Source organism: Papio anubis, chromosome 14 (assembly GCF_008728515.1).
Source record: "Papio anubis isolate 15944 chromosome 14, Panubis1.0, whole genome shotgun sequence".
NCBI classification, from domain to species: Eukaryota; Metazoa; Chordata; class Mammalia; order Primates; family Cercopithecidae; genus Papio; species Papio anubis.
The window spans coordinates 95031846-95103934 of record NC_044989.1 but is presented as its reverse complement, the minus strand read 5'-3'; the positions used below and the strand labels follow the sequence as shown (position 1 = coordinate 95103934).

Genomic DNA, 72089 nt, shown 5'->3' with positions numbered 1-72089 from the left:
GATGCCTCCAGATTTTTTCTTTTTGCTCAGGGTTGCATTGGCTCTTCATGGTATTTTGTGGCTCCAAATACATTTTAACTTTTTTTTCTATTTCTTTGAAGAATGTCTTTGGAATTTTGATAATATTGTATTGAATTTGGAGTTGACTTTTGGTAGTATGGTCATTTTCACAATGTTAATTTTTCCAATCCATGAATATTAAACATATTTCAATATTCCCAATATTATATTTCCAAAGGAATATAAATCATTCTATTATAAACATAAATGCACATATATGTTTATTGCAGCACTATTCACAAAAGCAAAGACATGGATTCAACCCAAATTCCCATCAATGATAGACTGGGTAAAGAAAATGTCATACATGTATACCATAGAATACTATGCAGCCCTAAAAAGGAACAAGAGTATGTGTTTTACAGGGACATGGATGGAACTGGAAGCCATTACCCTCAGCAAACTAACACAGGAACAGAAAACCCAAACACCACAAGTTCTCACTCATAAGTGGGAACTGAACAATGATCACACCTGGACACAGGGAAGGGAGCAACACACACCGGGGACTGTCATGGGAAGGGGAGTGGTGAGAGTACATCACTAGTGGGAATTACATTAATTCAGCCACCACAGAAAACAGCATGGAAGTTTCTCAAGAAACTAAAAATAGAGTTACCAAATAATTCAGCAATATCATTTCTGGGTATAGATCCAAAGAAAGGAAATTAGTATATTGAAGACATATCTGCACTGCCTTGTTCATTGCAACACTACTCACAGTGACTAAGGTATGAAATCAGCCTAGTATTGAAAGTTCTGGCCAGGGTGATCAGGAAAAAGAAAGAAATAAAGGGCATTGGAATAAGAAGAAAGCAAGTCAAACTATCCCTTGTTGCAGAAGACATAATCCTATATCTAGAAAACCCCATAGTCTCAGCTCAAAACCTTAAGCTGAGAAACAACTTCAGTAGTCTCAGGATACAGACTCAATGTGCAAAAATTACTAGGATTCTTATACAGCAACAACAGCCAAGCCAAGAGCCAAATCATGAACAAATGCCCATTCACAGTTGCCAGTTTCCAAGGAGAATGCTTCCCACATTTGCCTATTCAGTATGATGTTGGGTGTGGTTTTGCTATATATGGCTCTTATTGTTTTGAGTATGTTCCTTCAATACCTACATTATTGAGAGTTTTTAATGTAAGCGGTTATTGCATTTTATCAAAAGCCTTTTCTGCATCTATTGAGATAATCGTGTGGTTTTTGTCTTTAGTTCTGTTTATATGATGAAACATACAACCCCATAAAAAAGTGGGCAAAGGACATGAACAGATACTTCTCAAAAGAAAACATACATGTGGACAACAATCATATATACATAAAAGCTCAGCATCACTGATCATTAGAGACATGCAAATCAAAACCACAATGAGATACCATCTCACCCCAATCAGAATGGCTACTATTAAAAAGTCAGAAACTACTACTCAAAGTAATTTATAGATTCAATGCTAAACCCATCAAGCTACCATTGACTTTCTTTACAGAATTGGGAGAAACTACTTTAAGTTGCATATGGAACCAAAAAAGAGCCCGCATAGCCAAGATTATCCTAAACAAAAGTAACAAAGCTGGAGGCATCATGCTACCTGACTTCAAACTATTCTACAAGGCTACAGTAACCAAAACAGCATGGTACTGGTACCAAAACAGATAGATAGACCAGTGGAACAGAATAGAGGCTTCAGAAATAACACCACACAACTACAATGATCTGATCTTTGACAAACTTGAACAAAACAAGCAATGGGGAAAAGGATTCCCTATTTAATAAATGGTGTTGGGAAAACTGGCTAGCCATGTGCAGAAAACTGAAATTTGACCACTTCCTGACACCTTATACAAAAATTAACTCAAGATGGATGAAAGACTGAAATGTAAGACCTAAACCCATAAAAACCCTAGAGGAAACTTAGGCAATACCATTCAGGATATAGGCATGGGCAAAGACTTCATGACTAAAACACCAAAAGCAGTGGCAACAAAAGCCAAAATTGACTAATGGGATCTAATTAAACTAAAGAGCTTCTGCACAGCAAAATAAATTATCATCAGAGTGACCAAGAAACCTACAGAGTGGGAGAAAATTTTTGCGATCTATCCGTCTGAAAAAGGGCTAATATCCAGAATCTACAAAGAACTTAAACAAATTTACAACAAAAACAAAAAACATCAAAAAGTGGCCAACGAATATGAACAGATACTTCTTAAAAAAAGACATTTATGCAGCCAACAAACATATGAAAAAAAACCTCATCATCACTGATCATTAGAGAAATGCAAATCAAAACCACAATGAGATACTACCTCACTCTAGCTAGAATGGCGATCATTAAAAAGTCAGGAAACAACAGATACTGGAGAGGATGTGGAGAAATAGGAATGCTTTTACACTGTTGGCGGGAGTGTACATTAGTTCAACTATGTGGAAGACAGTGTGGCGATTCCTCAAAGATCTAGAACTAGAAATACCATTTGACCCAGCCATCCCATTACTGGGTATATACCCAAAGGAATGTAAATTATTCTACTATAAAGACATATGCACACATATGTTTATTGCACTGTTCACAATAGCAAAGACTTGGAACCAACCCAAATGCCCATCAATGATAGACTCCATAAAGAAAATGTGGCACATATATACTATGGAGAACTATGCAGCCATAAATAAAGGATGAGTTCATGTCATTTGCAGGGACATGGATGAAGCTGGAAACCCTCATTCTCAGCAAACTAACACAACAACAGAAAACCAAACACCACATGTTCTCACTTATAAGTGGGACTTATACAGTGAGAACACATGGACACAGAGAGGGGAACATCACACACAGGGGCCTATCAGGAAGTGGAGGGCTGGGGGAGAGAGAGCATTAGGAGAAATACCTAATGTAGATGATGGGTTGATGGTTGCCGCAAACCACCATGACACATGTACACCTATGTAACAAAACTGCACATTCTGCACATGTATCCCAGAACTTAAAGTATAATTTTAAAAAATAATAAAAATATATTAAATTTGGGGAGATACTATACTAACTCTTTGGGTCTTTTAAAACACACAAATTAAATAATAAAATATTATTAAATGTAAAAAAAAAAAGTCAAAAAAATAACAGGTGCTGGAGAGGTTGTGGAGAAAAAGGAACACTTGCACACTGTTGGTGAGAGTGGAAATTAGTTCAGTCATTGAACTAATGAGACTGAGAGTGGTGATTCCTCAAAGACTTAAAGACAGAAATTCATTTAGGTTCAAAGACCTAAAGACAGAAGTACCATTTGACCCAGTAATCCCATTTCTGGGTGTATGCCCAAAAGAATATAAATCATTCTGTTATAATGACACATACATGCATGATGCTCATTGCAGCACTATTCACAATAGCAAAAACATGGGATCAACATAAATGTCCATCATTGATAGACTGGAAAAAGAAAATGTGGTACATGTACACCCTGGAATACTAGGCAGCCATTAAAAAGAACGAGATCATGTCCTTTTAGGAATGTGGATAGAGCTGGAGGACATTATCCTTAGCAAACTAACACAGGAATGGAAAACCAAATACCACATATTCTCACTTATAAATGGGAGCTAAATGATATGAATACATGGACACATGGAGGGGGACAATATACACTGGGGTCTTTCAGAGAGTAGAAGGTGGGAGGAAGGAGAGAATCAGTAAAAATAACTCATGGGTACTAGGCTTAATACCTTGGTAAACTTGTGTCGTGGGGGTTTGTTGTACAGATTATTTCATCACCCAGGTATTAACAAACCTGCAGTTGAAGAACAGTTTTGATCCATATAGAAGTCCTAGGTAATTATGTAACACACCTGCACTTGTACCCCTGAATTTAAAAGTTAAATAAATTCAACATATTTTAAATAATAAGAGCAAGGAGAGGGAGGCCGAGGTGGGCGGATCAAGAGGTCAGAAGATCGAGACCATCCTGGCTAACACGGTGAAACCCCGTCTCTACTAAAAACACAAACAATTAGCTGGGCGTGGTGGCACACACCTGTAGTCCCAGCTACTCGGGACGCTGAGGCAGGAGAATCGCTTGAACCCAGGAGGCTGAAGTTGCAGTAAGCCAAGATCGGCACCACTGCACTACAGCCTGGGCAACAGAGCGAGACTCTGTCTCAAAAAAAAAAAAAAAAAGCAAAGATAAAAATATATTCATGGGATCTTTTACATTCATCTACATACTTCTAAGTTTTGGTAGCCATTTTTTTTTTAACTGTGGAATCAAGTTACTATCTTGTATCATTCTCTTACTCCAAGATGCATTTCTTCTACTGACCTTTATGAGAATATATTCATATATTATTTCTTTATCTGCTGAAAGCTCAAAAACTCAATTTTACAACTTTTTGTACAGTTGTCATTTAAATTAGTTATCACTACAAGAAACAAAAATATAGTTATCATTGCATTTAGAATTATCTATATAATTTTGTTTACTACTGCTGTTTACTTCTTCATGACAATTTGAATTACAGAATGTTGTCACTTCCTTTCGGCCTGAGGAAATTCATTTAGTGTTTCTTTTAAGGCAAGCTGACAATGAATAAATTTTGTTAGTGTTTGTTTATCTTGAAATGGCATTTATTTTGTCTCTATTTTTGAAGAAAAGTTTTGCTCCATATAGAATTTCTAAGTAAAAGGTTTTTTCTCTCTCTCTGCACTTGGAATATGTCATCTTATTCTCTTTTGAAATTCATCGTTTACCATGAGGGTTAATTATGAATCTTATTGTGGTTCCATTGTACAAAATGAATCATTTTTCCTCTGGTTACTCTCAAGATATTTTTTTGTTACTGTTTTTCAACAATCTGACAAAAACATTTCTAGATGTTAAACTTTTTGTATTTATCCTATTTGGACTTCGTTACACTTCATGTGTGTGTAAATTAAATTTTTCAATCTAATTTGAAAAAATGTTGGTCATTAAATATTACTTTTTTTCTTTCTTTTTCCTCCTCCCCTCTCCCTCTTGAAGTCCCCTTATGTGTTGGTATCTTAGTAGGGTCCTGCAAGTTTCTGGGGCTTTTTCATTTTTCTTCATTCCTTCCTGTTCTTCAGATTATGTTGCTCCATTGACTTACCTTGAAATTCACTGATTCCTTTTTCTGCCTGCTCAAATTTGCTTTGAACACCTCGGCTGAATTTTTCATTTCAGGTACCATACTTTTCAACTGGAACATTTCCAGAAAGCTCTTTCTTGTATTTTCTCTTTACTGATATTCTAGTTTTGATTAGTCACTCTTCTTATGTCCATTTCACTATTGAAATATGGTTTTCTTAGTTCTTTGAACATGTTTACAATACCTGCTTTGAACTCTGTCTGATAAGTCTAGCATGTAGGTTCCCTCAGATACAGAATCAATTGATTCCTGTGTGGTTTCCTACATCTAGGTTATACTTACCTGTGTCTTTGCACATCTCATACATTTTTGTTGACAACTACCTATTTTAAGATAATGTTATTTGAACAACTCTGCTGATATCCCCAGTCATGGCAGTTGCTGCTGTTTTTCTTTATAGTTGTTTAATAATTTGGATGAACTAAGAAGGTGGAGTCTGTTTCCTCATAGTGTGTGGCTATAATGTCTGCTCCGTATTTTTAATATTATCCTTATTTTTATGTTTAAGCTGGACTTCCTAAATGTCAATTTGTAAAATAAATTTAGATTTCTGATCATAAATTAAATCATGTTAACAAATAATGCCTTGGGTAAAGGGAAAATTTCTCTGACCTCACAAATAGTTTTGTGATCATGTCAGCAGCCAAGAGTAAAAGAAAATGTCGGTTGGTTGCTTCATACCACTATGATAGGTTTTTCCTTTTTTTAGAAGTAAACAATCCTGAACATTGTTCTAAGTCAGCACTGTAGCAATTGTCTTGGCTTACATGACATGAATGGCTTATTTGATTTCAGTACACATATACAATTTTTATGTAAACATGGTTTTTTATAATATTTCTAATTCAATTACTGATAATTTTTAATATTCTGTGCTTCAATTCTGTCCACCAAATCTATGATGGCTTCTTAACATGTATTATACTCTAGCAAACATGTAAAATGCCAAAAGCCACAGTTTTAAAAATCTCGTATTTCAAAATTGTATTTCAAAAGTTATTGCTCTGTGATACACAATTGATTTTTTTTTAATCCACTCAGGATATACAGAGCTTATAGATTCACTCTGATTTTATGTGTAGATTCAAAAAGTAACTCAGCATGAGTTAAAGGCAGACAAAGTATTATGCATATGAATGTATTTTCATGTTTGTGCTATCCTTTTCCATATCTTTTTTCTTAATTGACAAATAACAATTGTACATATTCATGGGATGCGTGGTATTACTTCTGTACATACAATGCATAGAATCAGGTCAGGGTAAATAGCAAATCTATCATCTCAAACATTTATCATTTCTTTGTGCTAAAGTGTTCAATATCCTCCTTCTAACTCTTTGAAGCTATGTAATACATTACTATTAACTATAGTCATCCAACAGTGGTATAGAAGACTAGAATTTATTTCTTCTATCTAGTTATGAAGATATGTTATTCCCCACATGATAAGAAGACAACAAGTGTATAGTGCATGTCAAAATCTGAGACACAACATTTTCACAAGATGCTTCACCATATAAAAGAATCGAGTGATTTTAAAAGTTTGGAAAACAGTACATATCATCCCCATTTTGGTGATGTATATGTTGGTTTTTTAAATGATCTGTGAATCCTCAGTATCAAGATAAAACAAAACAGAATCTTATTGGACTTAGCATCCCTCAGCATCCAGATATTTTGGAAAATATTAAATAACATTACTTGGAGTGAATATTCTATGGTATGTGCTTTGAAAATTATTCTCTAATGGGATTAAAACAGATTTTCTTGCAGTCTATTTTATCACAACAACCTGTCTGGGATTATTAAACACTCTCAGTAGATTTTCTTATATAATTCTAAGGGTGTCTACTGGAGTTTTATTATGCTCACTGAATGAGCCTTATCTATATTGCTGCCCAGTTTATACAGTAATAAACCCAGATGTTTTCAAGAATAACTAATGGCACATAAAATTTCCCCTGTTTTAAGATGAATTGCATATGAGACAATTCTATTCTTTTTGAATTTTGTTTATTTAGGTTTATCTATATCCACAAGCAATTTAATATTCATTTCCAATGGCAAAATGTATAACAAAAATGTGATGAGTTTTTACAATGCATCTATTGACCAGAAAATGAAAGGTGTACATTAATTGTAAAATATTTCTCATGGATATATAGGGCAAGAGATCAAAAATGGTTTAAAATTACATTTTGGCATTATTATAATTGGAATCTTAGTAAGTAGTCATCAAAATGAAAGAGACATAAAAGATTGACAACATTGATTTCTGGAATTAACAGTAACCTAAACTTCCACTTCTATTAAAAACCCACTCTCTTATATACACTTTCATTTGGCAGCTTTCTCTTGGAAAATATTGTAGTCAATATTTCCTAAAGGAAAACCAACATGAAACTGGGAGTAAATTTTAATTTGTTGCTTGAAAACAAGCTCACAGAAAAGTCTCCTTACCATGTGAAATTCTGTAAGGAATTTGATAGAAATACAAAATGTCAAAACAAAATATAATAGCTATTTTCATGACTCGAACTAAATCTGAAATAGTGTTAAAATGATTTGAAAACAAAAGGTCTGCCTGCTGCATAATCCTATGTAATTAATGTATTATTTCTTTTTAAATATAGTTTACTAACATTTATCCTTTATGCAAAAAGCAACTGAGTATATAGTATTGATGTTAATAATGGAGCAAAGAGGAGAAATGTGTGATTTGGCTTCTATTTTCCTATGAAGCATAACCTATGTTGATCAGGTTACCCATGTCTAATATCTCATCTATTCTCAACAAAAAAATACACAGAAACTTCTAGGACATTGAAATTAAACATTTTAGGGCACTTCCTGCATTGTTAAGTCAGGGTCACCTATTCTTTAGCTACCCAGATCATGCCTTTTTAAAATTTCTGATCTGACCAAAAAATATTTCAGTTTTATTTCACCTTGTTCCCCACATGAGAGAGAAACTTTATCCTTTTTTTTAGTCCTTCTCTTAGATTTGGCATTTATATTTAATTTTTTTGCATCACTCTTGACTTTTCTAAGAACTTTGGCCAGACATTACATGGGAGTAATTCCTCCCATGGTGGCTCATATTAAGATAACTCAAATGTGATTTCAGATCAGACAATTCAAAACGCATCAAGTCTCCTTGGTATGTGTCAAAGCCTAGGGAGTCAGAATATAACTCAGGAAATATGGCAGATATTTCTTCTGCTCAGAGCTCCCACAAACCTATTGAACAGTCACGCCATAATGCTAAAGGTTTCTTATAGAATGAGGCCCTGCTTATATTTCACCATTTGCAAGGTGACTATGTTATATTCTGAGGGAAGAAAGAGCAAGAACTTGGCATTCTCTTCTTGACCCACTTTGGAAAAGTGAAAATAAGAACATGCAAGTGGTGGAAAGATCATGTGTATGGCAGAGGGCATCAGGATGGTGTTCAAAACACTGCTCAGGTTCTTCCTCCATTTTAGCCAAGTAAACTCTGATCAGACACATCCTCCCACAGATAACTATAAATTCTGGGCAAAAAAATAAATAAATAAATAAAATAAAAGTAAATGAAGGTACTGAAGAAAAATCAAACCTAGGCAGGTATGAAGAAAAGTCAATAATTAAAAGAAAAATGGCACAGGGCAAGTGTTCCATTTATTATGGCTTTAAGCTTGAAGGTAGGTTTCATTTTATACTATTCAAGGCAGTAAACACTACAGTAGAAAAACCTACCATCTTTATTTCTGCTTTTAAAAAATCAGAGCACAAAGTCCAGAAAACCACACCTTCTGGAAATTGAGACAGAAAATCCTGGAAAAGAGAAAATGGGGAGCCTTACATTTTGTGTACAAACTCTATCAACATCTGTAGATGATCACCTCTGAACCACACATGCATAAGGCAGACTCCAAAAAGACCATCAAAAGCTAAAAGAACTAAGCTAAGATTAGAGTTGCCTCCCTCCACAGGGAAGACAGAGACTGCAGTGTGAATTCATCCATATTAGCTGTCTGTTTGTGACAGAGTGGAGGGGAGAGAAATAAAGGACATCAGCAAAATGATACAGTAGACAGCTCCAAAATCCTGTCACTCCAAAAAAATTTCAAAAACAAGCAGAAACAGAAAAACTGCCAGAACTCTATAAAACAAAGGTATATAACAAACAGGTAGATGCTGTATCAAGATAAAGTAACTTTGATTTGTTTGTAACTCCATTTTTTATTTTCTATAGGATTTAAAACACAAATTCATAAAAATGATTACACATCCATGTTACAATGTGTGAAGATGAAATTTGTGACAATGACGATATCTGGGGCAGAGAAAGCACTATACTAGAAAAGAGTCTTCGTATGCTGTTAAAGGTAAGTTTTATCAATTTGAACTAGATCAAACTTATTCGACCTGTCTTGTTGTTTTGTTTTAGGCTTTTAACAGCCTAAAGCCATGACTTTTACTTTCTGTCTCTAGTGATAAGCAGATAAGAGAAATGAGGAAGGGGCTTTATTGGCCCAACCAGAAACAAAAACTAAGCACCCATGACTGTATTCTCTCCCTTGGACACCCCTGAGCTAGATAATTAGAAACTTAGAATATTAATTGTAATTCCCAGTGTAGCTACTAAGAAGAAAACTAAAAATAGATACATAAAGGGAAATAAGAAAAAAAAATAAACAAAATGAAGGGAGGAATGGAAAAAATGAGGAATAAACAACACTTAAAGAAATGGGAAACAAATAGCAAAACAGCAAAGGTTGTATCAAGGCAAAGTAACTTTGATTTGTTTGTAACTCCATTTTTTATTTTCTATAGAATTTAAAACACAAATTCATAAAAATGATTACACATCCATGTTACGATGTGTGAAGATGAAATTTATTTATTTTTTTAATTTATTTTTATTACTGGTTAGTTTTATTTACTAGTTATTTTTATTACTGGTTAAATATAAACAGATTAAACCATATAAAAAAGAGATTGGTAAATTTAAACATGAGCTGACAGTATGCTATTTACAACGGACTCAATTTAGATACAAAGACACAAATACATCTCAAAAATGATGGAAGACATTTCATACAAATTACAACCAAAAGGGAGATGGAGAGTCTGTAGTATCAGACAAAATAGACTTCAAGTCAGCAACTGCTATAAGAGCCCAAAATGATTATTATATACTTAAAGACTCAATTCTCCAAGGTCATGCAACAGTTGTAAGTCTACATGTGCCAAACAACAAAGCGCCAAAATACATAAAGGAAGCAAACACTGAAAATATCAAAAGGAGAAATAGACAGTTCTAAATAATAATTGGAGACTTCAATAACTCACTTTAGTAATAAATATAATAGCCAAATTAACAAGGAAACAGAACTCCAACACCACTATACAACAATTAAACCGGATCTGCGTCAAGATGGCCGAATAGAAACAGCTTCAGCCTCCAGCTTGCAGTGTGAGTGACACAGAAAACGGGTGACTTCTGCATTTCTAACTGAGATACCGGGTTCATCTCACTGGGGCGTGTCAGACAGTGGATACAGGACAGTGGGTGCAGCCCAGTGAGTGACATCCGAAGCAGGGCAAGGCATCACCTAACCTGGGAAGTGCAAGGGGGAGGGGAATTCCCTTTCCTAGCCAAGAGAAACCGTGACACACAACACCTGGAAAATCGTGTCACTGCCACCGTAATACCATGCTTTACCAAGAGTCTTAGCAAACGGCTCACCAGGAGATTATATCCCATGCCTGGCTCAGAAGATCCCAAGCCCACGGAGCCTCCCTCATTGCTAGCACAGCAGTCTGAGATCAAACTGCACAGTGGCAGTGAGGCTGGGGGAGGGGCGCCCACCATTGCTGAGGCTTAAGTAGGTAAACAAAGCGGCAGGGAAGCTCAAACCGGGTGGAGCCCACCACAGCTCAAGGAGGCCTGCCTGCCTCTCTAGACTCCACCTCTGGGGACAGGGCATAGCCAAACAAAAGGCAGAGAAGCATCCGCAGATGTAAATGTCCCTGTCTGACAGCTTTGAAGAGAGTAGTGGTTTTCCCAGCACGGAGTTTGAGATCTGAGAACAGACAGACTGTCTGCTCAAGTGGGTCCTTGACCCCGAGTAGCCTAACTGGGTGACATCCCCCACTAGGGGCAGACTGACAACTTACACTTCACATGGCTGGGTATACCTCTGAGACAAAGCTTCCAGAGGAATGATCAGACGGCAACATTTGCTGTTCAGCAATATTCTATCTTCTGCAGCTTCCGCTGCTGACACCCAGGCAGACAGAGTCTGGAGTGGACCTCGAGCAAACTCCAACAGACCTGCAGTTTAGGGTCCTGATGGTTAGAAGGAAAAATAACAAACAGAAAGGACATCCAGACCAAAATCCCATCTGAATGTCACCATCATCAAAGACCAAAGGTAGATAAAACCACAAAGATGGGGAAAAAGCAGTAAAGAAAAGTTGAAAATTCTAAAAATCAGAGCATCTCTCCCCTTCCAAAGGAATGCAGCTCTTCACCAGCAATGGAACAAAGCTGGATGGAGAATGACTTTGACGAATTGAGAGAGGAAGACTTCAGACAATCAAACTTCTCCAAGCTAAAGGAGGAATTACCAACTCAGTGCAAAGAAACTAAAAACCTTGAAAAAAGATTTGATGAATGGCTAACTAGTAAAACGAATGCAGAGAAGTCCTTAAACGACCCGATAGAGATGAAAACCATGACACGAGAACTACGCGACAAATGCACAAGCTTCAGTAACTGACTCGATCAACTGGAAGAAAGGGTATCAGTGATTGAAGATCAAACAAATGAAATGAAGCGAGAATAGAAGTTTAGAGAAAAAAGGGTAAAAAGAAATGAACAAAGCCTCCAAGAAATATGGGACTATGTGAAAAGACCAAATCTACATCTGATTGGTGTACCTGAAAGTGATGGGGAGAATGGAACCAAGTTGAAAAACACTCTGCAGGATATTATACAGGATAACTTCCCCAACCTAGCAAGGCAGGCTAACATTCAAATTCAGGAAATACAGAGAATGCCACAAATATACTCCTTGAGAAAAGCAACTCCAAGACACGTAATTGTCAGATTCACCGAATTTGAAATGATGGAAAAAATGTTAAGGGCAGCCAGAGAGAAAGGTCAGGTTACCCACAAAGGAAAGCCCATCAGAGTAACAGCAGATCTCTCAGCAGAAACTCTACAAGCCAGAAGAGAGTGGGGACCAATATTCAACATTCTTAAGGAAAAGAATTTTAAACCCAGAATTTCATATCCAGCCAAACTAAGTTTCATAAGTGAAGGAGAAATAAAATCCTTTACAGACAAGCAAATGCTGAGAGATTTTGTCACTACCAGCCCTGCACTACAAGAGCTCCTGAAGGAAGCACTAAACATGGAAAGGGACAAGTACTAGTCACTGCAAAAACATGCCAAAATGTAAAGACCATCGATGCGAGGAAGAAATTGCATCAACAAATGAGCAAACTAACCAGCTAACATCATAATGACAGGATCAAGTTCACATATAACAATACTAACCTTAAATGTAAATGGGCTAAATGCTCCAATTAAAAGACACAGACTGGCAAATTGGATAAAGAGTCAACACCCATCAATTTGCTGTATCCAGGAGACCCATCTCACATGCAGACACACACATAGGCTCAAAATAAAGGGATGGAGGAAGATCTACCAAGCAAATGGAAAACAAAAAAAGGCAGGGGTTGCAATCCTAGTCTCTGATAAAACAGACTTTAAACCATCAAAGGTCCAAAGAGACAAAGAAGGCCATTACATAATGGTAAAGGGATCAATTCAACAAGAAGAGTTAACTATCCTAAATATATATGCACCCAATAAAGGAGCACCTAGATTCATAAAGCAAGTCCTTAGAGACTTACAAAGAGACTTAGACTTCCAAACAATAATAACGGGAGATTTTAACACCCCACTGTCAACGTTAGACAGATCAACGAGACAGAAAGTTAACAAGGATATCCAGGAATTGAACTCAACTCTGCACCAAGCGGACCTAATAGGCATCTACAGAACTCTCCACCCCAAATCAACAGAATATACATTCTTCTCAGCACCACATCGCACTTATTCCAAAATTGACCACATAGTTGGAAGTAAAACACTCCTCAGCAAATGTAAAAGAACAGAAATTACAACAAACTGTCTCTCAGACCACAGTGCAATCAAACTAGAACTCAGGATTAAGAAACTCACTCAAAACCACTCAACTACATGGAAACTGAACAACCTGCTCCTGAATGACTACTGGGTACATAACGAAATGAAAGCAGAAACAAAGATGTTCTTTGAAACCAATGAGAACAAAGATACAACATACTAGAATCTCTGGGACACATTTAAAGCAGTGTGTAGAGGGAAATTTGTAGCACTAAATGCCCACAAGAGAACACAGGAACGATCTAAAATTGACACCCTAACATAACAATTAAAAAAACTAGAGAAGCAAGAGCAAACACATTCAAAAGCTAGCAGAAAGCAAGAAATAACTAAGATCAGAGTGGAACTGAAGGAGATAGAGACACAAAAAACCTTTCAAAAATCAATGAATCCAGGAGCTGGTTGTTTGAAAAGATCAACAAAATTGATAGACCGCTAGCAAGACTAATAAAGAAGAAAAGAGAGAAGAATCAAATAGATGCAATAAAAAATGATACAGGGGATATCACAACTGACCCCACAGAAATACAAACTACCGTCAGAGAATACTATAAACACTTCTACACAAAGAAACTATAAAACCTAGAAGAAATGGATAAATTCCTGAACCCATATACTCTCACAAGACTAAACCAGGAAGAAGTTGAATCCCTGAATAGACCAATAACAGGCTCTGAAATTGAGGCAATAATTAACAGCCTACCAACCAAAAAAAGTCCAGGACCAGACGGATTCACAGCCGAATTCTACCAGAGGTACGAGGAGGAGCTGGTACCATTCCTTCTGAAATTATTCCAATCAATAGAAAAAGAGGGAATCCTCCCTTACTCATTTTATGAGGCCAATATCATCCTGATACCAAAGACTGGCAGAGACACAACTAAAAAAGAAAATTTTAGAACAATATCCCTGATGAATATCGATGCAAAAATCCTGAATGAAATACTGGCAAACTGAATCCAGCAGCAAATCAAAAAGCTTATCCACCATGATCAAGTGGGCTTCATTGCTGGGATGCAAGGCTGGTTCAACTTATGCAAATCAATGAACATAATCCAGCATGTAAACAGAACCAAACACAAAAACCATATGATTATCTCAATAGATGCAGAAAAGACCTTTGACAAAATTCAACAACCCTTCATGCTAAAAACTCTCAAAAAATTTGGTATTGATGGAACATATCTCAAAATAGTAAGATCTATTTATGACAAACTCACAGCCAATATCATACTGAATGGGCAAAAACCAGAAGCATTCCCCTGGAAAATTGGCATAAGCAGGGATACCCTCTCCCACCACTCCTATTCAACATAGTGTTGGAAGTTCTGGCCAGGGCAATCAGGCAAGAGAAAGAAATAAAGCGTATTCAATTAGGAAAAGAGGAAGTCAAATTGTCCCTGTTTGCAGATGACATGATTGGATATTTAGAAAACCCCATCATCTCAGTCCCAAATCTCCTTAAGCTGATAAGCAACTTCAGCAAAATCTCAGGACACAAAATCAATGTGCAAAAGTCACTAGCATTCTTATACACCAATAATAGACAAATAGAGAGCAAAATCATGAGTGAACTCCCATTCACAATTGCTTCAAAGAGAAAATAATCCAACTTACATGGCATGTGAAGGAACTCTTCAAGGAGAACTACAAACCACTGCTCAGTGAGAAAAAAGAGGACACAAGCAAATGGAAGAACATTCCATGCTCATGGATAGGAAGAATCAATATCGTGAAAATGGCCATACTGCCCAACATAATTTATAGATTCAATGTCATCTCCATTAAGCTACCAATGACTTTCTTCACAGAATTGGAAAAAACTACTTTAAAGTTCATGTGGAACCAAAAAAGAACCTACATTGTCAAGACAGTCCTACGTCGAAAGAACAAAGATGGAGGCATCACACGACCTGACTTCAACTCTACTACAAGGCTACAGTAAACAAAACAGCATGGTACTGGTACCAAAACAGAGATATAGACCAATGGAACAGAACATAGCCCTTAGAAATAATACCACACATCTACAACCATCTGATCTTTGACAAACCTGACAAAAACAAGAAATGGGGAAAGGATTCCCTATTTAATAAATGGTGCTGGGAAAACTGGCTAGCCATAAGTAGAAAGCTGAAACTGGATCCCTTCCTTACACCTTATACAAAAATTAATTCAAGATAGATTAGAGACTTAAATGTTAGACCTAAAACCATAAAAACCTTAGAAGAAAACCTAAGCAATACCTTTCAGGACATAGGCATGGGCAAGGACTTCATGTCTAAAACACCAAAAGCAACAGCAACAAAAGCTAAAATGGACAAATGGGATCTAATTAAACTGAAGAGCTTTGGCACAGCAAAAGAAACTACCATCAGAGTGAACAGGCAACCTACAGAATGGGAGAAAATTTTTGCAATTTACTCATCTGACAAAGGGCTAATATCCAGAACCTACAAAGAACTCAAACAAATTTACAAGACAAAAACAAACAACCCCATCAAAAAGTGGGCAAAGGATATAAACAGGTACTTCTCTAAAGAAAACATTTATGCAGCCAACAGACACATGAATAAATGCTCATCATCACTAGCCATCAGATAAATGCAAATCAAAACCACAATGAGATACCATCTCACACCAGTTAGAATGGCAATCATTAAAACATCAGGAAACAGCAGGTGCTGGGGAGGATGTGGAGAAATAGGAACACTTTTACACTGTTGGTGGGACTGTAAACTAGTTCAACCATTTTGGAAGACAGTGTGGCAATTCATCAATGATCTAGAACTAGAAATACCATTTGACCCCGCCATCCCATTACTGGATATCTACCCAAAGGATTATAAATCATGCTGCTATAAAGACACATGCACACATATGTTTATTGCAGTATTATTCACAATAGCAAAGACTTGGAACCAACCCAAATGTCCATCAATGACAGACTGGATTAAGAAAATGTGGCACATATACACCATGGAATACTCTGCAGCCATGAAAAAGGATGAGTTCTTGTCCTTTGTAGGGGCATGGATGCAGCTGGAAACCATCATTCTCAGCAAACTATCGCAAGAACAGAAAACCAAACACCGCATGTTCTCACCAATAGGTGGGAATTGAACAATGAGAACACTTGGACACAGGAAGGGGAACATCACACACCGGGGCCTGTTGGGGGGTGGGGGGAGGGGGGAGGAATAGTATTAGGAGATATACCTAATGTTAATGACAAGTTAATGGGTGCAGCACACCAACATACCACATGTATACATAGGTAACAAACCTGCATATTGTGTACATGTACCCTAGAACTTAAAGTATAATAAAAAAGAAAAAAAAAAGAATCACATGGAAAATAACCACACTGTTAAACCAAACTGACATATACAGAACTTTCACCCAACAAAAGCAGAATACACATAGTTCTCAAGTGCACATGGAACATTACCCAGAATAGAACATATTTTGTGCCACAAAATAAGTGTTAAACTTTTAAATATTGAAATCACCCACAAAGTATATTTTTAATCACAGTGAAATAAAACTAGAAATCAATAACAGAACAAAACTTTTTAAAAACCCAAATATGTGAAAATTAAACACACTTATAAGTCCATGTGTCAAAGAAGAAATCACAAGGTAAATTATAAAATATTGAGAGAGTAATAAAAATAAAATCACAGAATCCCATAACTGATGAGACACTAGGAGTGACATTAGCAAAGTTGTGAACTAGGAATCACTAAGTTCATATTTCCCCACAGAACCATCAAAGATAAAAACAGACACGTTTTTATAAATGTCCTGCAAAGGCCTTACACTTTCACTTAGGGATAATCACCAGACTCAGAGAAGGTAAAGCTAAGTGGTGATGGAGTACACCAGCACAGAGACAATCTGGTGAATATTCCCTGCCTCCCTGCTAATTTGTCACTCAAATAAACCTCTATCAAAGTACTAGCTAAGGAGCTAAAGGCATAGAGACTTTGGTGATTATATGCAATAAGAAATAATCTTTGCAAAATAACTGGAAAAGCCTTAGAAATTTGGCTTCTTCAAATTTTAATAATCAAAATAAACAGCAAACCTTGGGTGGAGGGGGAAAATTTAATTTCTGGAGTTATCCCATTCTAATCATAAAATGCCTAATTTTCAACCAAAAGTCACAAGGCATGCAAAGAAACAAGATATCATGGCTCATTCAAAGGAACAAAATAAATAGAAATTGTACCTGAAGAAGTGAAAACATTGGACTTACTAGACAAAGGCTTTAGAACAATTGTTTTAAATATACACAAGGGGTTTAGGGACAACATGGACAATAAACTAAAAGCTTTATATATATACACACACAGACTCACACATACATGACTATATATATACACACATATTTATAACTCTCTATATAGTTATATTTCTGTATATATGACAAAATGAGAATATCAATAGATACCAAAATTGTAAAAAGTGGCTAACAAGAATTCTAGATCTATACATTTTAATAATTGAAACAAAAAATTTACTACAGGGGTTCAACAGCAGTTTAAAACAAGCAGAAGACAAACCAGTAAACTTGAAGATGAGAAACTGAACCTGTTAAATCTAAGGAATACATATAGAAAAAAAATTAAGAAAATTAAATAGAGCCTAAGGGACATGGGAGACACCATCAAACATTTGAGCCAACATGTGTATGTATGAATATCAGACAAAATAGACTTATAATAAGCTGTTAGAAGAGTCAAAGAAGGACGTTACATAACTTTAAGAGTTAATTCACCAAGAAAATATAACAACTATAAACATATATGCACCAAACAGGAAGCCCCAAAGTATATGAAGCAAACATGTACATAATTAAGGGAAAATTAGCACTAAAATAACAGTTATATGAACAATTATAATAAAACAATACCTCACTTTCATTAATGGATAGAATAACCAGGAAAAACAACAAAAAGAGGACTTGAACAACACTATAAACCAATTGTACCTTACAGATATGTACAGAACACTGCATTCAACAACAGCAGAATACATCTTTTTCTCAAGTGTACATGCAACATTTTCTGGCATAGGTCATATGTTAAGTACAAAACAACTATTAATATATTTTTAAAATTTAAATCATATATAGTATCATTTGCAATCACAATGGAATGAAACTAATATCAATATTAGAAGAAAAACTGCAAAATTCATAAATACATGAAAATGCAACATCACACTAATAAAAATCCAAAGGGTTACCGAATAAAGGATACTTTAAGATGAATGAAAATTTTAAAAATGTCATAAGCTGTAGGATAACTGCACAATCAGTTCTTAAAGAGAAATTTATAGGTGTGTATGCCTAAATTTAAAAAGAGAAAGTTTAAATTACAAAAGTTAGAAATGAGTGGATGAATGCCACCAGCCCTATTGTACCATCCTGTAAAATTTCAGAAATCAGGTAGCCTTCTTTTATTATGTCCTGTGTCTCTATCAACTCTTTAATGCCAGCTGACAATATTTCTGCTGCTATAATCTGATCTCTATTTCTAGATTCAGCTAAGACAGCTGATTAAATACATGGATAATCACTCTATAGCGTGGTATTTCAGCTATACCCTTGGTATTCTCTCCAGAACATACTTTCTTATTTTCACACTGTAAACAAGTGGCTAAAATTCACGTTTGAATTTCCTTCGATTTATTTTTCTTCTCTTGCATTACACTATAAGCAGTAAGGAGAATCTTAACAGAATAAGTCCTGACCCTTATGCCTTCTTTTACTTTTAATTAGCCCATTAAAGCCTCTCTATCCAAATACAGCCACGTCAAACGCTGGATCTTTAATATATGAATTTGGTGGAGACAAAATTCAGACCAAAATAGAAAGAGATAAAGACACACACACACAACACACACACAAATATTCAAAAAAAAGAAGAAAGTAATGGAGAAAATAAGGTATAAAAAAGTTATAAAATCTATAGGAAACAAATAGCAAAATGTCCAAAATAAATCTTTTCTTGTCAATGATTACTTTAAAGGTAATTCGATTAGACTATCCAAAAAATGGCAGAGATTGACAGAATAAATTTTTTTTTAATTTTTTTCTCTGTCTTCTGTGTACAAGAGACTCCATTTAGACCCAAGGGAAATGAATAAAGCAGATATTTCATGCAAAGAGCACAACAAGAAAATGAGATAATGAATGGATAAACAAATTGTAATATACACATACAATGAACTGTTATTTTGCAGTAAAATGAACCACTGACACATGCTACAGTATAGATGAACTTCCAAAATATTGTGCCATGTGAAAGAAGTCAGGCATAAAGTATCACAGTTTGTTTGAGTCCACTTGTATAAAATAGTCAAAGTAAATAAATCTATAGAGACAGAGTGCAGATTGGTTTTTCCAGGGGCTGAAAAGAGTGAGGAAGTGATGAGAAACTGTAAAACAAGTAAGAGTTTTACTTTGGAGTGTTTTTGAAGCAGATACAGGTGATGGTTGCACAACACTGTGAATGCATTAAATACCCCTGAATTCTTAACTTTAAAATGTTGAAATTATGTTATATAAACTTTACCTCAATAAATTACTTTTAAAAATGGGACAAAAGCAGTATTTAGATGAAAATAAAATGGTAGATAAAGGAAAAGTGGTTAGAAGAATATGCTGGATCCAAAATTTATGATTAATATTATTAAGAATATGAGCTAAATCCCTCTACATGGAAGCAACAGAAAAATGTGACCAATTCCCAACAGAAAAGGTAATAACGGGGACAAACCCTAGATGGCACAGATATTGCCATAAGCAGACAAGGCATTTATTTTAACTATGCTTGACTATATAAGGAAAATATGTCATACTGAATGAAGTGATCAAAAATTCAGCACACATAACAATTCCAAAGGAACAAGCAGAAATTTCAGACCAAAAAATATACCTGACTCCAAACTATACTACAAGGCTACAGTAACCAAAACAGCATGGTACTGGTACCAAGGCAGATATACAGGCCAATGGAACAGAATGGAGGCCTCAGAAATAACACCACACATCTACCACCATCTGATCTTTGACAAATCTGACACACACAAGCAATGGGGAAAAGATTCCCTATTTAATAAATGGTGTTGGAAAAACTAGCTAGCCATATGCATAAAACTGAAACTGGACCCCTTCCTTACACCTTATACAAAAATTAACTCAAGATGGATCAAAGACTTAAATGTAAGACCTAGGACCATAAAAATCCTGGAAAAAAACCTGCGCAATACCATTCAGTACACAGGCATGGGCAAAGACTTCATGTCTAAAACACCAAAAGCAACGGCAAAAAACGCCAAAATTGACAAATGGGATCTAGTTAAAGTAAAGAGCTTCTGCACAGCAAAAGAAACTATCATCAGAGTGAACAGGCAACCTAGAGAGCAGGAGAAAATTTTTGCAATCTATCCATCTGACAAAGGACTAATATCCAGAATCTACGAAGATCTTAAACAAATTTACAAGAAAAAAGCAAACAATCCCATCAAATAATGGGAAAAGGATATGAAAAGACACTTCTCAAAAGAAGATGTTTATGCAGCCAACAAACATATGAAAAAAACCTCATCATCACTGATCATTAGAGAAATGCAAATCAAAACCACAATGAGATACCACCTCACTCCAGTTAGAATGGCGATCATTAAAAAGTCAGGAAACAACAGATGCTGGAGATGATGTGGAGAAATAGGAATGCTTTTACACTATTGGTGGAAGTGCACATTAGTTTAACCATTGTAGAAGAGAGTGTGGCAATTCCTCAAGGATCTAGAACTAGAAATACCATTTGGCCCAGCAATCCCATTATTGGGCATATACCCAAAAGATTATAAATCATTCAACAATAAGGACACATGCACACGTATGTTTACTGTGGCACTATTCACAATTGCAAAGACTTGGAATAAACCCAAATGTCCATCAATGATAGACTGGATTTAGAAAATGTGGCACATATACAGCACGGAATACTATGCAACCATAAAAAATATGAGTTCATGTCCTTTGCAGGGACATGAATGAAGTTGGAAACCATCATTCTCAGCAAACTATCACAAGATCAGAAAACTAAGCACCACATATTCTCACTTGTAAGTGGGAGATGAATGGTGGGAACACATGGACACAGGGAGGGGAACATCACACACTGGGGCCTGTGGGGGCTGGGGGACTGGAGGAGGGATAGCATTGGGAGAAACACTTAATGTAGGTGACTGGTTGATAGATGCAGCAAACCACCATGGCAAATATATACCTATGTGGCAAAACTGCACATTCTGCACATATAACCCAGAACTTAAAGTATAATAATAAAAAAAACCATAAATTTTAAAAAGAATTGGATGGGGTAACAGCATAATGGAGATCACAAAAAAGTGTCAATGAATTTAAAGATTTATCAATAAAAAGTATCCAATCAGAAAATCATTTTTAAAAGATTGAATAAAATAACCTTAAGATTCTGTAGACAAATTCAAGAGTCTTACATGCATATGCTCAAAGACATAGAAGAGGAGAAAGAGAATGAGACAGAAAATATTTGGAAAAAGAATGATGTAATATTTCCTTCTACCATACACACATATTGAGATCGATCATAGAACAAAACGTTAACCCTAAAATTATATGTTTTTAAAAGAAAACATTAAAAAACATTTTTTGAGGCCGGGCGCGGTGGCTCAAGCCTGTAATCCCAGCACTTTGGGAGGCCGAGACGGGCGGATCACAAGGTCAGGAGATCGAGACCATCCTGGCTAACACGGTGAAACCCCGTCTCTACTAAAAAAAATACAAAAACCTAGCTGGGCGAGGTGGCGGGCATCTGTAGTCCCAGCTACTCGGGAGGCTGAGGCAAGAGAATGGCGTGAACCCGGGAGGCGGAGCTTGCAGTGAGCTGAGACCCGGCCCCTGACCCGGGTAAAAGGGAAAAAACGGAACCATAACAAAAAAAAAAAAAAAAAAAAAAAAAAAAAAAAAAAACATTTTTTGACTTGAGATAAGCAAAGGTTTACAGAGAGGACACTGAAACTAAAGAAAATAATTAGAATTATTCAAAACTGAAAACTTCAGAGTCTCATTAAGAAAATGGACAGGCAAGCCATTGATTAGAAGAAAACATTCACAAAACATACATAGAATGCAGATATCCCTGATGTATAAATGATGTTTGCAATTCAATAATGGAGACAAGCAACTCATCACACATGGGGAAAATTTTTGAGTATATTCCTCACAAAAGAAGGCCTAGAATTAATCATTAAACACATAAAACGTGCTTAACATTATTAGGCATAAGGAAAATGCAAATTAAGTTCACAATGACATATCTCTACATAAGCACCAGAATGATGAAAATTAAAAGAATATACATAAAAATATTTTAAAACAAGACTGATAACATCAAATGCTGTCAAGGATATGAATATATAAAAACCTGTGTTCACAGAAATACTTGTTCAGAGCAGCTTTATATATAATCATGAAAAATTGGACACACCCTAGGTGCCTATCAATTAGAACATAGATAATTAACTGTGGTGTAATCCCACAATAGAATATGACAGGAAAAAATAAAGAAATCGTTTTCCAGTTGACACTATAAACGAGTCTCAAAAATATGCGAAGTACAAATATGCATTGTATGATTCACTTTATATAAAGTTCTAAAATAGACAAAATTAATCTATAGTGGAAGAAAAATCATAACATTGTCTCTTAGATTCAATGGCAGGGACTCAGAAATACATAAGAGAATTTCTGGGGCCAAAATAATGCTTTATATCTTGATCAGCGTTTGATTTACAGTGATACTTGCATTTATCAAAACTTATTTAATATATCAAAACTCATTTCATAACCTCAAGAGTCCTGTACTTTATTCTATATAAATTTTACCTCAACTACTATATATATATATATATATAAAATTGTTAATGTCTAGTTAATAATATACTTGCTGAAGTATTTAGGGGAATTGTACTTGTGCCATTTACTTTGAAATGCATCAATAAATGAGATGAATTGATGAATGGTTAAAGATAGACTGATAAAGAAATGTTAATGGTAGAATTTAGGTGGTAAGTATATGGATGTTAACTTTGATATATGTTTTAACCTTGATATTTGTTTGAATATTTTCATAATAAAATACTGCAATAGTAACCAGAAGGAAAAATATCTTATGCTGATATGAAGAACTATAAGAATGTTGCACAGAATGACTCTAATACTACCAATGGAGAGAAATCATTGACGCTAAAATACGTTTTATCACTGTCATACATTTTTATAACAATGAAGGTAAACCACTGTATAATTCCTATATAACTGCTTGTTTTAGAAGTATGAAGATTTAGTCACCATATGTCATTTATCATAAGGACATAAGAAAATAACTTGGCATTTGTTGGGCAATTGCATTTCAATCAAATTGATGTGTACTCAAGTGATTAATTCTCGTGTTATTGTTATAGTGAGGACACAGAGGTCTGTTCGAACGTGCTCAGATTGGCGTAATAGAATTTTTACCAAAAATGTCAGTTTTCCCCCATCAGCTCTAATCCCTAAGCTATTTTTTCTCCATCTTTCTTATGACTGCATTTTTAAAATTATAGTTGCATTTAATTTATATTACAAAATGAATATAAATATAAATTGTTAAATAAAGACTATGTACAATTTTGAGATAGAGTAATATCAAATTGAGTGTAAGAGCACTATTTACCTAAGGTTAAAAATCATTCATTTGGGAGGCAAGAGAACTCTGTTTTATATCTGCCACTAACTGGTTGTGTGACCTTATACAAATCAATGCAATTTAAACCCATGATGACATACATGTACTTAATAACCAGAATGGTCCCGTTGCCTCCTCCAAATCTCAGTTTTCTACTTAGATTTTGATTAAATGATTTCTCAGATATTCACTCATTTTGAGTCTCATATTTTCCTTCTGTAAAACAAATACAGTTTAACTAAGTTTTTGTCTAGTAGTATTCCAGGCACTGTGCTAAGTGTTCTGTGAGTAAAGGTAAATGGAATAAGGTAGTCCCCTTTACAGAGTTCACAGACTAATTGAGAAACAGGCATGAGATCTGTAGACCACTGTTATATACTAGTAGGTACCATGGGTGAGCAGCTTAGAAAAGGAACACATGACCCAGTCTGGTTATAGACAGAAATCAGGGAAGTTTCTCTTCTCTCCATATCTGAGTTGAGTCTAAAAGAATGAGAAAGGGTTAGCTTCATACTAGGTGGGGAAAAAAGTGCCTTAAAAAGAAGCTGGGAACTGTTGCTAAGGACTGAGTGTGAAACTGAGGGAGAAAAGGCTGAGAAAGAAGCAGCGAGAGGACCCTTCCACATGTATCTCTATGAAAGTGGATGACCGACACTACTCCTGGCTTGATCTACAAAGTCATAAATTGGATTATGTTAAAATTTGGTTAAGATATAGAATCTAGACTTTAGTCCATGGTGTAGTTTGCTGAATATATGAACCTCTGATGCACCCCTGAGGTTATTAGCAAAATATTTATTTACCATTAGGTAAAGAAAGGTCAGATGCATTTATCCACAGCACTAGCAATGGATTAACAACTGACTGCCACCAGAGGCCAGAACATCAGCAGGCTTCAATAATGAATCAAAGCAACAGTAACAGAAACTGCAGCAGCAGCAATTGCTTACCATATATTGAGGACCAAAGGGAAATAGGCATTGCACTCAGTGTTTAAAAACACAGTCATTCCTCCATACCTAGGATCACCCTCTGCTTCCAAAATCGGCAGATGGTCATTCTCTGATACAAAATGGCATAGTATTTGCATATAACCTATGTACATCCTTACATATACTTTAAATCACCTCTAGAATACTTATAATTCTTAATACAATATAAATGCTATGTAAATAGTTGTTATGCTATATTGTTTGGAAATTGATGAGGAAAAAAAAGTCTATGAGTTTAGTACAGACATGCTTTTTTTCCCCAGTATTTTCAATCCCCAGTTGGTTGAATCCATGGATGCAGAACCCATGGGTGCAAAGGGCTGACTGTATGCCATTTCAATGAATCCTCACACTCCTATGAGATTGAAACAACCTTTTATTTATTTCCACTTTACAGATAAGAACATTAAAACACAGTGAAGATAACATAATTTGATAAAGATTCCATAACTGGTTAACCTGAGCTAAAGTTATCTGTTTTGACTTTCAAAGTTATTTCCACTCTGAAACTCAACATAGTCTTCCAATCCCAGCTTGTCATCAAGATCACTGGGGAAAGGTTGAAAGAAAACCAGGTTTCCAAACCCTTGCCCAAGATTTACAAAGTCAGAATTTGTGCTCTGGGACCTTAGTAGCTGCAATTTTTAAAGAACTCTATAATTTTGATGATCAACCTGGTTTGGAAATGACTGGTCAATTTTAATTCAAGCTAAATGTAATCCATTAAAAGGTATGAAAGATTTAAGTTAACATTGTATGGGGAAACTAGAGCATTAGGGAGGATAATAAATTAAGCAAAATGGGCCCCCACAATCTCAACATGCATTTGGATCATATTTGAAACATGTTCAAAATGTATAGACCAAGTGATGACATTCTCGAATTACCAAAGCTGTTACTTAAAAAAAAAAAATGTAATGCTGATGCTGCTGTTCCATGAAATGTACTTTGAATGGCAAGGTCAGAGACTGTTAACCTATTAAAGACAGGGATCTTTTCATTTCAATCAATTGAGTATATACCTAGCACAAGGCAACAGGTGTTTTTTTGTTTGTTTGTTTGTTTGTTTTTGTGCTGTTGTTATTGTTGTTTTTTGAGACAGAGTCTTGCTCTGTCGGCCAGGCTGGAGAGCAATAGCACTATCTCGGCTCACTGCAACCTCTGCCTGCCGGGCTCAAGCAATTCTCCTGCCTCAGTCTCCCGAGTAGCTGGGATTACAGGTGCCTGCCACCACGCCCAGCTAATTTTTGTGTTTTTAGTAGAGACAGAGTTTCACCATGTTGGCCAGGCTGGTCTCGAACTCCTGACCTCAGGTAAACTGCCCACCTCAACCTCCAAAAGTGCTGGGATTATAGGCGTGAGCCACGGTGCCTGGCCAGGTGTTTTTATACATTTATTGGATAAAGGACTCTCCCTGCTCCTCCAGGAAGAATTCCTGCATCTGATTAAGACCTTTTGCTTGTACTTTCCCTAAAATCTGTGTATATAGATATTCACTTACAATAGTATATAGAAGTGGAGCTTTTGCTTCTTTGTTCCTTCTTTTCATGGATAAGTTACTTGAGGGTAAGGTTTATATCATTTTCTAGATGTATTCTCAGTACTGAGGACAGTGTTCAGAATGTAAAAGGCACTCAGAAAATGTGGGGTTTTTTTTTAAATAAATGATTTGTAAATGCAAAACCTGCTTTTTCTCCCCCAAAGCAGGAATTCATCTCCCACTGACACATAGTTCCCTAAATCCATGCATGATCACATATTCTCAGGAGAGGGGAGGAAGAGGTACGTATTAAAGTACCCATATTAAAGACAAAAGAGAAACGGGTGTCTGGGAAATGACACCTTGGCACAGAAATTCACATGCAGCTTCATCCTTAGATCAGACGCAGAGTGCAAAGGACTGAGCAAATGAGGAAATGTCTCCCCAGCACTAGACTTAATACATCAGCAGTTGTCATTTTCAACTGGTGTTTCTTGTCGTGGAGGACAGCCGCTCTGCCAGGCCAGAATTAGTTTGGCCACTGTCAAGGTCATTGTCCATTCTCAGATCTGGCACTGAGTCTAGAGTCTGGCAAGCCTGGCTTCTCAAAGTGGATTAGGTGGGCTCTCGGAGGTGTGCTTTGGCTGCACTCCCAATTCTCATACCTAAAGGCGGGTGATGTTCTCTGAGGACGGCTGCCTCTTCAGTCTCTCTTTGGGTCTGAGTCAAGCTCCCTGACCTTAGGCCTGTGCACTATTTCAGACACTGCAATTGCCCAGGCCTGCCCTGCTACAGCAATAAGCTGTGTGTCATCATCATCGTAAGTATATTCTGGCAGGAAATACATAAGTTAACCTGAGGCTAAGGCCCAGAATCAGAAAATGAGTTATAGGAGACAAAAACAAAACCCATCAATGAATGGATGGATGGATGAATGAATGAATGAACCTCTTTTCAAACACGTGGGTAATTATATGAAACCCCATCTGTTTCCCTCTGCCAGTTCCTTAAAATTGCTTAAATTAATAAAATTTATATGTAAAAATGGGGTTATATTAAAAGGCAACCTAAGTCTTTTCCAGAAAAATCAATGAACTAGTCATACAACCCAGGGGAAATAACTATCTTTGCAGGCCTTTTGGCCCGTCTTAGTTTCTGTTCGAATTCCCTAGGCTTTCTCACCTCAAAAGAGGTAGTTGGATGCAGTTATTGTTTATACAGGGAAGAAAGAAAAGGGGTAGTAATATAAATTTGAAGGTGAATTTCAAAATCCAGTGTAAGAAAAGGGGAGATGGTCTGACTGGCCTAGAGAGGTGAACAGTAGTTCAGAGGTACTCTTATTTATTCTATCCCTTGTTAGATTTGTGTATTTCACTGTTAAATACACTCTCATGGTGGAATGTGGAAAGAAGTGAGACAGTGGTCCGAGTGCTTGTGGCTTTGTGGCTTGTGGCTCTTCCGTCTTATTCTCTCCCACCCTTCTCTCTTCCTCCATTCACATTCACATAGGTATCTGCATCTATCCGTATATACCTAGATTTAGGAATACATCTGTAGATACATATTTATATGTGTAATATATAAATGATCTATAAAAAATAGGTAGGTATATTGATATATTGTAAACTAACAGCAAATTTTTGTGAGCTGGAATAGGATATTCAGCAGGCCAGCAGCCCAAAGGGCTCCACCGGGAAAGCCATCTTCTCAGGCTTCTGTGATAACCTCAGTGTTAATCTGGACCACTCCTAGCGTCCTTCATGGTAGCCCTACTTTTAAGTGGCAGGGTCATGAATGTAAAAAGGACTTTCTAAACCTTCCTGAAATGTCTCCTTCAGGGAGCCCATCAGCAGGGACGCCAGGAACAGCTTCCAACAGGGCCCAGGAGAGGCCGCGGGAAGGACCCCTTCCCTCTCAGAGAGACTCCTCAGGAAACAATTGCAGACTCTGACCTGGGAAGAAAAGAACTTCTCTCCACTAGGCTTCCAGCTGCTGCTGCTTCTGAAAATATAGTCCTCTGAGACCCTCCCCATTCCCAGCTTCCAACCATAGGGATGAGAAGTTAGACTGGGAATGACCCTAAGGGATCTCTGCCCAGTTTTCTGGAGGAGGAGAATGGAGTGGCAGGTACTTGCCTCGGGATGGGGATCCCATGGCTGGGGATACATGGCTGGCAGCGCCGACCAGAGCCCAGCCTGCCCCCCAGCTCCTTGGGCCCCGTTTCCTTCGCATCCCGCACACCCACCCTCCTCGCGAGGGCAGCTTCCCCAGCACACGCCCCAGCACCACTTTCCTCTGACGTCCGCCTCCTGAGCTCTGACGATCGCCCCCGCCGGCCGCCCTTATAAAGGGGACTTTTCCCAATACTCGATCGATTGCCACCTCGCCCGGCGCCGCGCGCCCTCCACCGGCGCCCACACCTGTCAACTCTGCGCGCTCCCAGGTTCTTGGAGACGCCGGGTGAGGAGCCGCCCTGACCGACTGGCCCCCCTCCGCACTGCACCCTTGCCCCACCCCGCACCCTCCCTTTCTTCACCCTCGCACCCACACCCCTCACGGTGCCAGGGGGCGGCGGCCCCGGGCGGAGCGCTTTCGCGCGCAGCTACCACTCCAGGTAGGAGCTTAGCGGGCATTCCTGCGCCTAGGGGCCCGCACCCTCGGAAACGCCTTGGACACCGAGCCCGGGCGGTTTTAGAGGGGAGGGACGCGGCGTTTTTGCCTCTCGGTGGGATGCAAGGGCGGGTTTGCTGTCTGGCACCGCTGCTGTCAGGGTGCAAGAGGCTACAAAGTCTGGGCGCAGGAGATGGGTAGAAGGGGCCGAGGAAGGGCCGCAGGGGGCCGGGAGAGCATCGGGCTGCCGCGGAGAGGAACTTGCCTGCTTGGTAGCTCACAAAGGCAGAGACCACCCAGCCCGCGGGCGCTTCTTTTGCCTCCTTTAAATTCCAAAGAGGCTGATTCTTTTCCCCAAAGTCTCTTCACCCACCTGCATGCACAAATATCAGAGTTTCCCCCAGAAACTTGTGTTTGAGAGTTTGGGTTCAGGGAACAGCCGTGGTCACAAAGGTAAAAAATAAATAAATAAATAAGTAAAAAATAAAGAACAAGAATTTCAGAAGGTGAATGCTTTCGAACCTGACGTTTGTCTTCTAAGAGTCTTGACTTTAGTATCTTTGATCCTTCTGTTGTGCTTTTAGGCAATTGTGTTTAAAAAGCAACAACAACAGCAACAACGACAACAACAACAAAAAACCTTTTCCTGTATGTACCATTAATGGGGGGTGATGAATTGAATGAAGGATGTTGGGCGAAGAAGATCAAGAGAGTGGACCCTTTAAACAAAAAACATACTTAGTTGCTATAGTAACTTGAACTACAGAAACTTGTTGAAAATGTGGAGTTTGATGTGTTTTTGAAATGAATTTTTCTAAAGATTTTTTTTCCAGATATTTTTATATCAGATTACTACTGAAGCCATTCTCTGAAGTTGTTTGAAAGGACAGATAAAAGAATGAATAAATTAATGGATATTTTAAAATTTTCAGAATAGTCATTTGCAAAACACTTAAAGTGAATAAATAATTCTAGAAGAGTAACTTAGTTCCAAAACGCAAATACAGCCCTACTCTTTGTAAATGATTTGACAGTTACTGAGTTAAGATATACACAAGGTTAATTTTAAATTTAAAGTATGTATGAAACACACAAAGATTATGATTCCATTTATTAAACTACATTTCCATTTTTTTTTTTCTGTTTCTTGCAAACTCAAAGCAATGTTACATTGTTAAATAAAAGTAGGATAATGTAGTGGACACTGATTGGTAACTGCCCATTTTACATGTGGTTTCAGCGTTGTATTCTTTCTGTGAGTGACACAGGGTCTCTCATGATCCAGCTGGTTTACTCCTGGCTGCCTACGTGTGCATAGTGCTCGACTGATTTATCATGCATTCCTGTATTTTCTTCAGAAGTCTTAATGAAGTAGCCAGCTGCAGAAGAATCTGGATCATTAGATAAAAATGACTTTCCATGTGGAAGGACTGATAGCTATCATCGTGTTCTACCTTCTAATTTTGCTGGTTGGAATATGGGCTGCCTGGAGAACCAAAAACAGTGGCAGCGCAGAAGAGCGCAGTGAAGCCATCATAGTTGGTGGCCGAGATATTGGTTTATTGGTTGGTGGATTTACCATGACAGGTACGTTCAGACGCCGCCGGCTCCATGCAGTCCTCCCTTCCTTGGCATCTGTGTGTGTGCAGCGTGTGGCTTCAGAGTGACAAAGCAAATGTTGCTCTTTGTCCTTTGGGGATTCTTTATGTTCACTAGTTATATATATTTTAAAATAATTTTCTGTTCATTTAAAACCTAAAAATAAATTGGTTTCAACTCAGTAGTACTTGAACAAAAATGATTTGATAATAAATCACTGGACTGAAGAGCCATGAAACAAATCTTGGCTCTCTGGGCTGTTGAGTGGATGGAAACAGAGTGAAAACAAAGAGGTGGGGGAATGGGAAGCTGTCCTAGTATTACAAGCTATGTATCCGCTAATGAATGTGATAGGCAGCATCTCAACGTGTCCAGTAATACGTGCATAAAGTTGTGACTTTGAGATTTAAATGATAAGTGTCAATGAATACCAACTAGTGATGGTTTTTAATCTGCATAAATAAATGTGGGGGTGATAATATTTCCAATTGAGTAATTCCCTGTTTTGAAACCAAATAATTTCATTTAATAACTAATTCCTCACAGGAAGACAATCGCATGTTACAACTCTACAGCACTAATAAAGAAATGTCATGAACCTTGTTATAAAAGGGAAAACCTAGGGCGTGTCCTCATAGGAATCCCCAGGCCACCATCTGTAGTCATTTCTCATTCAAACCTTCGTTATGTTAGCAGGAGCTGATATTCTTTCTTACTTTGCACTAAGGTGGTTCTGTTTAAGGGGTGATTTGTTTCTTTACTATATTCTTCTTGGTCATTGAAAATCATTCTGAAAACATCAACTTAAAATTATATGTTTAATATTTAATACGGTTGCACTAACAACACATATTTCATTACAGAGTCTTAGTGGAGTTTTTAAACATTTGCAACATAGCAGGAACTCTGAGTGTTCATTGGAAAAATATCCCATGGGAAATTATATCAAGTGATGCCCAATTTCAGTCTCGAAGTGCAATTTTAAAATGATTCACCCTGTATATCAGGTAGTTTACCAAACCAGTCTGGGAAGAGGTCATCCATGTTCCAAACCCCTTGACTTTGGCCATCTGAAACCTACAGTGTTCTATGTGAGCCATCAGTGCTATCTTTCAGACATTGACATTTTATCTTTGTTTAACTCTTCACCCACTGTACGTGGATTCATTTGGTCTTTCTAACAGCACTAGGATGGCGCTCTGGGGTTCAGTGAAGATCCCGGGTTACAAGGTTAACAAGGACCAAGGCTGCAGGCAGAACCAAACACAGGTCTCCGGTGGCCATGCTGGCGACCGCCGCATGCTGTGTGCCGCATGCAGCCCTGTAACTAGTTTCACTTTCTTTCTTTCAAAAGGTACACAGTTTGTAAACACTGTAGAAAGAATCAGAAAGCTGCTATATATCAAAATATGTTGTTTATTGAAAATAATTATAACCCGCTATATTCTCATTTAATATTCTGTTCAATATGGTCATAAAAATAATATTTTATAATTTGCTTTTACCATTTAGGTTTTTTTCCAACCTAATAAGCTATTAAAAGATACAGAAAATATTTGAATAATGCTATTTTTTATAAAGGGCCATGATCTTCCTCAGTTTGTAAAACTTTTTTTTTTCTTTCTCAGAACTCAAAATAACCTGGTCAATATCATAATTCATTTAAAATCTGAACCATACTACCTAACCTTGTCAGATTGATTGACTTGGATATATTTTATAAAGAATAGAGATTTTTAAAAAATGTTGATTCTTTTAAAAGTGAGTATAGTTTAAGAGTTTGTGATCTCACTCATGGATCTGACGCAAAATATACAAACATGGAGAGCAAATGCTGTTACAGAAGAGACTAAATTCATTTAAAAAGGGGACTTTTAAATCTTAGTAAGTAGTCAAGCCCTCACTTCTATACCACAATAGTTGCAATGATTCAGGCACTCATTTTCTTTTTGGACAAGGGACAGTGAACTTACACAATGACAAATGATCACTAATGAGCTTTGTACTTGTAAGACCATCAGACCATTTACTTTATGCAGTGAAGCATTGACGCGTTAGCAATTCCAGTTACCTAGTAGAAAGATAAAGTCTCAAGTTTTCTGCCTGTAAGAATTTATTTCTTCAGGTCATGGTTACACACACAGTGGGGAAAAAAAAAAAACATTTAAAAAATTTCAGCAGGGCTTAGAATAAGAAAACAAATAATGCCATTTGTTATTTGTTAACACTGGGTGTAAAAGCTACTGCAAAGGTGGGAGTGATTGCTAAATATGTATTTGGCTCCAGGATTTTATATATAAACTTTTCATTTAAAAGTACTTAAAATTCCTATGTAGGAAAATCTTTTTATGTCAACCCTAAGACTCCCTCTTCTTTGCTTTGTATTAGATTAAAAGCCAGATAAATTTTGGCACAAACACAATAGAAATACATCCTAGGTAGTTTTGTATAGATATTATTTCATTTACCTACATTCTAACTGTGAGATTTTGGAAAATTCATCAGAGTTAAATGTTATTCCTAATGGGATGATGCAATCTATAATTCAGCCTCATATCTGATAAATTTTTATTACCAACCTGTGACCATCATAACTTTACACAAATTCTGCATAAGGATTGTTTTGAATATTTCAACCACACTGTAACCTCGAAAAGGTATAAACTGCAAAGTTTAGTGTTCTCTTCAGCATTAGTTTTTCAGCAAGGATTCAATATTATACTGTTTCCTCAGAGAAAATGGTACTAGTACTACATTGTCTATTCGGAGAAAAATATTAATCTGTAGCTCATGCTTGGCTCAAACCTGTCAAGTCAAAACTTATTTTCTTTGGTTCTTTGACCTCCTTCCCTCAGCTATTATGCTACAGAAATTTTATTTATCTGAATAAGGCATTTTTCATTACTTATTGTTAAATAGTAAATACCTTACTAAAAGATCCATATTAAAATATAGAATTGCAAGTATGTACACAGTTCACATTTTATATTCTTCTGAGTGCTAGGTAGTCTAGGCCTTAAGGTAACATTTAAACTCACTTTGGACACCTTGTAGTAGAAGTGTCATCTCGATCCTCTCTTCACTCCTAATAATTTAAGGTAGTAAGTGCAACTTAGTGGTGATGGAGATAAGATTTGCAAGCTCCGATATCCCCAGAGTGTTCAAGAAAGACTCTATTTCTATCAGTGAGAAGCACATTTCCACATACATACACCCACCTACATACATGCATGTGTTCACACATGCATGTACACACACATACCACTCCCTGAGGACAGTATGTAAACATCAATACAATTAAAATGAAAGGACTTTGAAATAAAGAAATTTTACCCCATGACCTCAGACTATATTATATATAATATCATGAAAATATTGCTGACTCAATGCATTCAGAAAACATCCAGGGCAGCACTATCCAATAGAAATATAATGTGAGCCGTAAACATAACGTTGAATTTTCTACAAACCTCTAAAAACAAAAAGAAACAGGTAAATTCATGTTAATAATATAACTTATGTAACTCAATTCATTCAACATGTTTTCATTTAAGCATGTGATGAATGAAAGAAAAAACATTTGAAATCTGGTGTATATTTTATATTCCTAGAACAACTCAATCCAGGCTAGTCACATTTCAGGTGCTCAGTAACCTCCGGTAGCCACTGGTTTGGCAGAGAGGTGTGGGTGTAACAGGTAAGACAGTATCACTCCCTCACTTTTCATTCTGTTTCAGCTACCTGGGTCGGAGGAGGGTATATCAATGGCACAGCTGAAGCAGTTTATGTACCAGGTTATGGCCTAGCTTGGGCTCAGGCACCAATTGGATATTCTCTTAGTCTGATTTTAGGTAAGTGAAAGTGCAAATCTCAGTGACTCACTCAGTAAAGCATACAGAACAAGAGTGTAATAACAAGTGGAATAACCAGTCAAACACTGTAAATAACCATTGTAAAAAAAATGTCCCCTGTGATCTTTAAGGAGCTGTTACCAGAAATTGGTAAGTAGCAGAGCACTAGTGCTTAGATTATTTGATCTCTTGGTTATGGAATATATTTTTAAAATCCTTTGATCCTGTGGCTATCAGCACAGTGAATATCTTAATGTTTTATTTCTTTCAAAACAAGTATGGATATATCATTAAAAATGAATCAGCTTGAAATATACCTGTATTTCTTTTAGCAAGTCAAATGAATAAGAGGTCAAAAGTATGATATAACAGAAGGTACCTCATTTTTTGGGCACTCAGAAAGCTTTTATTGAATCTGTGCTTATTCAAAACCTCTAAATGCTCTGTTGAGTGATAGATATGCATTGAGGCATTTAAGTGAGCGATGTGTTGGTTCATGTTTTTCAATTCACATGCCTCAATGAGATCCACTTGTCTTTGGACACATACAATGGTAAGTGTACTAAATAATTTACATTAGATTGCTAAACCTAATATTTAGAGTAAGTTGGTACTGTGTGCACATTGTATTTCAGACTGGTTCCTCAATCCATACAGCTGTTCTGAAAAATGCATTTCCTTTGAGAAGTGGCAGTATAGTAAAAGACTATTATATTACATTGTTTTATTTCCTCCTAAACACTTGCTTAATTTTTAGGTGGCCTGTTCTTTGCAAAACCTATGCGTTCAAAGGGGTATGTGACCATGTTAGACCCGTTTCAGCAAATCTATGGAAAACGCATGGGCGGACTCCTGTTTATACCTGCACTGATGGGAGAGATGTTCTGGGCTGCAGCAATTTTCTCTGCTTTGGGTAAGACCCAACTAAGTTGTTCTAGCTGCATCTCCGCAGTGAACTAAACATCAATCAGATACACAACCTTACTTTCTTCAGCCTTGGCTTCTGAAGACATTTTTATTAAAACCATATACTGAACCTTATTTATATGCATAAAAGCTTAATGGAAAATTTATGTTTATTTGCAATATGGTGGCAGAGGTTAAATAAAACCTCAACCACACTTTCTATACTTGAATTGCCTCTTTAGACCGATAATCATGAATTATTATGATCAATTTGCTTTTATGAGCCATATATGATTTTGAACAGAGCTAGTGAATTAAGCATAGCTAAAAAGTGCAGTTTACTTAAAAGAAATGTTTAAAACAAGGATTCATGAGCCAGGGGTTAATGAGAATACTAACATATATTTTTGACGTTGAATACATTTAAATAAATGACTTATATCTGAATTTCTTCCAATAAGTGTTGTTTCTGCAAACTGAGAACTTTTTACCATTGTTTTCCCTCTAATAACTGCCATGTTAATTGGCATAAACACAAATATAAAACTTAGATAGTTTAGATAACTCCCAAGACAACCGTGCTGCGTGCTATTCTAAAAGCACTAATATTTTTAGAGATGTTGGCTTTTTCAATAAGATGTCTAATTTAAAAATATATAAAACAAAGTCAGTTCCAGCAGTAAATAACATTTCTGGAGAAGTGAGATATCACTAACCCTCTGCTGTAAATAATGTAAGTCACACGGCAAAACTACAAACTTGAACTATTTCAATAAATTGATATTATAAAGCTCAATGTTATGGTTTAGTAGTGGAAAATAATAAGTATGGTAGAGTGTAACAAGAATTTCCCCTTCAGTTTAAATGTCTTCTCAACAACTCATATGAAAAAGTTTGCCCATGCCTTAGCATCGCCTCAGCTCCAATCTACCCTTAGAGACACAGGCTTAGATGTACCACATAGGACCAGTTGAGAATGTTGGACCTGACTGAGGCTGTTGAGGCAGCTGGGAGATGGAAGCTCCCCATAAAGGCGTGCACTGCCCCGCCTTCAGCACATCCAATTTCATCCTGCAGGTTAGTCAGGACTTTTTTGATTCCCAACTAGAAAACAGAGTGACTGTTGCGGAAACAAGAGTATTTGATCGTTATAAAATACAGTAAGAACTAGGTGGAAAATGCTGCACTTCCCTGGTGCTGGATAATAATACTCTACACCCACTGCTGCTCTTATGTTCTAATGATATTACGTGTAAAACTACACCTTGCTTTCCACCTGACTCTCATTAGTTGAGTTGCAATGGGGGTTTATTTGCCGTTGTTTTCAACACCAAAAAATTTTAATTTTAAGAACAAATTACCTGCTGAGGTATCAAAAAAGGAGTGGGCTGAGTATATAACAAAATACAAAATGCTCACTCATTGAATAAAAATCAACTTATATAATAGAGTCCTGAAAAAGAATAGAATTAATAAGCTAATGCTTCTAAAGTATTTTGGAAATATATAGTAACGAAACTGTGAACTTTGTTATAATTAGTTTTGTACATATGTGTGTCTATGTTCGTGCCTGTATTACAATATACAATCAGGTTAAGGATATAGATGCATTCTGAGAGATGCATCAGTAGGCAATTTTGATGTTGTGTGAACATAGAGTGTACTTACACAAACCCAGCTGGTAGCTGCTACACACACAGGCTATATGGTATAGCCTATTGCTCTTAGGCTACAAACCTGTGCAACATGTTACTGCACTGAATACTGTAGGCAATTGTAATGCAATAGCTACAACATCACTAAGCAATAGGACTCTTTCAGCTTCATTATGATTTTATGAGAATTTGTGTATTTGTGGTTCATCATTGATGGTAACATTATTATGTAATGCATGATTACATATATAAAATATGTTACTGTCTGTATCTTTCTACACACATGCACACATGTATCAAACAACATATGTAAAAACATTGCTGCAATTGCTTGAACTCTTTGAGGGGGAGAGAGAGAGTGTGTGAGTGTGTGTGTGTGTGTGTGTGTGAGAGAGAAGTTACTTACTGGGTACTATGTACGTTATTTGGGTAATGAAAGCACTGAAAGTCTAAACTTCACCACTATGTAGTATACCCGGGTAACATCATTGCAACTGTAATCTTTAAATTTACACAAATAAAAGGTAATAGTTGGACTTCATTAAAATTTAGTGTTTATTACAAATAATTTGATCTATTCAAGAGTATATAAGATCTATTACCACCTTAGTGTGAATGTGTATAGTTCACCATTGAAACATAGGAGAATCTTAAACTATTTTCTTGGTAGAAATTGACATCTTCCAACTTTTTAAAGAAATGTGTATTTATACTCCTAACAGCTCAAGTTCAGTGGATTTTCATAATTTTGCAGTATATTTATTTTATAGCTTCATGAGTAGACTAATATTTACTAGCATACCTCAAAGTGTCACTTTGTTTTACTTACTGCAATTGATTTAATTATTCAGAAAATATTTTAGAGACATTTTTATCTAATTTTAATAGTGATAATGGAGAGGTGATTGACGTCTCTAGTATCTCTGAGTTACAGTTAAGTGACAGCATCTACTAGGACCCCAAATCTTTGAGATTTTAGTCAGGTAATCTTTATTTTATAATTGAACTTTTCATAATTCATGGTATATAGCTTAGAAGTGTTATTAAAGTGGAGAACTACACACACACAAAAAAAAAACAACAAAGAATTGCAAGTTTCAATTGGAAGTAAATGATCTCAGGAAAACAATTACTTTTCAAATATCTGTGAAACAACTCAGTCAATTATCTAAAGTCACTCATCTATACTTGATCTCTCTTCCTTGTCTTCTTTCTCCAACTTCTTACTAGATTTTTCTTTTTAATGGGTCTTTACTCCGGAAAATAATTTTATTTTATCACCATAGCAAAAGCATTGAAAAATATTTTGTACTGATATTTTGGATCAACACATCTTATATTGAGATAATGTAGTTTCATCTCCAGTGAGTTGTATATACTACTAGCATGCCGACTGAGGAATGGGGGTAGCGTGTAAGACCACTCAGCTGGCTGCAACTGATGATACATAAAACCACAGATCCATTTCATGTATGCATTTAATAATGTGACATGTAAACTGTATAGTTTTGAGAACAATAGGGAAAGGACTAGTAAAGCAACAAGTGAATTATGAACTGTCAGTCCAAGAACCACAGTGGCCCAAACTCGTCATACCTCAATACGTTCAGTGGAAATATAAGGACCAACAAACACAATAAACAATGTTATAAGGAGAAACATAAATTTGATTTCTAAGAGAAGTTTAAAATTTTGATGATGAAAATTACTTTAAAAAGTATGATATTCAAATCTTAGACTCTTCAGTATATTGGTATCCTAGGAACAGGACTGGTATATTCTAGCAATTAAATAAAATAAGAGTGATCTGTCACAAATTAAAGAGGGAGAGAGTGATTAATAACATTTACCAATTTGATAATTTGTTCCTACAAATTTTTCTCAATTCTCTGCTGCCTTAACCATTTATTAGCTATCAAAACCTAGCAGGGAGCAGAGTAAATGCAAAATAGCAAATGAATGTTAATTGTAAAATGTGGAAATGGATGATCATGTTTCTCAGAAAGCCTCGTGTTTTTCATAGATGTGACTAATGTATTTCGTATATAGTTATGTGCCATGTAATGACATTTTGGTCAATGATGGACTGCATATATGACAGTGGTCCCATAAAATTATAATACCATATTTTTACTGTTACTTTCTCTATGTTTAGATATGTTTAGATATTCAAATAATTACCATCATGTTACAGTTGCCTACAGTGTTCAGTACAGTAACAAGCTGTATGAATTTGTAGTGTAGGATCTATAGGCCATACCATGTAGCCTAGGTGTGTAGTAGGTTATACCATCAAGATTTGTGAGTGAGTATACATTGTGAAGTTGCACAACAATGAAATCACCTAACGACACATTTCTCAGAGCCCATCCCTATTGTTAAGCAACACATGGCTGTATTTGATTGAGTCAGAGTTCCAGATAGTGAAATTATTTTGAGTTCTCGTAATGTAATTAAATTTCTCAGTAATTCAGGGTCTTCCATAAGCATACTACAGATCTGTGTGTCCTCCACATAAATAAGTTAGCAAACCACTCATTTCAGAAAGCAAAAGTGTGTGTCTCACTGAATTTATTAAGATATACAAATTTCAATAGAAAAATTAACTTTAGGTGTTATCATCCACTACATTTCATATGAGAGAGAGACAAATGTTGTTTATCACTAAACTTTCACTGTGTCCTTATACAAAGAGCTGAATCTGTCTGGGCACCTTGACCACAGCACTCTCTTGTTTGTTTCAGGAGCCACCATCAGTGTGATCATCGACGTGGATGTGAACATTTCTGTCATCATCTCTGCACTCGTTGCCACTCTGTACACCCTGGTGGGAGGGCTCTATTCTGTGGCCTACACCGATGTTGTTCAGCTCTTTTGCATTTTTGTGGGGCTGGTAAGTGGGAGCACCCAAGATTCTCCTCCTTTTTTCTGTAAAAGACAATGTATTTCATACTAACTCATTAAAAATTAATAGAAATCTTATTTTCCCTCATGAGTAATACACACTAAATCACATATTATATGAAATTTCAAATTTCTCCATAAATTAATTAGATGAAAAACTAGTCATTTTGATAAAATTTGACGGAAAAGTGTGCTCTACGTTGAATTGTTAGAAAGGTCTAGGTCTTCCTTTCCTTCATGCCTAGATTTGATGGAAACATATGCATGATCTCCTTTGAGTATTTAAGACAATCCACTTTCCTCGGCAGAGATAACAAAATTCAAACCTTAGTGGCAACCTGTACAAGTCTCCTTTTATGTTAGTTGGTGAATTCTAAGAATGCTCATAAGACATAGAAATGATCCCATTGGAAAACTGTGGATTTCAAATATTAATCATCACTATTTGTGGTCTAAAAACAGAGACAATTCATAATTATATAAGGCACCAGAAAGATTTATTATCTATTGTTTTTATTATAATTATGAGACATGAGTATTATTAGCACTATATTAAAAACACTTGTGTGTGTCTGAACACATTTTAGTCAATGTTGAAGAAATGTGAACAGTACAGTTATGCATATAATATTCAATACCTAAGATGTAGCAAAAGAAGTATAAAAACTAGTGTGTCCATGCTGGGCTAGGGTTATCATAGGTTCACATACATTATCTCATCCTACACATATATTATCCCAGTTGTAGATTCTGTAGCGTCAATGCCCTCCTGCAAAGCCCATGGACAGAGCAAGCTAACAGTAGAGATCATGATTCATATTCCCAAGGATGGTTAAGTACTCTTGATTCTCCTCATCTTTATTTATTTATCTTACAATGTAAAGCATTTCATTATATTTTACTTTTGACACTAGACTCTTAGAAATTAAAAATGAAGAAGTAATCTCATGCTCTTCTCTCCTTTTCATAAACGTTCCAGCATCTCTAATAATGTCCTAGAGGAAAAATTTAAAAAAGCGGACTACAATTAGATGTACAGTTTAACTATGAATTTACATGTGCCAGCAAAGATTATAATATTTTCTCTTTTTCTCCTTAGACATTTTGTATTTCGTGGAATTTCATCCATTCATATTGTAACTGAATACAAGAATATTTAATTTACTCAAGGACTCCCACTATTTCTATTTAGATTACCAAAATTAAGTGGACTGTACAGAAATTCTGATTTTTCCTTAGCATCAACATAAATTTCCAGAAATAAAATAGGGAACATAGAAATAAATCCCTCTTCAGAATGTCAGGAGCCAGGTTGGTTTGGCAACGACAGCTCTCATAACTGATGTACTAGGTATTCTGAGAAACACAACCCAAGAGAATGAACCTATTATTGATGATATATGTGATTTCTCATTGCTTTGTATGAGACTAGAACTTAAAACCCATGGGTGCATAAATCAAGTATACAAGTGTAAAGATGACAGTGCAAAGATGTTAGAATATTTTTTCTGCCACAAAATGTAACCACATTGATAAGGAATGAAGTTTTGTTGGTTACTAGTTAAGGCCCTATTGAATTGGCTGAATAAAAGACTAAATAATGTTGTTTTCCAAACTTTAATTACTGTATGAGCATACATAATTAATCAACTTACCCCTTAAACCGTCTTTTTTCAAATTCTCTAGTATTATTGATTTTATCATCACCCCCAGAGCTCCAAAACTGTACACTTGAGGTTTTTCTGTTCATTTTCCCTCTCTCTGACCTCTCTCTCCTTCTTGTAATGTAAGGGTTGTTGACTTGCTCTTCATAATCCTTTTTAGTACTGGTATTTTTTCATTCCCAGTGTCACTGCTATACTTCAGGCCTTCATCTAGGTGGAGTTGAAATCACCTGCCACTGTCCCTGACTCTTCCTTTTTGCTAAACTCACTATTCATGTCTATGTTATTAAATTTCAGAATAAATTCCACCGAAATCTTTTTAAGACTTCAAAGATTTTTTTCTAACTTCCAGTTGCCTGCAAAAACAAAATACAAATCCTTTAACTTGCAATGTGGGTTTTCTCCACACATCCATCTTTATCTCTCCCATTTCCCCAAACTACTCCCATGCCAGCAAAACCCGTCACCAACAGATGTGGGTGCACACACATACACACACACAAACACACACCACATGTTCTTCTATTCTTTGCCTTGCTCCATCTAAACATCTCTTCCTTCAATTCTTTATTATTCTACCTGTTATTATCAGGCCCATCTTTGAAGGCTTATATGTCACCCATATATTTCTCAATCACATATTTTCTTATTACTTTAATGAATGGATATCTTTCCCTTAATGAATGTATATCTTTCCTTAATTCACAGAAAACATAAAACAGTGTGTGTGTGTATACACATACATATATATACACACACACTTCCACTTCAAGAATTGTGTGTATATATGTGTGTGTGTATACACACACACTCTTTTATATGGATATATATTTCAAATATAATTTTTAAAATATTTTATTTATTATTATTATTTGTAGAGACCAGGTCTCACCATATATCCCAGGTTGATCTTGAACTCCTGGACTCAAGCAATCCTCCCACACTGGCCACCCAAAGTGCTAGGATTATAGGCATGAGCCATTGTATCTGACCATTTTTTTTTCTTTTTTGAGACAGGGTCTGGCTCTGTCACTCAGGCTGGAGTGCAGTGGCTCAGTTACCGCTTACTGCAGCCTCTGCCTGTCAGGCTCATGCAATCCTCCCACCTCAGCCTCCCGAGTAGCTGGGACTACAGGTGTACACCACCACATCTGGCTGATTTTTGTATTTTTTGTAGAGATGGGGTTTCACCAGATTGCCCAGTCTGGTCTAGAACTCCTGAGCTCAAGCAATCTGCCCACCTTAGGCCTCCCAAAGTGCTGGGATTACGGGCCTGAGCCACAGTGCCTGGCACCCATTTATTTTTTTTGAAATACAATTTTTTTTAATTTAGATGGAGTCTTGCTCTGTTGCCCAGGCTAGAGTGCAATGTCCAATCTTGGCTCACTGCAACCTCTGCCTCCAAGGTTCAAGCAATTCTCCTGCCTCAGCCTCCTGAGCAGCTGAGAAATACAATTTTTTATTAGAACTCAAGTTTGTGTTATCCAACATTTAACAGAAGAGGAAAACGAAAACAATCCACATCTCTCCCCTCCTCCCACCACCCACAAACAAGGGGATATATATCTCAATAGCTACCTATCTATTTACGTGTGTGTGTGTGTGTGTGTGTATGGACAGACAGACACAGACAGACAGAGACAGATAGCTGATAGATAGGCAGGCAGATAGATACATAGATAGATAGATTGATTGACAGATATTTCAAATCTAATATTTTCTTCCTAGAGATTTTGTGTTGCTGCTGCTATAGTTTGTATGACATGGTATAATCAAGCATAGAAATAGTCAAAGTGCTATTTTAATTTATCTAAATCAGTATTTTATGGTGCCCAACAGAAAACAGAGAACATGATTTCCGGTCCTTCTCTGTCTGAACTGGAGGAATTACTGAGCTGTGCAGTGTGTGAGGTGTATAAATCTTGCATATATCAGACAGTTGAAAATCATGGCCTAGGGCTCCAGTGTCACTTTCTGTTGCAGTGGATCAGCGTCCCCTTTGCATTGTCACATCCTGCAGTCACAGACATCGGGTTCACTGCTGTGCATGCCAAATACCAAAAGCCGTGGCTGGGAACTGTTGACTCATCTGAAGTCTACTCTTGGCTTGATAGTTTTCTGTTGTTGGTAAGTATTGCCTTTACCTGAGGAATGTGATCTAATTGTTCCTAAAATCAAATTTATTTCCACGATTTTCATATTCATAGTAAAAAAAAAATGTGCTTGCGGGCTCATGGCCATTTCTGAATTGAGGACTTTCTCCTGGGAGGGTGGAGCCAGGGCCGGACTGTCGTGGCTGACAGTGTCAGGGTGGAGAACAAATGAGGCCCTAAGGGGACAGCGTGAGGTGTTCTGTGTGGTGTGTCCTCATTTCCGTTGTGATGTAAGTCAAGGAATAACATGCCCTACCCCTAGAACTTTCCCCAACCTGAAGGCAAAACCTCGTAAAAGCTTTATTTTGTGTTTTGAATTAAGTCATGAAACCCAACTTATGGAATAAGTCTCTCATTCACTCTTGAATTACAGAGTAAGAGAATTACTAGTGCTAGAGGCCCTAAGTGAGGCGAGTTGGAAAAGTACGTGTCACTCGGGAAAGATGCCAAGAGAGAGGCCCTCAGGAGCCAGAGGAAGCTTGAAAACAGGCAGAATTTTGGGGCAAAGGTGCAGGCACTTTGAGGAGAACATGGAAGAGATAATGGCCAATCCCACTGAGGCAAGAGGGAACAACCAGAAGAACTGACCAGATTTTATGACTGTGCTAATTAGAGGAGTTAGGCCTGAAAATAACACACTGTATTTGATTTCAACGTTAAGAAATCGATTATGGTGGAGTGTGGTGGCTCAGCCCGGTAATCTCAGCCCTTTGGGAGTCTGAGGTGGAAGGTTCATTTTGAGGCCAGGAGTTTGAGAACAGCCTGGACAACATAGCAGGACCCCATCTCTACAAAAATAATCTTTTTTAAAAAAAGAAATCGATTACTTGTTCTATTAAACTTAAAGGTAAATTGGTTATTTTTGTTTTCTCTGTAGAAGTTTGGCAATATTGTATGACTTTGTGATCATGGCATGTGGCTGAATTTTAGCATTATCTCAACATTCAAAGTAACTGTGTCTTTTCCAGTAAAAATGTTTCTAGTAAGGGATAGGAAAATATGGGGAAAATATATATTTCCAGTGGTAGACTGGAGGGCTTCTTTGCCTAAGGATTGTTGAGAAATCTGTTGGCTCTCATTTTTCTGGAATGGCTTAAAATTATGAACTGGAGTAAGAGTAAATATGTATATGTAACTATACCTGCATAGTAGATGTGCTTATGGTTACATCATAGAGATGATGAGACTTAGAACAGTTAAGCAATTTGTCAATAATCACACCATTGTCTGAGTTAGAGACTGATATAGAATATTAAGAACTCAAAGTCCTTTCCCCTACACCAAGCTTTAGTCTTCAGACTATTCATCTTTAAAATAAGACATTGTATAAACTGATTGCTAAATTCCTTCCAGCTTTACAAAATTATATGACTTAGTCGTATTCATGATTCAAATTGTAAGACAAGTTAAAATAGTACATGTTGAAGAAATGAATAAACTATAGAAATCAGCCTTGAAATGCTGCATCAATAGTCTTGATCTTCCAGTTGTCTCTCCTACATCCCCTACATGAAGATGACTTGTCAAGTCCTGCTAATGATACTGTCAGTGTATCTCCCGGTCACACATGGAACCTGCCCACTGTCCCCATGTTTGCTCTCTATTAGGTAGACTGCATTCCTTACCTGGTCTACTATGATAACCCCCACCAGTCTCCCTGATGGCAGCCTGCCCACCTCTTACTCCCCCATGCCCATTTTCCATATTGCTAACTACTTTAGTCAGTTTGGGCTGTTGTTACAAGTTACCATGGACTGGGTGATGTATAAACAGAAGAATATAATTTTTATAATTCTGGAGGCTGGAAATCTGAAACCAGGGTACCAGCATGATTAGGTTCTCAAGATGGCAGTATTCCAGGTTGCAGACTGTCCACTTCTTTTTGTGACCTCACATGGTGGAAAGAGGGTGAGAGAGCTCTCTGGCCTCTTCTCAAAAGGGTCCTAATCCCATAATAAGGACTCCACCCTTATGATCTGATTATCTTCCAAAGGCCCCACCTCTGAATATGATCACATTGGGATTAGAGTTTCAACGTATGAATTTTAGGAGGACAAGCATTCAGTCCATTGCATCATGAGAGCTTCTGTTTGTAGATGAAGTCAGACTTTACCCTACTTAAAAACTTCTGATGACCTAAATGTCCAGGGTGATGAATATGTAATTTATGATGTATCAATCCATTCAAGTCATTGACATGCAAGTTGTCAATTAATGATATATTGATAAAACAGGTCACAAAATGAAAGGAAAAGGTTTTGGAAGAATGTAGACTTGAGGAATGGGGTTATGAATTTTAGAATTTTTCCCTTTAATTACTTTTGAACATATATGGCTTTTATAAGAAGGAGATTGTTATGGTATCTATGTAACAGATACTCTGCTTAGCCCAGGTGAGACCATGATAAGACAGACGTCCCCACCAGAGCCCAGTGAGACAGACAGGCAGTTAATGAAACCTCAATACATTGTGCTACGGCAAGCTCATTTATCAATTCATTCATTCGTTCATGTGACCAATATTTATGGAATATTGACTTTATGCCAGGAAGAGAAGTAACAGTAATCTAGCCAAAAGTGTGTTTCCAGCTTCTCCTGCAACCACTCCCTCACTCACTGACCTTCATCACACCAAACACCCAGTGGTCTCAGCTGCCTGGTTGCTGTCGTTATTTTCTTCTTTCCTATTAGTTTCTCTCTCAGGTACTCTCTTCTCCCTCGATCTCCACCTATGAAAATGCTCTCAAAGCCTATGGACAATCTGCACTTCATTTCTGCAGGTTTTCCTGTTAACATGCAGCTACCCTTTCTCTCTTCTTACCACCTCTTTCTTATCGCAAATAATTAATGGTTTATCATTTTAATTCCCATACGGACCTCTTTATATCATGCAACAAATTGCATTATAGTTTAAACATTTTTGATCGCATATGCTCAATAAGAAATTTAAGCACATTCCAATAGAGGTATGTATATCTATCAGTTGCTTATATATTCTGTACTGATATATGATGTAAATCATTGAATAAAAGCAATCATACAATATTTAGGTGCAAAGTAAAATGAATATACATAGAAGTTCTAGTATTTTATTTGATGCCGGCTGTATTGCCTTGAGCACTCTGCAGTGCTCACTTTGGAAAACACCACATACATTGACTCTCCCAGTAGAAAGTAAGTTCCAGGGAAAGAACCATACCTTATTCATGTCCTTGCTTTTACAGCCATTAAATTGCCTGGCACATGATTGGAGTGTAAAAATATTTTTGGGTTGCACTGATTCAGGTTAAATGTCATACTTTCAAAATCTTAATTATTTTTTGAGAATATTTTCTGATGGTTGGAACCACCAGATGATAACAAATTTAAGGCCTCTAGGGTAGTTTAAATGCAGTTCAAAATAGGTAAATAAATGAAAAGAAATAATTGCTCTATGTAATTACAGAGAAAAAGAACTTCAGGAAATTCTGCACAATTGAAAGTTGATGATACATTGTCTTAGTTCAGTTGGGTAACAAAGCATCATAAACGGAGTGGCTTATAAACAACACAGGTTTATTTTTCACAGTTTTTCACATGGTTGGGAAGTCCAAGATCAAGATGCTGGCAGATTCACTGCCTGGTGAGGATTCGCATCCTCATAGAAGGCACCTTGTTGCTGCCTCCTCACATGGTGGAAGAGAAAAAAAACTCATTTGGCTCTCTTTTATAAGGAATCCACCCTCATGGGATAATCATCTCCCAAAGTTGCCAACTTGATACCTAATACCATCACCTTGGTGATAAAATTTCATTGTATGAATTTAGGGGGAACACGGACATCAGATCATAGCAAACATGATGATACTAATTGATGTTTGTGACTATATGCCACTTTTAAAAATACTTCTAAGTTGTACTTATGACTATTCTAAATGTGATTGCAGTAAATCTCTTTTAAAAAAATAGAATAGATGTTTGCCTCTAGTTCACTCTCCATCCTCGTGTTTCCCACACAGATGCTGGGTGGAATCCCATGGCAAGCGTACTTCCAGAGGGTTCTCTCTTCATCTTCAGCCACCTATGCTCAAGTGCTGTCCTTCCTGGCAGCTTTCGGGTGCCTGGTAATGGCTGTCCCAGCCATACTCATTGGGGCCATTGGAGCATCAACAGGTAAATCTCTTGTAGCTTCACCACATGTGCCAGTTAGTTTACAATCCCCACCCAGACACCCTTCTGTCCCACTTCCCTCTTACCTCCACATGGTGAATTCTTTCGCATCACATTTATGTTTATAAATTTGTTATAGCATTCAGTAAATTGTGTTATAGTTCAGCGGTCTCCAATTTTTTATTTTTATTTTATTTTATTTTGTTTTATTTATTTTTAGTAGACACAGGGTTTCATCATGTTGGTCAGGCTGGTCTCAAACTCCTGACCTCAGGTGATCCACCTGCCTTGGCCTCCCAAAGTGCTGGGATTACAGGTGTGAGCTGCCGCACCCAGCCTCCAATGTTTTTGATTGCTCACTCCACTACGCAACACTGGCAAGCACACCCTCCTCCCAATTGTGGTATATTTATCGATTGTTTATATGCACTCCCGCCAGCAGTGTATCCCAACTAAGGTGCCTGCTGACATCAGCTGGGGAATGGTGGGGGGATCTTTTAAAAATACAGACATCTGGCCTACTTCACAGGAATTTTATTTCAATAACTGAGGATAGAGACAAGCACTAGTGTTCTTTTCAAACCCCTAGGTGAGTTGAGAGCCAGAGTGGAGAGTCACAGGCTTAGAGAACTTTACCTGTCATCCTCATGACCTCCCTAAAGATCACTTTGAACTTGAGATTTCTGCTTTACATCTTTATTAGGTTTTAATTAGGAGTTTTCTTTCTTGAAGAAAGCAATGAATAAGTGTTTAGGTCAACACAAACTAAGAAACAAAGTCACTTAGAGAATAACTTCCTGAAAAACAGTTTTGAAAAAAGAGCATTATGAAATGTTTACCTCCCTGTTAGTCTCTATGTGGAACATGTTCAAAAGCTCACCGTTAATTTAATGAAATGTATTAATTACTCCTGACCATTATGTTCCTGTGTTGTAACTTTTGAGAGCACTCAATGAAAATACATCATGTTAATTCAGATTTGAAGGCATCTTCTAGGTAGAGGGAATAAAATAGATTAAAGTTCACCTTTTGCCCTGTTGTATTTTGTAAAGGTGATCCAGGGTGATGTTCCTGCAGCAACTTTGACTTTCAGTTAGTAGAGTCTTTTATTGGATTGTTTAACTTTTAGGAGAGCAGTCCTGGTTCATAGTGTAGATTCTCCATTCCAGTTGTTCGTCCAGGAGACAAACACTTCGAAAGTTGTAAAGATGACTGACAAAGGTGGTAGGTAGTGTTTGTCTTTGAAAAAGGATAGTATTTCTCTCACAAGCAGAAAACATATATGAATGTGTGTGTGTGTGTGTGTGTTTATGGTAGGAACACAGGCTAACAGAAACAGCATTAAGCCTATTTTTTCTTGGATTAGATACACATTCTTGTTTGTTATTTCTGTTATCGTAACATCTCAGTTAAGGCCACAAAGTTGCCTGCATGTAAGCAGGTTTTGGAGACAATTGTAATAGAAAATGAGGGAAGAAAAAAATGGTAGGATCCAAAAAGAACAATTCTTATTTGGTCCAATGATCATGATATTAAAGAAGTTCAGCAAATAAAAAGCCAACTATGCTAATGTACATTTAAGGATTCCATAGTTTTTCAACACATGCTACAACTAAATAGTAAAGAAGCTATGTATTCAAAGATAAATCTGTGTTCCAAGTCTTCTTACCCTACCACAACCAAAACTTTCTGAAAATTTCAGCCACATGACTATACTTTTTATTCAATAAAAAGGGACTGTTCTTAATCCAGTGAAATTCTATGCAAGGTGGAAATAGTTGAAAATTAATGCTGAGGCAGCTTCAAAACCAAGTTTATGTACAGAGAGATGATGGCTGAGAATAGGCCTACTATTGTCTTTTTTCATTTACATATGAATAACTGAGCCTTAAAGAAGGAACAGTGAGTGTCCCACCACATTTCCAAGTGGTCGAAGGAATACTCTAGAATTATGTTTATAAGCATTTGTTTTCTATGATTCTATGCCATGTAACACCATCACTGTAGGAAGGAAATATATTTCTTACTACCAGTGTCTGTGCAGGCATTGTGAATAACCCTAATTGTAACCAATACCCTTTAGAAGTCAGGAGACATAAGACATTTCCACTTGACCAGCACATGGACTTCACACCTAAGCAGACTAATGTACATGATTCTGAGTTTATTTCAAAACAACCTAGTAAATAGGATGACCCCAGATGGATAAAGAACATTTGGCTCTTTGGTTGTTGTAATGGTTGTTGATTCTGTTCAACAGACTGGAACCAGACTGCATACGGGCTTCCAGATCCCAAGACTACAGAAGAAGCAGACATGATTTTACCAATTGTTCTGCAGTATCTCTGCCCTGTGTATATTTCTTTCTTTGGTCTTGGTGCAGTTTCTGCTGCTGTTATGTCATCAGCAGACTCTTCCATCTTGTCAGCAAGTTCCATGTTTGCGCGGAACATCTACCAGCTTTCCTTCAGACAAAATGTAAGAACAGTTTCCTTCAACCTGTCATTTACTAGCGTTGCTCTTGCTGCTGCTGATGTTGTATTTGTTGTATATACTTTATTATATATTTGTTAATATTCTACATTAAATCTGACTGTACTTTGATTAAGCATATGAGATTAAATAACAAATTATACCTATGCTGAATGGATGCTATCAATACATGTTATTATTCATGTCAATACTAAAGGGAACAAATCAATATAATTATTTCCCAAGAGGTACAGTCACAGGGCTATCATTTAACCTTCTTGTCTTTCTGATGAAAGAGTAATGAAACTTAAACTATCTACCAAAACATTTAGTATAATTAAATTGTCTATGACACTGGAGAATCTTGGTGGAAGCAGGGCATGGTAAGCTGTCTGACACGTATTTTTGTAACTTCTGAACTGTTTTATACTTGCACTCCCTAGTCCACCTTTGCTAGAAGATATCCTCTCAATTTGATTTTCTTTATTGAATCAAAGTGGCTGTTTCTTTATTGAATCAAACAGCATGCTTCTTGCTTGATTAAAGCTTTGCCTCTCTCTAGGTTTTAGTTAACAAAACAATCCCAATGTTTTTGCTTTTGCCTTCTTTTGTTTTGATTTTATTTGATTTTTTAAAATGTAACCAAAGGAACTCCTTGGACAAGGCATTTTCTTCTTTGTTTTTAATTTTTCTTTATGTTCTGGGATACTTGTGCAAAACGTGCAGGTTTGTTTCATAAATATACATGTGCCATGTGCTTTGCTGCACCTATTGACCCATCCTCTTAAGTTCCTTCCTTGCACCGCCCCCCTCCACCCCCTAACAGGCCCTGGTGTGTGTTGTTCCCTCCCTGTGTCCATGTGTTCTCATTGTTCAACTCCCACTTATGAGAGAACATGCGGTGTTTGGTTTTCTGTTCCTGTGCTAATTTGCTGAGGATGATGGCTTCCACCTTCATCCATGTCCCTGCAAAGGAATGATCTTATTCCTTTTTATGGTCACATAGTATTCCATGGTGTACATGTGCCACATTTTCTTTATCCAGTCTATCACTGATGGGCATTTGGGTTGGTTCCATGACTTTGCTATTGTAAATAGTGCTGCAATAAACATACATGTGCATGTCCTATTTTTCTTTTTCTTTGAGACAGAGTCTCGCTCTGTCGCCCAGACTGGAGTGCAGTGGTTTCATCTCGGCTCACTGCAAGCTCTGCCTCCTGGGTTCATGCCATTCTCCTGCCTCAGCCTCCCGAGCAGCTGGGACTACAGGCGCCCGCCACCATGCCCGGCTAATTTTTTGTATTTTTTAGTAGAGACAGGGTTTTACCGTGTTAGCCAGGATGGTCTTGCTCTCCTGACCTCGTGATCTGCTTGCCTCGGCCTCCCAAAGTGCTGGGATTACAGGCTTGAGCCACTGCGCCCGTCCACATGTGTCTTTTCAAGAGCACCAGAAGGTGGTTAGCTTTAAGGATGGTAGCACTTCTACAAAGAGATAAAGTAGGGATGGCCTATGATCTGTCAATGCCACATAAGAACTGTCCCCTAATATGTAAAGTGAGGAAATCCTCCCGTGCTTTATTATACCTCTCTGACACCGTGTTAGCTCATCCTGCCTTTCCCCCTATGCATTCAGGAAAAGGCCTAGGTGGCCTATGTGTCATGCATCTGGTACACAGAAACCCCTCCCAAAGGTCCACCCACCTTAATTGTTTCCTTTGGGTGCTGTAGCTGTATTGAGTTTTCCCATAGATTGAGCCATTTGAACCAGGGGAATTCTTTAGACTAGTTTTGAAGCAAAAAAATGTGTCTCATTCTTGACCTACATGAGTCAAGACACTGTGCAAAAAGCTGACACTGTGGCAATTTCTTACAGGCTTCGGACAAAGAAATCGTTTGGGTCATGCGAATCACAGTATTTGTGTTTGGAGCATCTGCAACAGCCATGGCCTTGCTGACGAAGACTGTGTATGGGCTCTGGTACCTCAGTTCTGACCTTGTTTACATCGTCATCTTCCCCCAGCTGCTTTGTGTGCTCTTTGTTAAGGGAACCAACACCTATGGGGCTGTGGCAGGTTACGTTTCTGGCCTCTTCCTGAGAATAACTGGAGGGGAGCCATACCTCTATCTTCAGCCCTTGATCTTCTACCCTGGCTATTACCCTGATGATAATGGTATATATAATCAGAAATTCCCATTTAAAACACTTGCCATGGTTACTTCATTCTTAACCAACATTTGCATCTCCTATCTAGCCAAATATCTATTTGAAAGTGGAAGCTTGCCACCTAAATTAGATCTATTTGATGCTGTTGTTGCAAGACACAGTGAAGAAAACATGGATAAGACAATTCTTGTCAAAAATGAAAATATTAAATTAGATGAACTTGCACTTGTGAAGCCGCGACAGAGCATGACCCTCAGCTCAACTTTCACCAATAAAGAGGCCTTCCTTGATGTTGATTCCAGTCCAGAAGGGTCTGGGACTGAAGATAATTTACAGTGACCCCATCTAAATAAAATACTGCTTTAGCAAACAGAACACTGTAATAGGGTAGTTCTGGAGAGATGATTTGCAGCATACAAAAATATATTTAAAATATAAACAATGTTCAGGAGGGTAAAAATTCATATAAAGTGCAGTTGCACAAATACAAGCCAAGCTAGAAGGAAGCACCTATGAAAGCAACAACTTTCTTTCTCATCCATAGTAATATTGATTTTGATGCTAGATAGTTTTGCTAGGTATAAAAAATAAAGTTCCACTGAGAGAACAAAGGGCCAAATAGAGCATCTATATTTGTTACAAAAAAGGGAAGTAGATGTGAAAGAGACTGAAAAAAAGGAAATTGGATAGTTTTGATACAAACTTTGTTTGCTTATGCACTGATGAGTCTAGTTTCATTATAGCACTGAAGCTATGAGAATAACTTCAGTCACTCCCTTGAATGGTGCAATGAATTAACCAGCTTATTTTTCTTAGTGCGATGATTAACCCCTTCTTTCATGTTCTGAGCTATAACATTTGCTGAATGTGCAATTTGTTATTCTTTTATTAATGGCATGTAGTATGAGCATGGGCAAAGCAAACACAAAAAAATATTATGTACTGGCATTTATTTATGTGCAAGGTGATAGGAAAATAGAATCCATCTTTGTAGAAGAGCACTGGGTTAATTTGTATGTTTCCGTAGCTACTGTATGCATAGAAAGAGTACTTGAAGGATTATTAAGCAACCTTAAAGCAATAAGTTAATTAAGCAGAAGGTAATAGGAGGAACAGTACATTTTTATCTTTATCTCAAGTATATAAAGTTTTGCTCCATGATAAAATAAATATATCTAAATTAATATGTAAGTTAATATTGGAAGTGAAATTGGGCCTTACGTAAGGAGAGATAGCTACACAGCATCAGTTATGGTTAACGAGAGGCACACTGCTAAATTTACATATATTTCATTGAATGATTATTATGGGAAGCCCTCACAACACCTCATGATAGTAGTAAAAATGAGAAAAAAACAAACTACTAATTTTTAGATATTCATTAATAGGAAAGATTTAGTGTTAAGGGATCTACTCTTTGGCACTTTTTCACATAAGCCAGTCTTAGAGACTAGACAAATTACTACTACAAAAAGTACATAGTGAATTTTAAAATGTAGACGAAAGCAGAAAATAAAATAAGTTCTAAAGTGAAGAAGCCATCAATTTTAACATTTGATGTCTAGATAACTTGCATGAGATTGGTCATTAAATACTGTTTTGCTCCTTTTCTGCTGTTACACATACACACTCATAAACACACGTGTGTGTGTGTAATGATTTGTGTCCGTTTCAAGTGTTTTCACACCAGTCACACATTATAGAAATAACTAGAGCCATTTCTACAAAAGCAAAGTGAAGTGATGAGCTGAAAAGTGATCAGGGAATCTGATCCCATAAAGAAAGTCAGTCTGAATTGTTGAAACAAAAGCACTTTTTTTTTTCAAAAATACTTCTTTTTTGCAAATCATGAACAAAATGAAGTTAACTTAGTGTTTAACATTAAGAATGAAAGTTGTATCTTGACCCTAGAATTCCTTTCATAAGATTTAATTGTAATTGTCTCAAAGCATCAGATAATACATCTTTATCATTAAACATGAATTTAATGTCTAGGATAATTTTTAAAAGGGGAAATTAAATAATTTTATATGTCTCATATTTTCAGTGCTTTATCAAAATTTGATGTGAATATTACATTGCATTCAAAATCTTCACTGAATATCACATATATCTAAATGAAAAGAGAATTACTTTTCTTCATCTATTTTCTCAGAATCTATTCAGTACCCTATGGAGTACATGGAAGGAGTATATTTTTGGAGCCAGTAAGTATGGGAGTCCATGATTCTCAGGTATTGAATGAAAAAAGAGAAAGGGGCAAGAAATTCATTAAATAAAAAAACCACAGATATTAACACATTTGACACATAAAAGTGATGAATTGCTGGAGACTACAATTCCTGGCAAACACCATTATTCCAGATGCACCATGCTCCCCAGCATGCTACCTGAATGGTGGCTTTTATCCAACCTGTCACCCTGAGCATCTGTCTCAGCCTGCTGAGGCACAGGCTTCCACCATGTGCATCAGGAAACACTCACTCATACTGTCATATAATGCAACAGGGAGGCATCGTCTCCTTACAGGTCTCTTTACATTGTACCATTCCATTAGGCAACAATTGTCCCAACAACCACACTTAAATTCAGTGGGGAAAAGAAGGTTAACATTAAAAATTTCTTCCATGTAATTCAATTTCTCACAATAGACGGAAACAGGGGGAAAATGTTTGCCCTGTTCAAAATGCTAAAACTAGATAACTTAGATAATTTAAGCCAATAAATAATATTATATTGTATTTAACCCATTATTCCTCACCTACCCTCAAAGTAGGTATATAAAAGACTAGTTTGTTATTAATCCACAAATGTGCTAAATGTTAGCAAGATGATTTTTAAATACAAAAATGGTTTAAGATCACAAGGAAGGAAACAATGGTCACAAGGTCTTTACTTAAGCACATTTGTGCATAAATTTCCACCCAATTTCCAGGACAGTTGTATCACAAAGCTGTGAAATGTGCAAGAGTATACTTTTTACCCATCATTTGCTTTGTTTTGACAGAATGAGTAATGCAGACATTTATGTGTTCTTCCAGCTTCAATCAGTAGACCTGATTTTCAACATCTGCCCTCAAATGAAAATAAAATAAACAAAACATTCAGACACTGGCTATATTAACCTTGGAAGGCAATACCTGTGGATTAAACATTAGAAGAAAACATATATTTTATTTTCATACTTTTGATATGATTGTAACATATTTCTTGAGTAATTTAAATGCTTCTTTTTCCCACACATATTCAAATCAGCAAGCCTGTAGCTGCACTGCAATATCAACAACTAGTTGTTTCAAACACTCAGCATCCAAATACAACTTCATTGCTACACTTACAAGGAATGAATTTTATGTGAATATGAAATGAGTATAAGCTTAAAATAAGTGAATCTAATATAATGGCTATTCCTCTTTTTACTTGGAAATAATAAATTAACATTATATTTTAAACATAAATTATGATTTCTTTTTCTGTTTTAGCCTTCATGTAAATTTACAATGGTATAATATATAATTTATTGTAAGTTTGCTACTTCATAGACAGATGCATATAATGGTTCCAGAATATATATTTTTGTCTGTCAAAATATTATATAAAATTATGCCTAAAATAAGTAGATTTGCAACTGTGTAAATGTTTAAGTGTAATGGCAATGTATTAAATTGTGCTGGTCAATTTAGGATATCACTGTCTAAATCTGGCTTTTGGGGGCCCTCTCTGAAACTAAATGTATATGGTGCTTCAAGACAATTATGCAATGAAATCAAAATAAACCATCTCATTACTGGAGGATAGGTAAATGCCACGTGGAAATGCTGCACCTCACGTAAGTCTTGGGGCAATATATGTCATAGCTCAAAAACAAATGTAAATTGTTTTTCTTGGAAAAGACATTCTACCGTTGCACACAGGTCTTGTGTAAATCAAAGAAATCAATAGATTAATATCCATTAAGCATCTCATGCTCTGCTGACTGAGCCAGCCAGGTGATTCCAGTTATATTCATTCCAATCACAAAAAGAAGATCTGCATTTTTCAAACCAAACAGCTGACCAACAGTTGTTACATGAAGCCAATCTCTAAGTGATAAGTGGCTGTCATTGTGCTCCAACTATGTGCTCTGTATCTGTCATCTTATTCTCTCAAGATGTCTTTAGACAGGTAGTTATATACACTCTCAGAAGAACTTTGGCCTTTCATGCCTTAATTATGATAAACCTTAGTGCCTTTGGATGTTTATAGGGCAGAAGGGCCTATAACGAGCATAGGGATGAATGAAGGAAAGAATAAGTAGGTATGTCAGGGCAACATCCCATCGAGTTGTCTGTCTTGTGGACACACTTCTGGAGATTAAACATTTTTGCTTTATCACAAATCTATAGTGTGGGGGGAATTATTAAGAGCCAGAAAAGAGACTGTATCAGAATATAATATTAGGGCCCATGAACGTTATCTTCATTTTAACCATTGTGTCTAGAGAGCTTAAATTTGATCATTAACATTCTCCTAGAACAGACAGTCTTGAGAGAGATCCAGGAAGCTATGGGATAATGATAATTATTGTTTCTACAATTTTTACACTATCACCTCACGAAAAGTTCCAAAACAGTAAAAACAGCCATTGTATCCTATTTAAATTCTCTCAAGTCAGAGAATATGTGGTGACTCTGCTTTTATTTTTGGTTGGAAAACTATAGTTATCTATTTAAAAGAGGTAATGCATTATGTATTTTGGAGCCAAACTGCTGTGTCGATTTATCAGCTTGTCATACAGAGGCAGTTAAAAGCATAAACCAGATAAGACCAAAAGTCTACTGATAGAATTTAGAGCAGTAAGTATTACTGAAAGAAATAATTGAAAATAGTGCCGTGCCGCACGTGCAGCTGAAGAGAACATAGTACAAGCATGGTGCCAGGAATCACACTCTTTTGGGGCCTGAAAGTGGACGGAGCTGGGAGAATTATTGAAACTCTCTGCATCTCTTTTATCTTTGTAAAGCTTCTTATTTGGATAACCTTTAAGATCTTTTTATCTCTAGATTTTTCATTACTCCCTTATTATGAAACTTTTTTGGAGAATTGTAGCATAGCTTGGTAGACAGTAGTTGGGAGTGGGACTATAGAACCAGACACACATGGCTTCCAATAGCAGCTCAGCATCAGATTGAGGGCCACAAGGGTTGCATGGTCTTAGCCAAGTCATTTAACCTCTCTGGGCCTCAGTTTCCCAGATGTAGATGGTATTTACTTGTTATTAGTACATTATATGATGCATACAAGCTTTCCTGAAACTGTCTTTCCAACTGGGAACACTGTGACAAAAGTTATCTAGCTTTTGGGAAATCATTTTGACTTTGAATCTTGCGTTCAACTAGTTATCAGCATGGATTCTATGATAAGGATGAAGAAAAAGGGACAAGTTTTAAAATACATTGACCTATAGGTCATATTTGCTTCACTTGGCTCTTCAATGACCTCATTCAACACAAGTTTTTTGCTGTGCTGCATGCACCCAAATTGTGTTCCATACCTGACCATTGGTTTCACTAGGCGTGGCTAAGTCCACGGTAAAGTTTACCTCAGCATTTATATGAAATTTTTGGGCAATACCACTAACCAAGAGTACTTTGTGCCCAGAGTAAAGAACAGAAAGAGAAAAAGCCCAGGGCAGTTTTGCAGGCTTGGGAAAGTCTGAAAAATTTCTTTAGCTTAGTTGCCATGTGTATTTCTGATCATTTCATTAGAAGATATCACATGATTGAAATAATTTTTAAAGAGGTAATAACAATGATAGGATATTAAAAATTATTTTCTAACGTGCAAATCATCCAAAGTTGGCCTTCGAAACTCATAAATGTGTATGTTGAGGTGGGTTGGGGGTGGGAATAATACGTGCTAATGGGTTCCAGTGAAAATTAACATGAAATTTGAAAACATCAAGGTCAAGAAAGCATTGCAAACCACATTACTCTATGTAGGTTAAAATGTTCCCAGGCATAGATGATGGCCATGGGCACAAAATGTAAGCTAGGACTTAAGTGCAAGGAACAATTTGGGTTGAACCCATGCAGAGCAATTGCTGTCTCAAACCCATTTGTTCGTGTTCACAGGGTTTGAACACACACAATGAATGCCACATGTTCTGGTTTCTGTGAATCAACATTAAGTCCAAATTCATCCTTAAGAAAAAATCTAACCTACATAGTGTTCTATTTTATAATTACTTCCTTTTTACATTTTCATTTGTATAGCAAAATTTCCATTAAATAACAATATACGTAGCAAATATTTCCCACATTTCATTTTCCAGAGAGAACTACAAAATCCCAGAAAAATCAGTTTTTAAAACTACAGATTTTAAAACATAATATAGAATAAAAAGACCTGATTATGACTTTGTACACGTTTGGTGCAGTCTCCTATATCACAGTTATTCAGTGGGGCTAAAAAAAAATCCTTAAAAGTGATTTTAGTTCACTCCATCTCCTAATTTTAAAAAAAACAACTTTTTAAACAAAATCTGAAGTAGAAGTGAGTTTTCAGCATTCATATTGGTGGCCTGTTAGCGTCTACCCTGGAGACTCTTGTTTCTTACTGTCATCACCTCCTGACCCCAGGTGTTAGGAGATGCTGCCTTCAGTCCTGGCTTTCCTCCTGTTTGCTCTTGGATGACTTAATTGACGTTTCCCCATCTCAAATCATGTTCTATATATGATCTAAATTTCTATAAAGGCTCTTTAAGCCTTCTTTCTGACTTGAAATTTAACCCTATGTTGGTCTACACCTCCCCTCCATGTCAGATCAGATGTAATTTACCACTTACACTAAAGCTATTCGAATTACCCCAAGACCTCATTTCCTATCCCCTCCCTCACTGCCACTGCCAGCTGGTTAGTGACATCATGATAGCATCTTCTCTAGTGAATTTTCCATTTTCTTCTTCTAGGAGATAGAAAGCGGGGACACAATACTTTTTATCAAGGAAAATAACACTCATTTGTCCCCTCCAAGTCCTGTTTTCTTACCTTCAGAAATGCTCTATCTGTGAATTCAGCCCATCTTGTGATGTTAACAACATATAATTGAGTCTCGCTATAAATATACCCTTCACTTTGTCCAGGTAGTTGGCAAAAGCCTAAGGTATTGAACAACTCCAAGTTACCCAGCAGGTACCCCCTTGGAATCACTGGCCTATCCTAGTAGCCTCTGAAATATCTGCCTCCTAGTCTATGTTGAGCCTTCTAAGACCCATAAACTGCCCCCCAAAACTGGGTTATTTTTTATATGAGTTTCATCCACTTATTTGTGTATTATTCAACAAATGTTTATTGAACACCATCTACTCAGGAGGCTTGGACGGAAGAACTGTGTGAGCCCAGTGAGCTATGATCATGCCACTACACTGTAACCTGGGCGACAAAGACCCAAGAAAACCCCCCAAAAACAAAATGGACTTGAGAGATTACCGAAAGTTGATTCTCCAGTAGATTCAGAAGGTTGATTCCAATGATTTCAACCTGTATTGTGAGCCCACTCACAGGCATGAGAGAGCTGGGGGGAGCTGACCTGGGGAGAAGTTATTAATTTGCTTTTTTATATACTCAGGTGAGCTTTTTACACAGTTTCCAGGAGGGGGAATATAGTATGCATTAGAAAATGTATTTCATGTGCTTGAAGCTATTCTAGATTAAGATTTTATTCAAAAATGAGTCTTTAACCTAGATCATCGGTTCTCAGTCCTGTAAGCTTTTGAAAAGTATTGGGTCCATCTTAGACCAACTGACTTGGAATCTCTGGAATTAGGGACTAGTATCAGTGTTTTTCAAAAAGTTTCTCAAATTATTCTAATATGTAGCTGAGGTTAAGAAGAATTGATTTAGAGTCTGTATCTCTGGGATATAAAGAACTCATAATCGCTAATCTGATGCCTAGACAGGAAATGAAAGCATAGCTTCCCCTTTCTTTACTTGTCTGACAGATGACTTCTGAGCATTACAGATTTCATCTAACAAGAAGAATTAACATTAAACAATGAAGCCTAAGGGTTAAAAGTGTTGTGAAAGGGAGAGTATGGGGCATGTATGAGTGCCTAAAAAGGGGAACAAATCTAATCTGTGCTTTTGGGCAAGTACATCCTCAGTTGTTTAATACATGAAATGATGAAGTGCCATTCATACAGTAAGTGAACATTAAATCACTGCTCAGATTGTTTCCAAATACCATTTCCCTTTAAAGAAAATCAGGACTCCCTATAGGGAATGACTGATTCCAGTCTGTGGCAAGGAATGTTAAGAAGAACCTGGAATATCTTTGCATAATAGATAGCAAAGAAACTACCAGTGACCACTGAGATCACGTAAAAAGGCAGCTGAGCCAGAGAGTGCGCCGTCTGCCCTATGGGAGTCTCTCTCATCCTCCTACCACTGAGCTTTCCCCTAAGCAACCAGGGAAGTGCAACTGTACCCTACCCATGGGCCATACTTGCAGGGCAGCCAGGGGAAAGCTTTCGACCACCACCTAACAGCACCAGGTGTAGAGCACATGCTTAAGACCCACAGGTGGCACTTACAGTGATGAAGCAGGAGACCCAGCTGCACCAATTAAGTATAGCCGACCAGAACAGTGCTGCAGCAACGAAAAACTAAATTGCCGTTGGATCCACAGCTCATAGAAGTAGGCCAGCGCCTAAACTTTAAACCCAAACAAGGTGACTACCTGCTAAAATACAAAATAAAAATAAAACCCAGAGACTGCAAACATACCCTTCAAAATATCCAGAATACCATAAAAAATATCAGCCATGCCAAAAGCCAGGAAAATCACAATTTGAATGAGAAAAGGTAAATCAACAAAGGCCAACAGGCTGACGAGTAAGATGTAGAAATTATATGACAAGGGTTTTAAAGCAGTCATCCTAAAATGGCTCCCATGAGCAAACCCAAATGTTCTGGAAACAAATGAAAAGCATGAGAACATGAAATGCCTGCAAAGAAATAAAAGGTACTAAAATGACCAAATGGGCATCATAGAACTAAAATTAAAATAAACAGAACAAAAACTCACTGGTTGAGCTCAATAGCAGAATGAATATGACAGAGAAAAGAATCAGCAAACTTGAAGATAAAACAATAGAAATTACTGAAACTGCGTAACAGAGAAAAATGGACAGAAAAAGGATTAAACAGAGTATCCGAGACCCATTTGACAATACAACAGATCTGGCACTTATATCTCTGGAGTATAGATGGAGAGAAGAAAAAGAGTGAGTTGAAAAAGTATTCACACAAATATTACGTTGGTGCAAAAGTAATTGCTGTTTTTGACATTGCTTTTAACCTAATAATAACTGAAATTTTCCTAAACGTGACAAAAGACATAAACCTAAAGTTTCAATAAGTTGAACAAATTCCCAACAGGATAAACTATTCCCTACCTACGCGGGAACTCCAATCCAAATAGCAGTTGATTTCTCACCCGGAGGCATGGAGGCCAGAAGAAAACGACACTACCTGTTTCAAGTACTGGAAAAAATACAAAAACAAAAACGAAAAACAAGTGTCAACCCTGAACTATGTATCTGGAGAATATTCGTTACTAATGATGAGGAAATAAAAACATTCTCAAATGAAAGATTGCTCATTTGATCGTTAAAGCAAAAATTGTAAATCATCTAACAAAGTGCCCAACGTGTGTAGAAGGAATAGTTAAGAAAATTACATATTTAAAACAGGGAGGGTAAGGGGCCCTAAACAGGGGTAAGTTTTCCACCTATTTCACTCTATGTCATAAAATGTCAACACCTGCATACTGATGAAATGCATGTGTATATTGTTTGTTTGTTTGTTTGTTTTGAGACAAGGTCTCACTCCGTTGCCCATGCTGGAGTGCAGTGGTTTGATTGCTCTTCACTGTAGCCTCAACCTCCAGGACTCAAGCGATTCTCCTGCCCCAGCCTCCTGAGTATCTGGGACCACAGCTGTGTGCTACCACACCTGGATTTTTTTTTTTTTGTAGAGACAAGTTATCACTGTGTTGTCCAGTCTGGTCTCAAATCCCTGGGCTCAAGCCATCCTCCTGCCTTGGTCTCCCAAAGCCCTGGAATCACATGCATGAGGCATATGTATATTATAACACCTAGAACAGCACTTAGAAAACTGGACAAATTGATGTACTCAAAAACACCATAAACAAGTCAAAAAATAACTCTAAAAACGTTCAAGTAACCCACAAGAAAATCCAGGCACTTAAATAGTTAAAACAGTCTTGACGGAGAATAACATGGAGGGAATCGCGACTGAGAAACTTGTGATGAATCTTTTCTCTATCTTGACTGTTATTGGTGGTTATAGAAATTTACACACGTGATCTAATTGCATAGAACTCTGGGGAAACAGCTTCCCTGGAGAAAGTTCTTATAAGAGACCCAGTGTTCTAAGATGTCACATACTATGATAATTAGCTCTGTAACCTTGTTTCCAGTTATTTGATCTGATCTGAAAGTATAATAAAGCTTCTCTCATTCCCCTGAGAACACCAAGTGACCACAGCCCAACAAGGGCTCTAATTTACACTCGAGCACGTCAGGGAGATTGGAGTGTTACCTTCCTACACACTTATATTTTGGGAGATAGAAAGTTCCAGAAATCTGAGGCACTTCTGGGTCACAAAAGCCAAGGCACACCAGTATTGGAAGTTTAGAGAGATTTTATTTAAATACTAAAGGGTTGAAATTAGGACCTATACCCATTACCTTTCCAAGGAGACTCAAGAGGTGAGGATCACAGCTTCCTCCTTCTCCTCTATAAGCAGAGCAAGGTCATGTTTTTTTGTTTGTTTGTTTTTCTCATACATCATCCATGGAGCATCCAACACACAGGAACACTGTTCCAGAAACCACTCCCACGCCTTTCTTCAAGTGAAACACCCATTGACTGCCACTGATCTAGCTGCTTATTGCAATAATTGTGTCTCCTGCCTTCTGATAGTCGAGCATCTCCCCCTGGACTCTACTGTTTTGGAGTCCTATCATCCTTACTGCTTACTAGTGGGCTCCTGCTACCATTCTCCTTGTCAAACAAAGGAAATCATCACTACATTTCTTAATGGTGCTGGTAACTCTCTCACCACCACATTCTTCATAGTTGTGATCCTCTGAATCTTCCATGAAACACCATATGGTGCTTTTCCAGCACTATTTGGCATGTCCACTCCAGCAAGTCTGCTTCTCTGAGTGTTTCGGCCTTTTCCTTCATTTTCTGAGATGACAATTCTGGTGTCTTCAACTTCATTGAGTTGGGCCAAAACATTTTCATGTTTCTAGGAGCTGTCCTAGCAGTGAGTATACATCATCTTCAGGAGTCTTTGCCAGGGTGTTACACCCTGTATCTCAGGAGAGTGCTTCCATCACTGGAGAGGCTGTTGCCACACTACAAGATAAAGATGGAGTACACGAGATCCCAGCCAGCTCCATCATCAGCCTCTCCAGTGCTGACATGGTATCAGGCTACTAATTTTCCAAATTTTTCCACTCTGCTTCCCAAGAGTTTCATCAGACTAGTAGCCACACGGCCACTTGGACACTTTGAACTCCCATTATCAAGTCATCCCAGGGAGGAAGAGGAGTCATCACCCTAACTGGTGTTTCTGACCCTGGTCATCAGAAGGAGGGGGTTTTGCTGTTACTCAGTGAGAACAGAAGTAAATACATTTGGCACGAAAGTGATTCCTTTAATGTCTTTGGTACTGCCTTGCTTACCTGTGAAAACATATGGGCAGGTGCAACACACCAGCCTGAAAAGGACGAGGCAGCCCATCCTTAGACCCCCTCAGGGATGACAGTCTGGGTACATCACAAGTTTTCCACCAAAGCCAGCAGAGTTGCTAACTGAGGATGAAGGAAATTTATAATGGATAGCAGAGAAGGAACATAATGAGTATTAGTTTTGGCCCTGAAACCGGGTTCAGTGATGGGGACTGTAGTTTGTTTGCCCAATTACTATCCTCTTCTAAGTCTCCTCCCAGGAAGAGGTCCACTGGGACCCTGGAGGAGGTCACTTTAAGCTATGACCATTTAGACTCCTAAGTAATTTTTGCCTAGTCCCTCTTTCCAAGTGTCCTCCAGTTCACGCTGGAGCATACCAGTCAAGGATACACACCATCTTGAGTCAGCTTACTCAAATATTAAACAGTTCCTACTATTCAACATAGTTCCTGCATATTGACTTTATTGAATAAAATCTGCATTTCCCACAAACTTTAAATAAAAATTTTATTTACATACAGAGTGCAAATTATACCTTTCTTTTCCATAATTCTGGATGAAAAAAATAATAGAAGTTCCAGCAATTGCACTTTTAGTGTTTACCCAAAAGGGCAATTATATTCCACTCCACGTAAAGCCAAATTTTATCCACTTTACTCTACGACATCCCACAGGGCCTATACCTACCCTATCTCCCTTTTCTGTCTATTCCTTTCAAAACAGCTGACCAGCATTTCTTTGCAAACCTGTCTTGCTTATTTTCCCTCAGGTTGAAAGGATTCAGTAATCTCAAGTCTGCCTCAACGCTGTATCTTCATCCGGTACCCCGGATCAGTAGGATGAAAGTGGCAAACCTACAAAAAAGCCCACTTCCATTTGTGTCAAAACCTACTTTCCCAATACTTGGGCATGTCAATTCTGCCAGTGTTCTAGAATACAACCTTCTCACATATTCTAAAACCATATTTTAGAAATGGTTACAAAATCCAAACAATTAACAAAATAAATTAGAATGATGAAAACAAATGAGAGGAATACTTTTAACTTTCGAAGTAAAAGGCATTGCTTATCCAAAACTGACTATTTTCCTCACCCACACAGTTATAGAATTCCATATTCTGTATATTAATCCTCCCTCCTCGCCAAGGGAACAGCCTCAATGAGCACATGGACTCATCCATCATTTATGTGGAGGTTACTTATCTTGTCTGGCCTCGTGCCCATAGTAAAAGGCTGTTGATTTCAGACAGATTGTACAGAAACCTTCAAATAATTCAGGGGAAGTGCCCTAATTTGTGATCCTTATAGATACGTCAAAAATGTAATAAGAAGATGGAGGCAAAGCATAGGATTCCCCGCCTTTGTCTTTATAGTTGTTTACCAGAGATGTTTCAGCCAATTGGAACTAAGAAGAAATGAATATAGTTGCTTACTAGAGATGTTTCAACCAATTAGAAGTAAAAAGAAATGAAACTGAACATGTCTTCTCCTCTGGTTCTTGATCAGACAGAGACACATGTGAACAGAAGCCAGCCCCTGTACCTTTGCTCATGTTAATGCAGTCATTAGAAAACGTTGAGATGTGTAGAGATTCAAGGACCTCAGACAGCTTTCCTCAACGAGATGTTAGTAAGTTTATAGGCTGGCAGCATACGTGCAGGTACTTTCCAGCAAACACATGCCATACTTGGTTAGCCAAGTAAAAAACCCCTAAGGCTGGCAAGAGTATTTCTGGGATTGAAAGAGAATCATTTATTAAGTTCTATGAATATGAAAAACAACTTTATTAGGTACTGGTAGAAATCAAAGATCAAGCAATAGTAATACTTCCAACTGCATTTGTTCTGAAAGAGATAGTTCTTATTTTGGGGGAAACACATTTTGATTTTATTTAATAAAACATATTGCAAAAAACTTTCCAAACAAAATGACTAATTTTGCCATTTACTCCCTGCATTGCCTCAAGCACTTTATCAATGAAGATTTTACAATGTCTTTCCTTCTTAGGTGACTTTTAATATATACATTTATGTTTGTTTAAATAGTATTCATTCAGAAACAATGATAGGTACAATTTCACCAGCAAATTAGTTTACATCATTAGAAAAAAAAAAAAAGCTGCTTGATTTAGAAAATAATTTTATTAAAATACGGTTTTAAAATAAGACTATGTAATTTAGCTTTTCTCTCTCTCTCTCTTTTTTTTTTTTTTAATTGGAGACAAGATCCCACCATGTTGCCCAGGCTGGTCTTGACTCCCGTGTTCAGGCGATCCGCAGGCCTCGGCCTCTCAGAATGCTGGGATTATAAGTGTGAGCCACACTTCTGGGGGCTTTTTTCTTTAAATGGTTTTGTGATGCATAGAAAGGCTAAAGCTGTTAAGAAACTATTGTGACTTGGATGTTCATTACAGTGACTGCTAAAATTTCTGACCTAGGCTGGGCGCGGTGGCTCAAGCCTGTAATCCCAGCACTTTGGGAGGCTGAGGCGGTCTGATGACGAGGTCAGGAGATCGAGACCATCCTGGCTAACACGGTGAAACCCCATCTCTACTAAAATTACAAAAAAATTAGCCGGGCGTGGTGGCACGTGCCTGTAATCCCAGCTCCTCAGGAGGCTGAGGCAGGAGAGTCCTAGAACCCAGGAGGCGGAGGTTGCAGTGAGCCGAGATCACGCCATTGCACACTCCAGCGTGGTGACAGAGCAAGACTCCATCTCAAAAGAAAAAAAAAATTCTGACCTATTGCTAAGTAAGAGGATGATAAACAATTATTGTGTTTATAAATAGAGCACATAATACCATTCAAGGAGATGTGAGTTGGAAGTTTTAAAAATGTCCTTTCTTGAAAACTTTTTGCCAATCTGCTACTCATTCAGAGAATTTATTGTTACCATTTTCCAATTATTTTCCTTGCTATAATAATTTCAGAAATTTCCTTCATTTAATTGTTAATTGAGGCTGATTTCCATCATCAGCCTCTCCAGTGCTGACATGGTGTCGGGCTACTAATTTTCCAAATTTTTCCACTCTACTTCCCAAGAGCGTTGTTCTGAATTGTACACTGAATTGTACAATTCAATGATTTGTATTTTAATTAGATATTTGGGGCTATTTAGAGATGATTACATAGGTTATATGTGGATACTACAACATTTTAGATTAGGAACTTGGATTTTACTATCTGATCCCCCATAGGTACCAAGGGACAACTGTATTTAATATTAGGGTTACTTCTCCAGTGGTATTTAGTTGAGTTTGTTTACTTTCGATAGTCAATTTAGGGAGTTTTATATTAAAGAGGGCTGACTGGCAGGGCTGGGTGGCTCAAGCCTGTAATCCCAGCACTTTGGGAGGCCGAGACGGGTGGATCACGAGGTCAGGAGATCGAGACCATCCTGGCTAACCCGGTGAAACCCCATCTCTACTAAAAAATACAAAAAACTAGCCGGGCGAGGTGGCGGGCGCCTGTAGTCCCAGCTACTTGGGAGGCTGAGGTAGGAGAATGGCGTAAACCCGGGAGGCGGAGCTTGCAGTGAGCTGAGATCCGGCCACTGCAACCCAGCCTGGGCGACAGAGCAAGACTCCGTCTCAATAAATAAATAAATAAATAAATAAATAAATAAATAAATAAAGAGGGCTGACTACCCAGGAGGTGCTTTCAAAGCATCACCTTCCCGGGAGGATGCAACAGCTGTGAGCCATCCCCAGCACCTCTGCAAAACCATGATCAGTCCTTTGCAAGAGACCCAGGCCTCGGACTATGCAGGGACTCCCAGGTGGAACCTGTCTCCTCACTCAACTGAGGGGCAGCCTCGGGCCCCATCAATGAGGAGAGGATTGAGATGCCTCAAAAACGGCAGAACATTTGCAAGAGAAACAAGCTTAGATTTCTGTTCTTCTGACAAGGAATCATTGTCAACTCAAAAGGCACGACCAAATCTGGCTCAATCTAACATAGTTATGTTCTCTGGTCTGTGACCTTTCTGCTGTACATACAATCCAATCACGTCTATACCACAAGCGAACTGTCATTTTAATAATCAAATAAATGCAGATTTCACTGTGTCTTTGCCAAATATCTACCTTCATAACTTTGAGGAGGCTGGCAGAGAGAGTGAATACTATCCACCTCTGTTAAACAGCTGAGGGAGTGAAGGTACCATTCCCAACCACACAAAAATTTTAAGTAGCAGACTCAGCATTTTCTTTGAAATACTTTACAAATACCTGTGTTTCCTTTTTACTGCATGATAATGCTTTGACTATTGGAATGATTCATAGAGTGCTGTTTTTTTTTTTTTCCAGTTAGCAAATTCACCTTACAAACACAACTTAGGCATCATGTCCCAAACATCTCGAACAACCAGAATCACCAAAGATATTTGTTACATACCCATATTCCGAGATTTCCATCAGCAAGGCTTGAACAGTCAGCAAATGAGCGAGTATTTTCTGTTAATTAGATTCACAAATGGAAGACGAAAACCTGACCCTGAAATGTAATGTCAGTTTCAGGGCTCAATTTAATTAGGTAAAATACCTCCTGTGTCTCTTCATTCAAATGTAGAGTAACAGCGTATTGTAGGGTAGAGCCTGACCAGAGTCTTTGATCACATGTTTGTTTTTTAGCCTCCTGAGTTATAATTCTTTTAAAAGCGATGGATACTCTTCTATGGTTAGTTCCTGCTTTCCAAATCTCTCTTAATCATGTTATTCCAACTTTCTAGTTGGAAAATTGGCCTTCTTGATGAAAAAATATAGAAGCAATATGACAGCCTTGTCATAATGATTCTTTACCGTTTACAACGTCCTTTGCACATAGCACTATTTTTATTAATTGTCACAGCATCCTATTTTACAGACAAAATTAAGAGGTTGTGAGTTGCTTTGTGCAGAGTGCATTCATTATCAATAGGAATTATTGAAGCAAATTTGAAAAAAATTATTAAAAATAATTAACAATTAAAAATTTCAACTCATAAACACATGACTGTTTTATTTGTATGGGTTTTTTATTTATTTACTAAGAGCTGTATCACATATAAAAACATGCAATATACATCCACAATAATAATAATCTATCATCCATATTAAAAAATAAAGTACTGTGTACTTCGATTTATATGAATTGTGTGCAGAAAGTCAAATGTACATTAGAACGTAGACTGGTGATTGTCTGGGCCTGGGAGTGGCAGTGAGGGCCTACTGTAGCTGAGCACAGGTGTCTTTTTGAGATGATAAAAATGTTCTAAAATTATATTGTGATGATGGGCAAGTCTGTAGATAAATCAGTTTTGCAGAGGTGCTGGGGATGGCTCACAGCTGTTGCATCCTCCGGGGAAGGTGATGCTTTGAAAGCACCTCCTGGGTAGTCAGCCCTTTTTAGTATAAACCTCCCTCAATTCACTATCGAAAGTAAATGGACTTAACTAAATACCACTGGAGAAGTAACCTTAAGATTAAATACAGCTGTCCCTTGGTATCCACGGGGGATCAGCTTCTAGGACCCCCATGGTAGTAAAATCCAAGTCCCTGATCTAAAATGAGGTAGTATCTGCATATAACCTATATAATCATCTCTAAATAGCCCAAAATATCTAATGCAACGTAAATACTATGTAAATAGTTATAATACTGTATTTTTTTAATCTGTATTGTTTTTTCTTGTATTATGATTATTTTTTATTGTTTTCATGGGTATGTGGAATCCACAGATATGAAACAAGAGGTTGCAGTACTAAAGATACAGAGGGCCGGCTGTGTCTATGTAATTCAATTCAGTTCGTAGTTAAATATATTTTTAAGTGATTCAAGAAGGAAATTATTTTTGAGTCCTGGAAGACAAACCTGCCCCAAGTCCTTCCCCCAGCCTCTTGCTGCTGGTTCCATTTACCAACAGGTTATGAAACTCCCTTTTAAACAAGCCTATCAATCAGGCTTGCTCACCTCCAGTTAATACTAGACAGACCTATAGCTCATAATTTGGTGCAAAATTAAAAAAAAAAAAAAAAAGCTTGACACTTCAGTTAAATCTTCAGAAAATACTGTAGCTTCTTGCTGGCTGATTCTTCAAATTCAATAATCTAGTCTACTGAAATAAAACCCTGAAGTAGATACCAGTGCTTTAGGCTTACAAACGCCCTTTAATTCAGATGTTATTTCTTGCTAGAACATTTTTGTTCCATTTACAGAAAGGATGAGATTGTAAGACCAATTACCATTTGACAAATAGAAGTTGCAAGTTTCTTTTTAATTCTGTCAGCCACTTTGGTCCTGAACAATCTTAATTTTTAGTCCTCTATTAATTTTCTACTGTATTAAAATCTCACTCTCTTGTTATATGCTTGTTATAAAAATTGCACACATACGCTTCTGCTAGCATAACTGCAACCTAAAACCATAGAAATATAGTTTATATAAATATAAAATTGTGGTTATTTCAATATATGTGTATAGAAAACTGTTATAGCTTCCTATTTTCTCAGTAATGCAAAAAGATAAAGATACAGAGGTACGCCTGTAATTATTTATCTATCTCGGGCTGTTATCTTATTGACATGAATCAAAATAGAGGCACTGACAATATATTTTCTTCCACAAGGGTAATTTATTGAGAAACTGAAACTTTAGCCTAAAGGAGAAAACGTTAAGGATCTACCTGCTTCAGTGGCCAATTTTGCATTATGTTAATATGGTATGTATTTTTTGACACTTGATACATTTCAGAAAATCTGAAGTAGTACTGTTGCTGAAACTCATAGCATACAGCCCTCTGGGGTTCCAACAACAGTGTACCTCCTGTAACTCCTGGAACTCTGCCCCAGCGTTAAACACCAAAATGGCAAGGAGGCAGGAGACATTAACACCAAATTAAAATCCATAAATAGCCCCAGGCCCTAACTTGAGGCTTTGGAGTTGATGTCTTCCACCTCCAAGAATTTTCTGAACTAGGGGACTTTGTATTTTCTTGAATTTATTTTTTTTTTCGGTTCACCCTGAAGAAAGCCAGCCCATGGACCCAAGTGCCCGTGTGAATCACTCCTAAACCAACAGGCTCCAGTAATGCACTAATGACTCTGCTTACTAAAGGGCACCTTCACCAATGTGAGCTGGTGTGTAGGCTTAAAGAAAAATAAAAGGACACTACTGAACACACCACTAGAAGCTTGGCTAAATATGAACTGTTTAACCCTTATATACTTAGCAGAGAATGGCAAAGAGATAGATAAATGTTTCCTGGGGGACGTTGAAAGAGTGTATTCTTAATAGGCTCATCTCTTACAGAGGCTGAACACCAGCCTAGGGACAGACAAATAAATGGCAGAGCTGTCACATGGACACATTTCTTTTCTCGTATAGTTTCCCAGAATGAAGGCCAAAATCATGGGTGACCGCTGCCCAGGAGGTAGGGGCAGCAGAGCAGGAATCAGTGAGGCTAAGGCTGCATTTGGCCAAAACAGCATCAAATACTTCTAAGGGAGCTTAGCATAGAGATGGCAAATGG

The 72089-nt window shown here is 37.2% G+C and overlaps 1 protein-coding gene across 1 annotated transcript; it reads left to right on the top strand.

Annotated features, from left to right (window-relative positions):
• Window positions 1-29809: 29809 nt before the first annotated feature.
• SLC5A7 (solute carrier family 5 member 7) lies at window positions 29810-56267 on the top strand. Its single transcript, XM_021925157.2, has 8 exons — window positions 29810-30890; window positions 34640-34753; window positions 35511-35666; window positions 40059-40207; window positions 43866-44009; window positions 48034-48187; window positions 50445-50662; window positions 52530-56267. Exons 1-8 carry the CDS (start codon window positions 30713-30715, stop codon window positions 53157-53159), a joined length of 1743 nt encoding a protein of 580 aa, XP_021780849.2. The 5' UTR covers window positions 29810-30712; the 3' UTR covers window positions 53160-56267.
• Window positions 56268-72089: the final 15822 nt, after the last annotated feature.

Excerpts from the sequence above, each read along its gene's own strand:
- SLC5A7 (XM_021925157.2), top strand. The coding sequence starts at position 30,713 with ATGACTTTCCATGTGGAAGGACTGATAGCTATCATCGTGTTCTACCTT. Across the intron at positions 34,754-35,510 it reads TTCTCTTAGTCTGATTTTAG|GTGGCCTGTTCTTTGCAAAA; the intron begins GTAAGTGAAAGT and ends CTTAATTTTTAG. Across the intron at positions 50,663-52,529 it reads AGCTTTCCTTCAGACAAAAT|GCTTCGGACAAAGAAATCGT; the intron begins GTAAGAACAGTT and ends AATTTCTTACAG.